We start from the raw sequence: 54,390 nt of genomic DNA on the forward strand, positions 1-54,390 counted from the left end.
GAGAAATAGTTACAAAAAATAAGTGAAAAAAAGAAGACAAAAGGTGAATTGGATTAGTAACATTGGATTATAAAATCATAAGATGCTACTAAAAAGTGAGAAATAGTAATAACAATTCGCAAGAAGATAAGCAAACCACATGTTTTTTCAAGTAACTCAACTACTATAAAGTAAATATTACAAATTAATAACTTTATAAATTAGTTATTTTATGATTGTTGTTACCTCTCGTTAATCTTGTATGTATCTTCACGCTTGTCAGTGTAGATTTTATATGATTAATATATTCGGTTACGTGTTAGTTAATACAATAAAAGTTTCATATTCTTAATGTAATCATTGAGATAAATTAAACAGGACTCTGACTATGTATTATCTTATACTTTTATATTTAAAATAATGTAGAAGATTATCTTTATATCTGAGTAGCGGCAATATTCCACATAGGGAGAATAAATGGTAATAGAGGGAGTTAAACAAAGTATGCTAATTATTAATATAATCTGTAGTTTGGAGTGGGTTTAATCGAGATTATTATTATGCTACTTATATAAAGTAATCAAGGTATATGTGGTATAATTACAAAAAATTGTTATCTTGTTGTAATTTATACTCAAGTTTTTTTTTTACGGGAATACTCAAGTTATATAGTATAGTTTTACTCCTTTCATCTCATATTAATCAATACACTTCCTATTTTTGTCTGTCCTATATTAATTGATACGTTTCCTAGAATGGCTTGATTATTTCATGAAGTTAATATATTACTATCTCTTCATAGAAAATCCAACAATTATAAAGAAACATCACCACACATTGTTATTTTATAAAGTTGAGGCTCCACAATCCACTACAAGTATCATCACTCATGAACAAAAAATTAATTATCTTTATCTCTCATCATTAAAAAAAATATCATGACTCATAATCAAATAAAAACATCCCACTCATGACTTAAAAGAAAAAGAATTATATCATCTTATTATTTCCTACTTCTTACCATACACCACCACCTTTAAAGTAAAAAAATAAAAATATTCAAAATTTTATAAAAATATTACGAAGTGAGTGTCTATTTGTGGATCTTAAAAATTGATGTCTAACGTTATTTACTTTTTTTAGAAAAATTTGCGAGAAACTACTTTTTGCCATATTAAAAAATATTTTTTTCACCAAATGTCCCCGAGTGTTCACGAAATTCATGAGGTACCCTCGCACTTTTGAAAATACACAAGGTACCCCTCAGTTTCAACATAATACACCCAAATGCCCTAAGTGACTAACAACGTTATCCGTCGTTGTTCATTAAATCTAATTTTCTATTTTAAACCCTAATTAACCCCTAATCATAATCCTAATCCTAACCTCTAACCCTAACCCCAACCCCTAACCCTAAAACCTAACCCTCTCCCACCCTCCCACAACCCCCTCCCCCACCCTCCCAACAGCCCCCTCCCACCACCGCCCAGCAGCCCCCCACCCTAACCCCCCAACACCCCCTCGTTTTCCCCACCCCTCGCAGCACCCTGTCGATTTCCCTACCCCTCCCCCCACCCCCGTTGATTTCCGCACCCTCCCACCACCTTAGTTGATTTCCGTACACAAACCTCCCACCCCCATCGATTTCTGGGCTCGAGTGGGCTTTTAGGTTGTTCCACTTCACGAATATTGATGGGGGTAGGGGTTTGGGTGCAGAAATCTACTGGGGTTGGGGGTGAGGGTGCGAAAATAGACAGGGGTGGAGGGGTGAGGAAATCGACGGGGTGTTGCGTGGGAGTGGGGGAGAAGCAGGGGTTGCGCAGGGTTGGGGCGTTGTTGGGTGGTGGTGGGATGGGGGCTACTAGGGTGGGGGAGGGGGGCTACTAGGACGGTGGGGGAAGGGGTGGCGGGAGGGGACTGTTGGGAGGGTGGGGGAGGGTTAGAGGTTAGGGGTTAGGGTAGGGTTAGTAATTAGGGTTTAGTTAGGTTAATTAAGGCTGATTAGGGTTAAGACTAACGACGATTAACATTAACGTCGTTAGTCACTAAGGACATTTGGGTGTATTATGTTGAAACTGAGGGTTACCAAGTGTATTTTCAAAAGTGCGATGTTACCCGGTTAATTTCGTGAAAACTCGGGGCCTTTGGTGAAAAAACCGTTAAAAAAAAAAATGAGGCACAAAACTATCTTATAAACTTTTTTTTTGTGGCAACAAGGTACCAAGGGTCTTATTCTAGTGTTGAGTTTATTTTCTGGTGTTGACTTTATATTTTTCTCCTTTTTGTTCCTTATACCTCTTTACTGTTCCAGTTTTCTGTTGTTTTAACAAAGTCTTCCTTATCTCTAAATCAGCTATAGCATTTGAAAAATATGATAAACGTCTAGGTATAATATAAACAAAAATTTTCATTTAATATTTTATCTTCGACGACAGAATCTGATACTGAGTCACACCATTTTATTTTTGGACATTGATTGAGTGACCCTAAGGGTTGTCAACCCTCTTATTATTGAATTTTCATTGGTTAGGAATACATTAAAACATTATTTTTATATCTCTTCTCTCCTCATTTATTACATACATATTAATATTTTATTCTAATGTGTCTAAGAGGGTTGGCAACCCTAAGGGTTACTCAAACATTTTCCTTTATTTTTTACGATTTTACATCCCAAAAAAATACAAGTGCTGAATCTAATAATCACACCAAAAAGAAGGGGAAAATGAGCAAAAATGGGTAAGACAATAATCAAGTGCTAGACACATGTGGATTAACGCCAATAAACAAAGTCAACCTACCGGGATCCAGCCATTGGTACCTTATCGCCACAAGAACAAAAAATTTATAATCTAACTGTGTGTCTCATTTAATTATTAGGTAGTTTCTTGCAAAAAGTACATGTTATATGATAGTTTTTTAAAAAGTATACTTTAAATATGTATTTTTTTTTTCTAATTGCAATTTAAAGTTTTAAAATGAAAAGGCAAAAAAAATCTAAAAAATTGTTGCACAAGTGTGAGAATTTTATTGATTCTCATTCCTCATGAATCATGACGACTTTTTTTTCTTATTTGGTGATTAATTTTTCTTTTAGTCATACTGTGATTAAAAGTTTACACAGCAATCGATGACGATTATGAGCGGGATGAATCCTTTTTAAAGGAAGATCTCATATGACTTTTTCTTGATCATTGGTGAGGATTCTCTTGTTACAATAAGAAAAATTCCTATTATAAAATTTTAAAAATAAATAAGTTATAGTGTATCGATGATTAATATAGAATATAGTGAGTATAATATTAGCATGAAAATATTAGTTGCAATGATGAAATTAATTTAATTTAGTAAGAGGAGTTTTAATAAAGACTATGACATTGACCTTGATAATTATGGTCATAACTTATAAAATTCTAATTTATGAAAAGTTTAAATTACATCATTTTTTAAGATAAATTTCATTAATTGATGGCCAAACAACATCTACAATAGATACTAGGTTTTGGACCCGTGCATAATGCACGGGAACTTTAATACAATAAAAATGTTTATATATCCGCTACATTGAAAACATATAAACGATTATTTACGTCTACTTGATCAAAAACTTTGTGTTTAAGAGAAATACACATTTATATTAATTATAAAGTTGTTTAACAGATACATGATATTCATATGTTTTGGAAGACTTCTTTTTAGAGCAAAACAAAATTTTTAAGAAGCTACTTCATCCGTTCGTAGTCTAATATAACAATGAGATTTTTACACTATTCATTCACTATCATACCCTTTCACTATATATTGTTATTTTTATGTAAAGACAAATATAGTCATGTGGGGTATTGTTAGATTCGTCTTGTACTTTCAAAATATCAAATGTGTATAATTTTACTAAATAGTAAATAAAGATATTAATAGTAAAAATTGAGCATTGGCAAGCGTGAAAACCCAATTGCTGCAGTAGAAAAAGAACGGAGGAAGTATAATATAGTCAGAAGCAATTATATCATCATAAGTAAAGCCAACAACACCTTAGGAGGAAGATTGGAATTCCAGATTTTTTTTCCACACTTCCGATACAATAGAATCGCCAACAACTGTATGGGAATTCTTAAAAAAATTAATAAAGTGATGGTCTTATTTAGTAGAACATACCAATTTTGGTGTAGCCCCATAGAAAGCCATCATCTAAGGGTTGAGATGGTAAAGGTTAAGGATCTCAACCGCCACAACAGGGAGAAAATTTGCACGAACTTGGTTTTCATCCCAGTAACCAGTGGGGGGGTCAATCGTCTCAGAAACTCTCTCTACATTACATCTTCATTTTTTCCTCGAAATGGCCTTAAAGTATTAGACTTCCCATTATCTTTCTGATATAGGAGTACTATTAGGCAATTTTTACCAATGACTGAGAAATGGCTACATAAAATTGGCCATGACTGAGAACTGGTCTCGGGAGATACAAACCCACCATGCGATAGGGATTGTCCTTGACTTTTGACACACGACCAACTAAAATTGCCTTTTTTGAAACCTCAGAGGAAATTTGTTCCATCTGACGGAATGAGTACCATACGGGGTATAAATACCTTATTCCACGTTGCTACCTAAAATGACCACAATTTCGATGATATATTGTATCATACTTATTCCCCATTTCATCTGGTGGAATGAGTATCATACAGGGTTTCCCCACTCTACTTTTTTCCTAAATACCTTATTCCCCGTTGCTACTTGAAATGATCACAATTTCGATGATATATTGTATCATACCTTATTTCCCATTCCATCTGACGGAATGAGTATAATACAGGGTTTCTCAATTTACTTTTCACCTCCCAAAGACTACCTCAAGTGACTTCAATGGTCCACAATTAACCCTTATTCATTAATTTCTTCCTAAAACCAATTTTCGAATATATTAAGCGAACTAAATTTTAATATTCATTAAGACTAATTTAGAAAATGTAAACAAATATAAATACGCACTACTTGTATAATATATGTGTGTTTTATAGGTTCTTTATAAGATGTACATTTCAATATTATCTTCTACATCAAAGAAAAAAAAAAAAAACAAAGTTAAATAAATTAACAACTTTTCCAATTCAATAACTTTATTTGATCTTTTCAAAATAGTTTCACTCTATTATAAACCAATTAAACTTGAATACTTATATAATCCCCCTTTTTTTTTACATATAAGCTTGACAATTAACTCATCTTGTTGATTCACCTTCTAAATTAGTGTCGCAATGCTCATTAGATATCTCTCTTTCCAGTCTAATATCGTCCACACGATTTATGGTTTAAAAATTGTAACATTACTTTTATATAAAATTATAAGATAATTATTTTACTTGTAGTTCCCTAAATGACCATAATTTTGATGATATATTTTATCTTACATCATTCCCCATTTCATCTAACTGAATGAGTATTATACAATATTAATTATATAAGAAAATCATGGCGCTGCTTAACTTTAATGATGAATAATGAGAAATATCTATTTTAGCAAGGAAACTATATTTAATCATGCATATAAGAAATAATTATTGATATCTTTAATGTCAACTACTTCATGATTCACTCATACTTTCATATATAATTTGAGTTTAGGATGTTAAATTTATGAACAGTTATATTAGTTTTTTTTTTTGCAAGAATAATTAGTTAAAGAATATTGGATTATATTGAAGAAAAATAATTACTATTCTTAGTTTCTTAATACACGCAACATATTTCTTTTTGGGATATTTCATAAAACTTGCAAAATAATTCGCAAACTATTATAAAAATTAAAGAAAGCTTTATTTTATAATTTAAGCACATGTGTCATGTTTTCACTCTCTCTCCTACTCTTTTATTTTATAATTTTTATAGAATGGGCCAAATTCAAAGTGTGTGAATTTTCTTTAAAAATGATATTAGTATCAAGCGTAAGTTCATAAGTGTGTGTACTTATATCGTTTGTTTCATTTGAATGTAAGAATGTGGGAAAATATTTGAGTGACCCTAGTCCCTAAGCCTAAGGTTGTCAACCTTCTTAGTCGCAATAATAGAATAATATATTAATATATATCCAATAAATTGGAGAGAGAATTGCCATAGATTAATGTTTTAATGTACTCTTAACTTAACTTATTAGTAGTGAGAAGAATATCCATTTTTATCTTTAAAAACTTATCTTGTCTGACATTTTCTTAATTCTCCCTTAAGTTGTCTGAAAAACACTTAATTATTATATCTAAATTTGTTTAATCTATCTAAATTTTCCAAACTTATATTATCATAGTTATGTCAAAATTAGTTAAAGTAGACAGATGCTTATATATTGGTTTTCATTTTTTTTTACCTAATTCAATTTCTTGAACATATATATAGATGAACTCTTATTTTACCTCTCTCACTTTAACTTTGTTTTTTTTAAAAAAAATACTTTTAGTATGTATTGGTCATGGATATGATTTTTTATGATTATCATATTAGCTTACCTAAACCACTTTGGGTCTAAAAATTGAATATTTGAGTTGTTATTGTTTTTGTTATATGTAATCTCTAGTCATAATCATGGTGTGTTATATTTTTTTCAACAAAATCATCTTTTTATTTCTTGTTTGGTAATAAAATAAACTGATTGCATTACTATTATTATTACATTTGCATATTTTCTTGAAGGGGCTAGCATCTCATGATAATGGTGTGGTATTCATTACCAAAAGTGAATAATATTAAAAAAAAACTTATTAGACCAATGTACCCATTGGCTTGAAATTAGGTAATTTTTAAATTAATTATATTATATAAGTTTGATAGGTGTGATGAAAAACTTAAAGTTGTTATACCAACGCACCCATTGGCTTGTACTTAGCTAATATTTGTTTTATATTTGAAATTTCATATTTTGACTTTTTGAGTATCTTGTATTAGTGAAAAACTTAAAGTTGTTATATCAATTCATCTTTTTCATTGTATATTTTCTCTCTCCTCTAAATTGGTATTTAGCTTGAAAATAATTCCATAACTGGTTTTTGTGAAAATAATAAGAATGACCGCTTAGATAATATATGATTTTCGTATAAAAAAAGAGATAATATTTGATTTGTTTCCTTTGTATTGATTGACCTTTAGTTATTGTAGTTGATATTATTTCCTTCATTGTTACACAATCGGAGGAATTAATTGATTATTGTTAAAATTATTTTTAGCAATGCCACGTGGCATAAGCAAGCATTAGGTCGAAAAGTTGAGGGTGAAGGAGAACAGAGGAAGGTTGAGGTCTTGCCACGTAGGACAATTTTTTCTTGCTTTAATATTATATATGATTAAAGAAAAACGTAACAAGATATAATTAAACAAGGTTAAATCAAAATTATCTTCGAGGAAACTACAATGAACCAGATCGAGCAATATAGCGTAACCTCCTTGTATTTGCTGAATCAAATAGTTATTGATGAGGAAGTCTATCATTCTAACATAGTTTTGGAAGAGCATTCTTGATCGAGCCATGTTAACTGCAACCGAGATTCCAATACCTTCATGTTGAGCCTCGAACTTCAATTAATGAGAACAATTTCTCATATCTAAAAATAAAAAAAACCCTACTCACAACTCCTATATAAAAAGAAGGAGATCTCTGCATAACGTAAACTAAAAACCCCATAACAGGATTTGAAGAAATCTCATAAAGAGATACTAATTTATTCAACAAAACAAGAAAAGAAACTAAAAACTGATGAAAATAAAAGGGGGAAAGGGGGAAATCATCCATGACAACTCCTAAATTGTTGAAGAAAGTGTAAAGGAAGCTAGGGTTTTAGAGAAAAAAATTAAAGAGAGAGCAGAGGCGGTAGGTTGATTACTTTAGATTACATCATTGTATACTTGAAAGCATTATTATGAAAATCTCGATCCGAATATTACGATCCTACGATCTACGATCCGGAAACACCTCATCGATCCCAATCCTACGTAGGATTTTAATGTTTGTAGGATATTTTAATACGATTCTACAATCCTACGACTCTATGATCCGATCCTATCGTTAAAAAAATAATAAAGTAATTTCACCTATTATATTTCTCCTATTAGATTTTGGTCGAATGTTACTTCATTCTTATAGTATTGAAAAACTATCACCATTTGCTAATGAAATAAGTCATTATTAATATACTTAAATTTTTAACATGAGGTTATCACCATATTCTAGCATAATTATTTCTATTTTACCCAATTGTAGGATCTTACAATCATACGATCCGATCACACTGATTCGATCCTACCAACCTCCACGATCCAAACTAGAATCCTGATCTTGATAACATTGCTTGAAGAATAGATTTGGATAAGAAAATATGTATTCAGCTTAGATCACAAAAATTTAGTGTTGAAGTACCATTTATGATGAATTGAACATAAACTAAAATCTCTTCCACTTTTCTCTCTTCACCATAAAATTACGCGCGCATTTCGCCTTATGGTTTGATGTTGGTTTTTAAGTTTATGTTACTATACCCTTCACATTCGCCTTTGATCATTGTTTAGCCCATGAGATTGAGAAACAAGGGCTGATATAGTGATATGCAAGCTGCATGTGAATTACTATTGAACTAAGAGTATATATAATGGGGCTCTCTAACTAGTTCTCTAACTAGCTTTTCAAAGAGAGAGAAAACGGAAAGCCACCTCTTAACCAACATTGAGGATCTCAGGTGTGTCTTGGTTGTCTTTTTATGGAAACATTTTGCAAAATAGCTCTTGAGGGAGATATCATTTGAGTTGAAAGAGAGATAGCTTTCCAATCCATGGGGTTCACATACTATTGCAATTACTCAAGTTTTATTTTCTTCTTGCAACCATTTAATGATATATTTTATAAAAATAAAACAAAAGATGATAATAATTATTATCCCAACAACTATAATAATTTTTCTTTAATATTGGATATATTTCATGCACAAAATCTGTGTATCTTTTTTAATTTATGAAATTATATATTAGCATTCAAAAATAATTTTTTTTTTGAAAAAATGCCACTTAACATAAATTATGAAAAAGATAATTTTTTTTTGTAATTATATTTAATTTACATGAAAAACTTAATTGATATAACTTTGATCATAATATGAAACGAGGTTCATTTATTGATATGAGGATCATCAAACAAAGAAAAGTTGAATGGAGAGCTCTTTACAGAGTTTGATTGTTCTTGGTGTTTTTAAATATAGTTCTTGAGAGTAGCTTGAAAAGGAGAGAATAGATGAAAGAGAGTGAAGAGCCAGTTGGAGAGTCATATACATTGTACATTTTTTTTTATTCGGTAATTTACTAGCCTAAATAGGCTCAACTCTCATGAGTTAGAGGGTAATAAGGGGATCCTAACCCATAAGGAAACTTCCAGAGACTGAAAATTGGAGATTTACACCTAAAAACAAATATCCACACAAATACCCCTCCCAACCATAAGATTAGGAGGCGGGAACTGTTAGTTGTGATCAATGAGAGATTCGGATATCCCACTCCAAGGCACGGAAACTACGCGTTCCTATTAGTTTAATTTCGCCCCTCTAGGATCACCGGGTTACCACAAAATAACTAATGAGATACAATGGAGAGAACAATCCACTTAGATGATCTTCTAAGTGAACCAACAAGAACTTGTGTTTTTTGTTTGTGAAGAACACTCAAGAGAAGTTTGCAAAGTTTCTCTTAAGCAAGGCAAGAAGTTTAGAGAGTATAGAAAATTCTGATTTTCTTCTCACCCCTTCCTCATAGGAATCACAAAGGTTATATAGGAAATATACCCTCCATAGATTACAGTGGTTACTTTCACAAACCCCATTTTAATCACTGATTAAAGATCTTTAATATACTGATTTAAGGACCCTAAAAGTCATTAAAAGGAAAACGTACACATCACAACGGTTGAAAACCGTCAAAGCATCTTTTCACGTTATTCCAAGGCAGAAGACTCGTTGCGACCCGCGACGGCCCCCAAGTCACGACCCGCGACGGGTGTCGCGACCCACGACCAGTCTTCTGTCTTCCCTTGGTTTTCCACGTGACTTGCAACTTTGTGTACTCTAATCTTTTGCATACTAGACCTCCTCCTTTTCTAGTATAAGACCATATGAGCATAATAACCCATTATCCTATAAATGTTCCAACAGGAACTCCAAACATTAAATTGCCACATCATTCTCTATGTATCATTGTACATGCTCTAACCATTCCTTTCTTTTCCCCATTAATTTGCCCTGTGGTGAAAAATATAACAACACATCTATCTTTTTCAAACATGGTTGCTAAATGCAACCTCACTTTACTAACACAACTCATTAAAATACCTAAAATACCCCTCATAATTTCATTCACCATCTACCAATTTTTGTCTACTTTCTCCCTCTATCATTTCTGTGGCTTTTTTCTAGGGTTGTACCAATTTAATTTCTAGGAATTCCTCCATTTTCGAGTGATTTCTCCATAACAGCACAACAAATTTAGTGATTTCTCTTCCTTCTTTCTCCATTTTCGTGGTTTCAAAACAGCAAACAACAAATTACGAGTTACAATTTGGAAGAAAACTGCGAAAATTATTGAAGGTTCGAATTTACTGTTTCGTGCAATCTGCACGATACAGAATAGACTATTTCGTGCAATCTGCATGAAACAGAATAGATAGTTTCATGCAATCTGCATGAAACATAGTAGACTATTTCGTGCAGGTTGAACAAACTAGTCTATTATGTTTCATGCAGATTGCACAAAATAAGGCAAATCGATGCATAATAATCGCCCGATAATGCATAATGACGAAAAAATGAACAACATACATCAAATTGAAATTCGCTTGAGTCAAAATAATATTCCATTGAGTATCAGATTAAAATTTGTGAATTAGGTCTTCTATATAAAGTTTTTTCCTCTAACAGTTAGAAAGGAGGAGGAGAGAATATTTTTAGAGAGAGTGATTTTTTTAGGATGAATATAATTATAGGGGTTTTTTGGGCTGCGTTAGTAAAGTGAGGCTGCGTTAGTAAAGTGAGGTTGTGTTTAGTAACCCCTTTTCAAATTGATCCCCAACCCCTTCCCTGGCTTCCGTTTGATATGAGAGTTAGATTAGCAAGAGAAACTCCTTTATTTTCAACATGGGAGGAACATATAAGTATATAATGTTTCATACAGTAACCTTTTTTTTTAAAGATCAACCAAATTTTATTTAATAAAACTGTAATGATGTATAATACTCCCTCTATTTCATAATTTTTTTATATTTATATTCTTGAAATCGCTTATAAGTAAAGATGATTTTTTAGATGATTGCTAATACATAAGAACAAAAATAGTCATTTGGAGTCTTGTTTGATTCGTCTCAATGAGTATAACAGGATTATCAAACTTTTATAACTTTTACTAAATTGTAATTAATATATTAATGATACAATCCATGTATTGACAAATATGAAAATGAAATAAGAGTGACAAAAGTTAGTAGTTACGTCCATTTCATAATAAGTGAAATACTTATTATGTTAGAACATTTCAAAAATAAGTAAAACATACCTTAGATAAAATAAGTAAGTGACAAAATGACAAGAGTACCCATCACAAACTTGTGTAGTTTGTTTTTCTCTCCTTTCCTTTTGATAATGAAAAAGATATTCTATGACTTTTTGGTTTTTGAAAGTGACGTTAATAAATCTTGTGGCCAATCCCTATATTTTACTTATTATGGAACGGAGGAAGTATAAACAAATGTTATACTCGAAAGTACTAATGTTCCATAAAAATTTGACCCATACTATTGTATAAAAGTTTACAGAAGTTATATAAAAGAGAACGTATTGTGTCGGACTCGTCCGACCATAATCTTTGGTCGGACGACTTTCAGGTGGTTCCAATTTTTTTTTCAGTTAGTCTTAATTTTTTTCAGGTAGTCTTAATTTTTTTTCAGGTAGTCTTCATTTTTTTTCAGGTAGTCTTCATTTTGTTTTCAGTTAGTCTTCTTTTTTTTCAGTTGGTTTTTGTACTTCAGTTAGACTTACTTTGGGTTTCAGTTGGTCTTTATTCTTTTTCAGGTAGTCTTCATTTTTTTCCAGGTAGTCTTCATTCTTTTTCAGGTAGTCTTCATTTTTTTCAGGTAGTCCAACTGAAAAAAAACAAAGTCCAACTGAAATAAAACAAAGTCCAACTGAAACAAAACAAAGTCCAACTGAAAGAAACACAAAGTCCAACTGAAAGAAAACAAAGTCCAACTGAAATAAAACAAAGTCCAACTGAAAAACAAAACCCTAACCTCTGCTTTCTCTGACTTTCTCCTTCTTCTTCATTCCTCTTAGCTCATTTTTATCTTCTTTGTTAGGTTATGAAATTATTGCAGCTCACTTCAACTTCAAGTTAAACAATTAATGGCGACCCTAGATATTCCAGTTTCATTGCAATTATGTTTTTGAGGAATTGAACTGTTTGTATCTCGAGGTTACAAAGTATGCTTCTGTTTGTTCTCCAATTTTGCTAGGAATGTAATATAATTTTACAAACTCCGGTCCACCAAAAGTAAAGCTTTCCGGTTTCCCCTAATTCAAAAGCTCAAAAGTGGCAACAAAGCCCAATCTCAAGCATTAGCAATCATCTGCTCGTGATCTGAATGTGAGCTTCCATCATCTAACTCACCACCCTGGGAATCTATTGTTCCCTCAGACTTTGCTGACAAACCATACAACCGTCTTCTAAATTCTTTTCGAGCAGTCTTTTCATCTAGTTTCATTTCCTTAAAACTTTGCTCAAATTTTGCTTCACCTTCCGGTGAGAAGAAGGATACCTCCATTTTCCCAAGATCTTCGTACATCTTCTCAATTTTGGCTTTCCACCGACGGAATGATTGAACAAATCCTTGAAGATTGATTATGGCAGATTTGAAGGATTATATGAAAATCTAGAGAAGAAGAAGAAAGAGGAGAGAGAATGTGACCTAAAAAGTGAAGCATAGAGAAGATGTATTGGGCTCAGCCCGTCTGACAGTAAACAATACGTCAGACGGTCTGACCTAATACTTTCACTATATAAAAACAATAAGCGTGGATTTTCTGTTACTGAAAGTGAAAACGAACTATAATGTAATCCTAATTTGTTATAAGTTATAACAAGAGATTTCTGAACAAACTAGGATGAAAATAAGGGGGGAGGGACATAACCTATACTTCTTCCGTAGTTCCGTCCCATAAGACCCGAACACTTATGGGACACGTAATTTTAGGTGATAAGTTATAGTGTTATTATCGAGAGATGATACACATATACTTGGTGTATGTGGGTCACACATATACTGGATATATGTGTTACTACTAAAATATATACCTTTTGTATGTGTTACTACTAAAATGTATACTGTTACTAAAAAAATAACTTACAATCATTTGAACCTGTTTTGTTATTCAACGATATTTGAATTTACATAATACATGCATAGACGATTGAAATGATATATTCCGTATTAATTTTATTACATGGTAGGGATGAAAATATAACATTATTGTACAAACAAATTAAATAATTGAAAATGACAAGAAAATTTAGTAGATATTAATAGTATAAAAATGGTGAAGATGAATAAGATGAAACTAATATATGAATAATCTGGAAAAAAAAATTACAATTCTTTTTTTTAGTTTTAAACAAAGGATCATACAAATCCAAACAAAGAAAATTTCATAAAACAGATTTTTTAAACAAAGATAAAGAACAAATTATTAAAAATAAAATTATATGTCGAAACATTGTAAGTTTGTAATATTTTTAGTAATAATATATATTTTAGTAGTAACACATACACAAGGTATAAATTTTCTACATACACCTAGTGTATGTGTGGCCTACATAAACCTAGTGTATGTGTAACCTTTGCGGTAGTTATCATATGTTATTTTATTAACATACAGTTGGTCTTGTAAGAGACGTCTAATTTAAACTTAAAATTAAGTACGGTCCGAGCCATATATTAACATGATAACATGTCACTTTTTTTTAAAGTGACTAGTTTAATCTTTTTAGGGACCATGTTAATCTATTTCGTGACCAATTTAATCTATTTAATAATGACATTCTTTAATTCATTAAGTGACTAGTTTAATCCATTTAGTTACTAGTTTAATCCGTTCGGTAAAATTACCGAGTATTTTTTTTTGAAATTATTAGTTGTAGTTCAATAATTACAAAAAATGAATGAAAAGAGAATGAATGATTAGGATTGTGTTGGGTTAGAGTGAAATGTAATGGGCTTGTTAGAAAAATTCATTATTAAGTTCGTCCAACTTTATGTTAAAATTAGGCTGCCTATTCTAATAATTTGTGTTTTATCAAACGTAGATGTGATAGGAGTTAATGATGTATTTTCTCATTGATTGACAGAAAAAGTTAAATGTTCTTTTCATTGGTAGGTAGAGATTGAGTATGAGCCAAAGGTGTATAAAAACAATGCTATAATAATAGATTTTTTTTTGGGACCCGCTTTTGGGAATTCGTGGTAAGATGAATTTCCTCTGGCTTGCTCTCGCATAAGACCACTTACTCAGAGGCCCAACAAGTCCCAACAAGCCCCAACTCCCCTCCAGCCTCCCCGACAATATTAAAATTTACTTCCACCAAGATTCGAACTTTGATATGTGAGAAATAGGAAGCCATACCATTGGATTCAAGAGTCCTTGATTATAATAATAAAATCATACCAGAAAAGGAAAGTGTTCAAACTATTTTGAGACAAGCGAACAGAGTGTAATTGTGTAATAATTATAAACCTTGCCGTTTTCCTTTGTCGAGGTACACAAAACGTCAGTCTTCAATCTGGGAAGTAAAAGTATGAGGAAGTATCGTCCTTGGGTCTGAACTCTGAATTCATTAATTTGCACCCACACTCCACTCAACCTTCTTCATTCTTCCCCATTTTTCTTTCCTTCCTCAATTCACCTTCCTTCCCCAATTTTGCAGTGAATGAAGAAGCACAAAGTAGTAATTTTTGTGGTTACAAACCAAAACTGAAGAATTTATGTGCATGCAAGTTACCAGCTACAAAGGTTAAAACTTAAAAGGTAACTACAATTTTTGTTTTGAAGAACAAATATTGATGAAAACTAGGTTTTTAAAGTCCATTTCCCCCCCTTTTAAATGGTTAATTTCTGCATTGTCATTGTTAGTGGGGCATAATCTGTAGAGGGTAGGGGAGAACTAGACAAGGAAGAGAGAGAAATTAGTGAATTTTCGAATGTGTTACATTACATATATGATGTTCTATTTGGAGAATTTTCTTCTCCTTTCCCTCGTTTTCCACGATGTTTCAAAAAGTTCTTCCTATAAATTACTATATTTTTTATTAGTTGTAATATTTAATTACAGCCCCGTTTTTGAGATTTTGGAGGCCCAAGGGCGAGCCTACATATTAGGGCCTTGATTAAGTTCAAGTTTTTTGAACGTTTTATTTTTTGGTCTAGACCAAAAAATAAATAATTTTTTGGTCCGAAATTTGTGAAAGAGACGTTAAGATAAGGAGGTAAGTACTTGATCAGTTAATATGTCAATCAGAAAACCCAAAAAAAAAAAAATTGAAAAGATGCACAATTAAATGATTAATAAAGAAATTTCAAATAAAGTTACAACCATCGAAAGACTAAAGGCGGAAAAATTTAACCTGGACCGAAATAAAGTGATAAAAAATAATTGAAATTTATATTAGATAATATCAAATTTTATTAAAAAAAATTATAGATTAAAAGTCTATTCTTTTTAATTAATTTGCTTTGCATTATTTTAATAAAATATTATGAACTACTCTAAACTTATTCAGAACAAAAAACAATAAGGGTAAAATTAAATTTATCATTTTGTTAATAGTTTAGATTACACTTATTGATTAGAGTAAAAAGATCCGTTTCTCTGTGGATTCGACCCTACTTCCCTATCTACTTTAATTAGAGATTTAGGTTATTACTTTTGATTGGGTGATATGACTTTAGCCTGTCAGTTAGCAATCTATATTTGCTACATAAACGTCTTATTCACGCCGCTTAATGGATTAAAATTTTTATCAACTCATAAGTGAGACAAGTAGGTTGCAGTTGCTTTTTTCATCACTTAACAAAGACAATGGAGGAAGAATATCAGATTGGACAACGTTGAATATTTCTTGTCCAGCACAAGTGCATACTCACTCTCTAACTATCTCAATAAATCCACAATCTAGTGGCGGTTTTGGCCTCCATAGATTAGAAACTCTATAAGAACTACTCACCAAGTAATGGCTTAAGGAAAACTAATAGTCTAGATATTGCAATTTCACAAATCAATCTGCTAACAGAAACCTTCTCCAAATCAAAATAAGATTCCAACCAAACTCTAAATAAAGAACCCAATCTGAAGATAAGCCCTCAAATTATCAACAACAACCCCAGAATTACTTCGAATTATTTATATTATTAAATTAAATGCACAAAACAATACATAAAACATAAACCAAACCACAGATTTAACAAGAAATTACTTCGAATTTGTGTTTATAACAACCAAATAAACTACTAACAACAATATCAAATCATCATAAGCTGCAATTTTGAACAATTTCAACCAAAAATTTCAAGCAAATTAGTGTACTTCAATTTAATTAATGTACTTCAAATTCGAACAATTTCACACAAATTCACAACAATTTTGACCCATTTCAACCAAATACACAGCATTTTCGAACAATTTCAAGCAAATAAATGTACTTCATTTTCGAACAAATTCAAGCATACATATAGCAATTTCGTTCCAACAATTCAATTGGTAAACCCGCACTCACAATTTCGAACCACCAAAATTCACCTTCTTCAGATATAAAGGGCTGCCTGCTTTCCACGACCTACTTCTGAACGCCACCAGTAGCAACGTCTTTCGCCGGCGTCAATTACAGCAGCAGCAGCAACGACCACAAACCCCACGACCGCCGGCGGGAGTGATTTGGGCCGTCGAAATGTGGGAGGGTTTGGGTATGAAATTTGGGAGGGAAGAAAATTTGGGTTTTTTTTAGAGCAAAATCGTGGATGAGGAGTATATTGAATTGAAATCGAGAAAGAGGAGGGAAAAAAAAAACCTGACATTTCATTTCCAATTGGGCGGCGGTTTGATTGGGCGGCGGTTCAAACCGCCGCCCATATCCTACGTTAGATATGGGCGGCAGTTTGAACCGCAGCCCAATTGAACCGCCGCCCAATTTAATTTTTTTTTTTTGAATATTTTGGGCTGCGGTTTGGTTTAAACCGCAGCCCATATACAATTTCGAACCGCAACCCAAATGCTTTTTTCTACTAGTAGACTCACACCGGAGCTGGACTGTCCCGCCTCATAGACTGAATCAGTGAATAATCTACGAGGTAATGGATGAGTAGGAGTCCAAAAAAAAGGAGGCACAAAAGACATGCTTGAAGCCAAAATGCGTAAACCATGTGTTGATATGGAAAAACCAGATACGGTAGGAAGAGAAGCAACGATTGATGCTGTGACTTGAGAAGGCACAACTGTACAAATAGGAACCATAGAAGGCTGTGAAACGCTGTTAGGTACATCAATGGTTGACACCGATGGAGAAGAAGACATATTGAATCAAGCACGTAAAGGAGAACGTAAAAAAAATTAGGGTTAGGGTTTTTAGAAAAATTTGTTGGCTCTTGATACCATATGAAAAATAATAATATGAGGCTCTACCCAATTAGGGAACCCTGTCACTCATATATATATAAACGAGTAATAATACACAATTACAAGAATAACCTTAGGGTTACACTGTTACCAACCAAAACCCACCTTAACTCCGACCCAAAACCACCGAAGTTATATTCTTTGTTGTTTCCTTCTTCGTATCTTAAATCTTCTTCAGTTTATTGTTTTTATAGAAATTCTTTCTCAAATATGAGTAATTGATTTAGGAGGATGAAATTTATGTTGATGCAAGAAGTTGAGGTTGAAGGAGGAGAGATAAAATGAAATTGGTGTTGATGAAAATGGTTGAAGTTGAAGGAGGAGAGAGAAAATGAAATTGGTGTTGATGAAAGTGGTTGAGGTTGAAGGAGGAGATAGAATGAATGGAAAAATCTGATTTTCTTGGTGAAATTAGCAAGGAGATTAGTTAGATTAGAAATTTGAAGGATGTTGGATGAGTATACTAATTGTTGGTTTAAGTTTTATGATAAGGGTACTTTGGTCTTTTTATTGAATTTTTTTTTTTACTAAATAAGGATAGTTTGTAACTTGTTTCACATAATTTTAACATCCCTTTATAGTTATTGTTGCAGATAAAAACTAACGGAGGTAGTATAAAACTATATTAGCCATTCAAATGAAAAATCTGCGGTATAATATTTATGTTGAAAAAACAATTTAAAAAAATACAAACTACACATTTTCAATATCTAAAAAACTTGTAATTGAACAACCATATTAAACAAAGCACCACAACGCATAAAATACATATATTTTGGGTTCTGATACAAAATTAATAAAGGAATATTTTGCCATTGTGTTATATAGAATGGACATACAAGATACAAGATACAAGATACAAAACTTTATTTTTATTAGGTAATTTTTCACAAAATTTTGATTTTAATAGGTACTTTTTTCCAAAAAATTAAATATTGATTACTTTAGAGTTTAGATTGACTCATTACAGCCTCATTATTTATGGTCTTCAGGAAACTCCCATTGCCTCTTCCTACCAGCTCATTCTTAAACTAAAGAGATTTTGTTTATAAAACCTTAGTTTTATTGCAAACCATGAGAAAAAACGACTTAGATGATGAAAACAAGAACCTACTCCCAAAGCTCTTATTGGCAAAGCTCTTGCCATGGATAATTTGTTGCATAATAGCCATAAAAGCGAAGTAGCTGAAAGGTGAAGATTAATAGCAAAAGCAAGTTAGAAATAATTTTTTTTAACAACAACAACAACGCCCCAATGCACATGTAAATTATTGTTCATAAACCACCTTTCCCACTCTTAAAAGGGTAGGATGATGCATAGTTTATAGTACTACGTACATCTTTTTTAAGTTGATACTCCTTGCAACTATACAAACGTTGTTCAGTCCGCCTTTTTACGATCTCCAAACCATCATATTATTGTTTTTTATTAGTAACTGATAACATCTGCAACATAAGAAAGACTTAAACAACACATTTGAGTATGGAGGTATTATCACTAGTCTAAACAAAAACTAATAAGAACAGTAGAGGAAAATAGAATCAGATAAAATAAATTGAAAAAAATTTAGAAGTTTGCAAATTAATAACTATCATCAATGTTAAAAGGCATACGCACCTAAGGATTGCATCTACCAACTCCATATATCGGCCTAAGATTAGATAAGTAAGGTAAAAAATAAGATAAAAGTCATAAAACTATTTCTAGAACCAAAATTATCCTTTTATGCATAAATCTGATTTATATTGCCTCTCTTTTTTACTCTAACTATTTGACCTTCACTTGGAGCAAATGGGAATCATTGGGATGTCCTTCTATAATACCCTCAGATTCACCAAACTCAGTAACAAACCAACTCATGGAGCCCGTCACAATGGGTTTTCCTTCACAATTTTTCAAAAAACCTCAAGGATTAGATAACCACCTACAGGAATTACATCCCTTATAGCAAACAACGGAAAATGAGAGAAAAAGGAAAACTAATTTTCATGGAAAATATTTTACACACTACCAAACGGAGCATGAATCCAACTGATTGTAACTGAAGTGAAAATAAGATGGAGAGAACAGGCTAGGAATAATAATCCTATTTATATGATAATATTTAGAATTCTAACAGATCATCGATGTACAATAAGCTATTACTATTCTCATATGCATATTTATGTCAATGTATAAGTTCTTACTTTTTAATTGTTTGAAATTGCTTTAGTTAGATTAGTTTCATTTTCAATCAAAAATATCTCTTTTAAGCATATTATTTTGGAAAATATTTTATGTGTACATTATATCTTATTATAAATTAAACAATCTTAAGTTTCCTTATTAGTTATTACACATAAATATAGATCAAGAAAGAATTGAATATTTTATAGTTAGCATTTTTTTAATAAGTAAAAGGTAGAACAGTAATTTTACAAGACGACACCGTAGCTCATCACTTTGCTTATATAATAGAGATAAACTCGTCAATTTATGTTACATTTTCGGGTGTTATGCATAAAAAAAAATGAGTTTTGCTATTTGACGCCCTAAATTTTTTTTACTAATGTCCTAAATACATTGTATTCTTATACGGTATTAGTACTTTACTTTTTGTGTTCCTTACTCGCATATAGTCAAACTACATAGGTATATACTACCTCTGTTTTTATTTAGTTGCAACGTTTTGACTTTCACGCTTGCCAATGTACAATTTCAAATCGTTTTATCTCTAATTGTATGTAAGTAAAAATTATAAAAATTTGATATTATGAAAGCTTACATCGAAACGAATCAAACAAGACCCCACATGACTATATTTTGTTTAACATATAAATCAATAAATGTGGTCAAATAAGAGAACATGAATAGTGCAATTTGTCAAACGTTGCAACTAAAAAAGAACGGAGGTAGTAGTATAGCCTATATGCGAGTAACACTCCAAAAAACCTCACGGTGCCGGTGCCCAACTCATAAGCAAATTGAATTCCTTTAGAACCTCTGGAATCTGGAACCTCTCATATGTCATACGCAAAGCTCGAATTGCAGAAGCTCGTTCCAGGTTCTTGTTTTGTTCCTTAGATGAATCTACTTGTTTTGTTGCGGATTTTGGTGTGGAATTGCGATTTTTGAGATCTACTTCATGTGATTATTCATGCGATTGGTTTTATGCTATTTGTTTCATGAATTCAACTTATTTTTTCTTTCTCATACATGCTATCTCATGTTTTTAGTGATAATTTACATGTTATAAACTTATGACTCGAGTTTCTGGTTTAACTTCTTATCTCATCTTTGTTTCATGGAAGTAAATGATAAGAAAATTTATGTTACAATTTGTAGATGTGCATATTTGTGTTCACTTGTTCTTGTTTAATTTCATGAGATTAATTTTTCAAGTGTTGTGGCTGGAAATCAGTAATGAATGACCTGTCATCCCCGGGCCCAGGGCGGCCGCCCCTCTCGCCCTGGCTCAGGGACGGGCCTGTTTAATTATTTTAATAAATGTTATATCTAATAAAACAGAAGAAGTATTGTGTTAGTGGGATTACAACAAAATTAAGAGATAAGCTCCAAAAAGCAGGAGAGATGAAGTGGGTTGCTTTTTTTTTTTGCTGCAAGAGTGCTATGTTACTTGGCTAATGAGTCTATGTCATGTGATTTAAGTAGTCTCTCATGTCTTTATTGGTTTACTCGTTTCTTTTGCACATAGTTTTAGGTGAAATAATGTTCTGGGATATAGAAAGAAAGAGAAACTATTATTTTATATTAAAATTGGATGTACGTGTGATGAAAAGTTAGTTGTCTCGTTTCAAATATAAAAACAAAAGAAATGGGTAAACTAATAAGAAATATTTTAAAAAGAAATGCAGGTAAACTAATAATGACCGGAGAAAGTACATTACAATAATTTTCAGGAAAGTAAAAGATTGTACCGAAGATCACATTGGCGGTTAATTAAAAATGTGCGAACTTTAGCGTATCAGTGTACAAGTGTGGGAAATAATTGTGTTAACCAGATGTAGGTTAACCTGGCATTCAATAATGTAGTGTTTACAATAGAGACCTATGACTTAGTAAAATACCATTCTACCCTTTACATATAATATTATCCAATAATCAGTAATGTCAATGATAATCACCAAAAAAAAATAGAAACGATAATGTAAATGGCTGGCCAGTTTATGGATGATTAAGAAATAAAACTAGATGCAATGTAATTCATTAGTTTGTTCTGTTATCTGTTTGGAGATGTGAGGCTTCAATATAGAGAATGTACTTCCTACTTCCTAGTATGGTATGGTAAATTCTCCATGAATACAATCAGCATATAACTAATACATAATACAGCTCTTTGGAAGTGCTTTCACTGAGTCTTTTTACATGTGCATCCTGTTGTATATATGCATAATTTGTTTAGCTACAGTAACAGGGGTTTTCACGAAATGACCACTTATAACCATATCTCATGCTATAGAATGACAAAGATCACAAAGTAAAAGGAGCTCATACCTTGTCTCTTGCAATGATTTCATAAGATATTACTAGCTAATACACAGTTACAAGTGGTGATCTCTTGAAGTTTCTTTCTTGATACCAACTGTTAGTGCAATGCTTGTGGTGCTAATGGTTAACAATGTCTTTTCCAGAATCTTATGGCTCGTGATGTTGGGGTTTGTGACAAGTGCCTACGGAATTGTTTGTTGAACCATAAACGAAAGCATGATCTTGCTCCGGTGGTTCCCTCTTTTTTCAAAGTCATGTTAAACGAATCTTGTTCAGAAGTCCTGGTACTGTAATAAGGATCCATTTCTTCCCTGGTTCTCACTCAGTTCTTTTACTAGCGAGATAGGATTAAAACATAACATACCCATAAGTTTCAAAACTTTAATGAGTCATTTAGCAAATGTTGTTTCTAATAGTCTTATCTGTTCACAGATTTTGCCTCCTAAATTTAGCAGAATGTTTAAATCATTGGTAGGAAAGACAACCTATCTCAAGGATTCAACAGGCCAGACATGGGAAGTGGTTTTGTCTGTTGTAGAAGACTCTCTTGGATTCCAAAAGGGATGGCGTAAATTTTACCTGGCTCACGGCATTGAGCAAGGTGATTTTGTGGTATTTCATTACATCGCCGGATCACATTTCACTGTTGAAATCTATGACAGAAGTGCATATGAAAAAAACTTTCCTGGTGAAGAAAGCTATCAGAATAAGAGACCTAAAACTACTAGAGAATCTGATCCTGATTTATATCATGAACGACAACCACCACAAGAATATGATCTTTCCGATGTCTGTGATGTTCCTAGATCACACAATGGCATCAGTCCGAGGCAGGATGACTTGAATTATGCAAGTAAGTCACTTAAGGTGGTAGGAAATGTTCGAGGCCGGGAAAACATCAACAAGATCCCCCAGGTTGTTCCAGAGGCAGATCTTTTACTGGAGCCATGCTTCATTACTGGCAGAGAAACAGGTTTCGCCAGAGAAGACAATAGAGAACATCTTTTGGACCTGTCTGCCTTTGAGTTGCCTGATTTTTCCACTGAATTTGATAGAGACCATCTATCTGATCTGTCCACCTCCAAGATGACCATCAAGAAAGTAGATGCCACAGAAGACAATAGAGAACATGACCATCTATCTGATTTGTCCATCTTCAAAATGACCGACAAAAAAGTAGATGCTGATCATATGGGTAAACTCCAAGTTCAAGGGAAAAAATGTTCTCAAGTGTCTGGTGCATTGCACAAAGCTCAAAATACAGATGCTTCAATTGATATAAAGAAGCGCCCAATTATTCAAGGAAATGGCACTGTACTTTCAACCACTTCACGTTAGTGACCTTTGCCTCTTATCCTGTTTTAGATTCGTTTAGGTGAATTACATTTCTGGAATTTTCCTAATTTCTTTTCCTTGTTGTATGTCAGAAAAAAATGAAGTAAACTCAAGATCTGAATGTAAGCCAGTTCCCAGAAGTTCTCCAAGGTTTGACATGTCCTTGAACGCAATTGGGCCTCTGAAAACTATCAGGAAATCAGACACTTTGGAGTTTTCAGCTGCATCAGGTTATAGTCAGCCTCCAGGTACTTGCTTCCTTTGTGCGTAAATCTTAAAATTTCTCTGCTTATCTTGTGGATCTTGAGTTGGATACATATAGGTTTGTTTTTTGCTGAAAATCAGCTCAGATCAGTGACAAAAACAGAGAGATTAGAGACAATAATGCTAATTAAGGTGAGTAATCACCAATTACACCCTAGCAAATTTTTCAAGAGGACACTAATTACTTTCGATAATATTCAACATGCCTTCTCTCTCTCTCATGCTCTCTATTTATAGAGCTTTCCCCCTGACAAAATACCTATTTTATCCCCAAGCTGCTGAGAAGCAATTGTAATTCCAGTTCCCAAAATGTCTCCCCCTAGTTGTTGATGCTTTTGGGTTTTCTCTTTCCTTTTCCGGTAAAGAGATGAACTGTAGTCATGTGTTGTTTACCTTAGTGTGACTTATACTTCTATTGAATGGCTTCCAAAACACTGGTGTTGATTCAGTTCTATGTTGATCAGGGGGAAAAATGAGAATAGTCAAGCAAGAACCAAAAGAGTTTAATAAGGAGGCCGAGAGGAACTACAGAGATCTTGGTGTGAACTTAAATCCTATGGAAAATAATGTTAACATCATCAATATCGTGAAGTCAGAGCCTGTTGATTCGTGGGAATCTGCATCTGCACGGATTACATGCTTGGTACCACCAGACAATGAATCTTTCCTTGTATGTTGGAACTTCTGAGAATCTTGACTGTCTCATGTGCCAAACTTTCATTCTTATATTTTAAATCGTTGCTGTTGCTACTTGATCACTTTATTACTATTTAGAGTATTTACCTTTGAGGTTAACAGGTGATTGACTTTTAAAAGTTTTATCATAAATTCTGGACTCTAATATCTTCTGAAGTCGTCATCTAAGATGAGTTGTAGTATTGGAGACTAAGGCCTAAGAGACGACTATTGCCAAGTTTTCAAGTCCCTGTGTCGTGATATTGGCTATCTTCCTCAAACCTTGTGGAAAGATTGCTTGGTGTATAGTCTATGAGCTTATCAACTGTGGTCCAGCTTGATGGGCGGTTCTGGGGTACCACTTTCTGGCCTGAACTGAACATCTCTTTCTACAAATCAATTTGGTCTTAGGCCTGCTCCTTCTTATCTTCCTCTGGTTTGGGATAACTTTTACGATTTAGACCGAAATGGGCCGACTTTTTGGTCGTGTCCAACAAGGCCACATGTAATTTTACAACAAGATAAATAAGAATGCAAGTAGTTTCTGTTTCCACTTGCTCTTGATTCAATACCAGATATCCTGTCATGCACAAAAATTAATAAACCTTTTTTTGCTGTTCTTGTGCAGGAGTTGCCTGAACCTTTACCCATAAAGGGGCGTAGGAGCTCAAACAAGAAACTAATCTATCTTCGAAATCCATCTGGAAAAGATTGGCCGGTTCTTTGCCATATAAGGTACGGCCTCCAGATTTTGTCAAGTGGGTGGAACGCATTCACAAAGGCCAACAACATTCGTCCTGGAGATGTGTGTGCATTTGTGGTTGATAACATAGACAAAGGAATCTTCCGTGTTGAAGTTCTCAAAGCGTAAGACCCTCTTCATTGTGCATGAAACATCTCAGGAACTGATTCAGATTACCAGGTACTTTAATTTGCTGTTGTATATGTATTAAGATACCCGCTTTTGTCGAGGGATGCTGCTGCTAATTGCTAAATGCTAGTACATCGTTGTAGTTGGAACTTGGGTGTCTACTTTTGTGAATGAATTGGTATAAATACTTTCATTGTGTATTGCTTTTTAAAATAGTGAGCTGCCCTGGTCATTTCTCGAGTCGGTATGAATTGTACATATTTGCAAAGTGAGGAAAAACTATTGTGATAAGTAATTACCAAAAATGTAGAAAATTACATTCAAATTCTTAACGTTAAAGACTTAAAAAAAAAAAGCACAAAGGTGAGGATCCTATGTTGGTAGTAGCCGAGATAAGATAGGTTGATCTCGGAGATCTGTGAATAGTATCATAACTTCATAGCTTTTGGTGTAAAACTTCGTCCCTGCCTGACAAATTGAAGATATAAAAAACCATTTCTTATTACCTTAAGGCTCCGTTTGGTAGGGCGTAAAACGTTTTCCTGGAAAACCGTGTTCCTCTATTTTCAGTTTTACATTGTTTGGTTGGCAAAGGAGTGTAAAACCATTTTCCCTTGGAGTAAAATTACACTCCTAATGATGGAAAATCATTTTCACTTCAAAATGAAGGGAAAACTATTTTCCTTATCTCTCTTACACACTCCTCTAGTCCTCTCTCACTACCTCCTTACTTTCCCTTTCATATTTCTTTCATTTCATTATTTTTCTTACATGGAACTAAACAACGGAAAACTAATTTTGGAATTGTGTTTTTCATTGTAAATTATTTTCCATGAAAATCATTTTACACTGAAAATGTTTTACGCCCTACCAAACGGAGTCTAAGTACGAGTACAAATTTTGGGGTGCAATGTTTAACAGAGACTCAAGGAATAGCAGTGGTGTTATCTGCTCCATTATCATCACTTTCTATTGCATTCTTCCTACTGAGCTTCATCACCACTTTAACCAGCCAAGTAATCCAATCATAAACGTGAAGCATAGCATAAATTCCAATGCCTCCAACTATCCCATTTGGTATTGAAGAAGTTAACGGCATCAGAATTATGGTTATAAAAGCAGGAACTGCTTCTCTTATATTTCCCCAATCTATGTCTTTTGCCACCTTCATCATGATCACCCCAACCATAACCAAAGATGGGCCTATTGCCCATGGAGGTACACTAGTTAAGAGTGGCGCGAAAAATAGGGATAGAGAAAAATATACCCCTATGATCACTGCAGTGAGTCCCGTCCGCCCTCCTTCCTTGATGCCGGTTGACGACTCTGCATATGTTGCCACTGGAGGAACACCGAGAGCAGACCCCACAACTGTTATTGATGCATCGATCATGTAGGCTATGTATTCGTTCTCGAATGATCCTTGGTCATCTGTGAACTCTCCTATTTCAGCTAAGGTGTATAATGCTCCTGTGGTTGCAAGAATGTCAATGTATAGCAAGGTGAAAAGTGACACCCAAGTACTACCTTTAGTAAAAGCACTGAAACTGATTTTACCAGCTATTTTGTGGATCTTGTGAAAATCTACCACCTTTTTGAAATACTTGTACCTTGCTTCTCCATCATTAGTTTTAGGGAAGTATGTAACTGGGGTACCCCTAAACCATGAAATTAAGGTCACAAAAAGAATCCCATATATCATACTACCTTTTACCTCATGGGCCAGTCCATAGCTCATAATCAGAAAGCCCACTATGCCTAACCATAAAGTTGGGCTGTTCAGATGCTGGATTGTCACAAGTGAGTTTGGGTCAGGCCCAATTATCCCCACTCCTTGTTGGGCTTGAAGGCCAACAAAAGCCATGAACAAACCAATTCCTACAGCACAAGCAAGCCGGACTGAAGGGGGGATGAGTCTCCCCAACTTGGATCGGAGCCCGGAGCCCGAGATCACTAAGAAGACCAAGGCCTCAACCATCCATAGGCCTAATGCATTTGAATATGTCATGGGCCCAGTTCCGTTAAGGCCTACCAAGTTGTAGGCCATATACATGCTTTGGCCTGTTCCGGGGGCCAGCCCAAAGGGTAGGTTGGCCAAAAGGCCCATAGCGAAGCAGCCCAACAATGCCGCCAACGAAACAGCCACCACCAAGTCATTTTTTACCACTAAAACACACTCCTTGTACTCATTGTTGAGCACAGGTGTGGCCAAGCATGTGCCGCCGGTGGAAGCGAGTACGGTGGAGATGACCGTGATGACATAAGCCATGGCAAGGAAAGTGGTGGTGGCTGCCCTTAGCTCCCTAGTGAAACAACTCTTTCTTTCTTCTAACTTGAAGTACTTGCCCACCATGCTGCTTGAAACTATGTCATTCAAGGCTCTCTCTTTTTCCTTCCATGATTTCGATGATCTAGCACAAAATCCTTGAATCACGCTCATACTATATAATGTTTTTAAGGGTACTATATAATAATATTTTTATTCCTATAAAATAGAAATTCTCTCTGGTGGAAATAAGTTAGAACATATGTTACTTGAGTGAATTTTTATATGATGATCAGTTGAATTGTAACTGATTAATCTTCAAATTTTGAGGAAGAAAAGGTAGGAGCAAAGTGACAAAATGACAAATGTGGTTCATGCTTGATAGGCTTGCACTACTTTATAAAGCAATACGTGAAATTTCACTCTTCTTTTCCTTTCAAAGTGACTGTCGTATTTCTTTCCAAAACTAACTATCCATTATAACAAAAAGTGTAACTGAAATTGTGTTCAAATTTCTGAAAGTATAAAAGTTTAAGGGTTAAACACCAAAAGAAGTGTCTAAATCCATTGGTGCGACATCAGCAATTCAGCATGAAATTAAGGTCAAGAAGTGTCAAATTTCTGAAAGTATAAAAGTTTAAGGGTATGTGTGGGAGTGGGGTTAAAACGGTAGAGTAAGAGTCTTGTGTGGACTTGATCGTGCTAAACTTATTATGGATCAAAAGATTACGTGTGTCAAACACTATACGCGGAACACATAGTGACCCTATTTTGACATAGCAATCTTTTTTTATAACATATATTCGAGTGGTTCAGGCATGTGAGTATGTGACTGGTTCACTGCCTCTATGAATTGTTCACTATATTTTAAAGAAGGGGCAATGTGACAAAAATAAGGATTACATAAGGGTAAATGTATAAAGGTGATTCTATATTGTGAAAAATATCTATAACAAGGAATAACTATCTCTAACAAGAAATAACTGTGTAAACAAAGTTACAAAAGTGACTGTCTAAACAATACTTTAATTATGAGTCACTATACATGTGTTCCACGTACAAGTTTTAGTACGCGTGACTTTTTGGTCCATAATAATGAATATTTATAGATACCTTTTTGAAACAAAAATCAAAATTTAATGCCATTGCATTTATTTCAAGAAAAGTTGAGGTGTCATAACAATTTTAGGAGGACAAAGAATTCAAAAGAGGTACTTTTATTTTTTTAAAAGGGTTTTTGTACGTTACATTCTTGTGTTAGTTTCTTTGATTTTTATATTGTATATCCCAACATTTTTGAAATTCCACATGATATCCTTATACTCACCATATTTTGTGCACTTTGTCCTTAATATTAACTCGAAGGCAAATATTTTGAATATAATTTGTGATCTAATGAACTAATCTTGCTTATAAGATATGTTCTTTAATAGTAAAACCATGAATAAGTTAATGTAGCTCCTAAAAATCACAAAAAGGAAAAAAAAAAAAATATATGACACCTAGTCCGCATTCGGACACTATACATTATAGAACCTAAAAATGATTGAGGTACAAAATAGAAAATGAAAAACACGAGATTATAAGGTAGAAAATCCCCAAAAAATAATGAAGAAAAGATAATTAAATGAGTTTCATCTAGTCTTGTAAAAAAAATTACCAGACCCGTATTTGTTATGAACAATCTTTTTTATTTTTTTTTTATTTTTTATGATACTATCCAATTGCTGAAATCTAGTAAAGTTATGGAATCGACATGATATGTCAAATGCAATACAAATTATCAATATTTTCTAAAAACAAGCTATCAACAAAATAATCAGCGAAAGTGAAAAGTGATAAATGGAAAAAAAAAAATGTTGTTTTTGACTAACTAGTTGTTTTGAACTCAAGCAAGCTAGCTTACAAATTTAGGAAATTAACAGACTCTTGGAGTAAAAAAAAGTATGGAGAAAAATTATACTCGAAATCAGTTGTGAAATGCAAAGGATTAATACATGGATTTAGGGGATATGGTGCAAAGGTGGTGCAGTGAGTGGATAGTGAAAATTCAGTCAGGTGATAAAGGTGTGTGGATTTTCATTTGTACTCGTCTAGAAAGATATAGGATGTTGAATGTATACTCACCTTTGGGGGGATGGTGACCGTATGATGTTTGAATTTGAGCCAAGTGTAGTTAAATGTGGTCAACTCTAACTAGAAGGACTGGCTTTATAATATACGTAATGCATTGTGAACTGTCTTTACATTTTATTTTTTTAAAAATTATTTATTTCAGTTTAAATGAGTGATATTTTTTGTCTGTTTAAACGAAGCCGTTATTCCCCCCTTTTAATCTCCCTCATGTGTTTTTATATATAATAGAGGTTTTTAATAGAAGTTGTGCCTAGTCGATTTCAGCTCAAGGCCCAAATACAAAAAACACTCCCATCACCCTCTAATCCACAACCATGACATTGAAGCGCTCCCTAAAATTCAGAGGGAGCTCAACTGAATTATCATATCTTACTCTTAATTTGAAAGAATCTAACACAAAAGTAAAAAGAACTCCGTAAAACAAAAGACAAATATTTCCCCAAATATAGATTTTATATATTCATATAGTATGCACAAAAAGCCTTGAGAGATAACTAAACCTATGTGTCTACTCACTACAAGGAAGTAAAGCTCTCATGGAACCTTGTGCATACATATTTCATACTAATTGAGCTAAGTGAATACTCTAACAACATCTTCAAATTAGATTCCTAAACATGTCTAAATCTTCAACATCAAGCTTCAATATCAGGCACTGGAACTGCTAATACTTGATTTTCTTCCCTAACCACGGTTCTTCGCATCCTAATCACCCACTTAATCATTGTTACACCATAATCATATAAACTAAGTGCAACATAAAATCCAATCCCTCCAATTATCCCGTTTGATATGGAGTAAGTTAAGGGCATTAGGATCATGGTAATAAAGGCTGGCATTGCTTCCTTCATGTTACTCCAATCAATCTCTTTTACCACTTTCATCATTAAAACTCCAACTACAACTAATCCTGGCCCTATAGCCCATGGTGGTACACTAGTCATTAGTGGGGTGAAAAATATTGATATGAGGAAGTAAATCCCAATGATTACCGCCGTTAATCCTGTTCGACCGCCTTCTTGGATCCCGGCTGTTGACTCGATAAATGTGGCAATCGGAGACACGCCAAGCGCAGACCCGACGATGGTGGAACTTGCATCAACCATGTAAGCAGCATATTCACCTTCAAAACTACCTTTGTCATCTATAAACTCACCAACTTCAGCCATAGTGTATAATGTGCCTGTTGTAGCTAACACATCTACGTATAATAATGTCACCAAAGCTACCCAAACTTGGCTAGTATTAAAGTGTGTAAAGCTAAATGCACCTGCTGTGGATTTTATCATATGAAAATCAACCACTTTTTTGAAGTAATTGAAGCTTGCATCACCACTTGTTGTATATGGGAAGTATGTAACACTAGTTCCTCTAAACCATGATATAAATGTTACAAAAAGTATACCATATATCATGCTACCCTTGACGTTCTTCATAAGCCCATATGAGATTATCAAGAGGCCTACTAGGCCCAACCATAAAGTTGGGCTTTGCATTGTTCCTGCTAAACACTGGCCCGTAACTGGGTCAGTGGTCCGGCAACCGGTTAGGGTCAGCAATGTGGATGAATCAGGGCCCACCACGCCCAATCCAAGATGGGACTGCAGCCCGGTGAATGCAATGAAGAGCCCAATTCCCGCAGCACATGCAAGCCGAACCGGTTGAGGAATCAACCGGGCCAGCTTGGCCCGAAGCCCGAGAACGGCAATGAGAAGGAAAGCAACTCCTTCAACTAGCACCACAGCAAGGGCTGTCTCGTAAGACATGGGCCCAGTCCCATGAAAGCCCACCAAGTTGTAAGCCAAGTAAGCATTGGCCCCCATACCAGGGGCCAACCCAAAAGGAAGATTAGCAAACAAGCCCATAGCAACCGAGCCCACAAAAGCCGACAAAGCGGTACCCACAACAAGATCATTCTTGAGTTGAGCCAAACACTTCTCGTACCCCGGGTTAGGCTTGAGTACGCACTCAGGCCCACCCGGGGGCGAACAATTGGCGGCCGAACAACGGCCGCCAGAATCAGCAATAACACTAGCATTAACAGTAATAATGTACAACATGGTCAAAAAAGTAGTCGTAGCAGCACGTAACTCTTTTGTAAAACACGTATTTCTTGCTTCTAACTTGAAAAACTTACCAACTTTGCTGTTTGAAACAGCTTCATTGATACGTTCCTCAAACATCTCCCATTTATTGCTAATTTTTGCACAAATCCCATTTCCGACACATAAGTGAAAATCTCTCCCCATTTTTTTGTACCTTTTTTCACTCTATTTTTTTTTTGCACTTCTATGTGTTTATTACATGAAATGTATGAAAAATTTAAAGATGACAAAGGTTGGACGTGCATTTATATGGAACGTTGAAGGTTGAGTATAAAAAGAAAGAAATAGAGAGGAAGGATAGTGGGGGGCAAGTTTGTCCACTTGTACTTTTTTGGAGGTTGGAAATGAGTGGAAAATTATATTAATAGAATATAATTAGCTTAATATTTTATTTTATTTTAAATTTAACAAAAGGCATAAGAATGTTGTTTAAACTTTAAGTAGAATAATGAAGTAATTAAATGGGAAACTATGCTTTTCTTTTCCACATTGCCTGCCTAACTTTGTTGCCGTTCTCACCTTAGTTGTCATTATCTTTGGGAGGTAGTATAGCAAATCATACAAAATAGTTTCTAATTAAATCATGATCTCCAGAAATTCCGTTTTTTTAGACAAATTATATATATAAACCGTCATCCATATCTGATTTCCTTGTTCAAAAATCCAACATATTTATTGTCGTAATATATACTTGTATATGAATATTGGTCATCATTTGATTGTTTTTTTTATAAAATGTTTCAAGTGGAGAATTCTTATTATTATTTACTTTATTTTTTTTTTAAGAGAAGAGATCGTCAGTCTCTACTCTCTACCTACTCATAAGATCTTCAATATATGTCCTCTGAAAAGAAAATGCATGAGGAGTGGTCAGTGATTCCGGTAGGATTTGTGAAAATCTAATAACAAAATAATAAGAGGCCATAATGAAGTGTTTATGATGCGTTTCAAGTAGAGGTAATCATGGTCCGGGCTGGGCTGGCCGAACTTTGACTAAAAAAGTACTTCCTCCGTTTCATAATATTCGCTACACTATTCATTGTGGGAATTTTCACATTAGTTGTTACACTTCCTTTTTAGGCAATGAACTCTCTCTATCTCTCTCGGGGTAGCTGCTAGGATAGATGCATAGAATCCGGATGTCTCAGCTCGTGCAAAGCAGTAAATATCTGAAGGAAGGGTACGGAGTTGATCCTTGCACCGATGGATCTGTTACGCAGGGACAGATTCTTACGACTAGGTGAACCTGAAGGAGCGTGGAAGTTTAGAAAGGATGCCATGCTTATCGTTTCGCGGGAGTAACTTCCCCAGGGCAATAGGATAAGTTTCACTTTATTCAAGAATCATTCTCCTGGCTCTTCCTTAGCGCCGAGCGGGAACATGGTGGGTAGTAGCCTTTAACAGTGCTGGTTTACCCCGATTTCCCATTGAGAGGGACTGAAAGACTTGGTTTCGCCACCCCTATAAGAGTTCTCTAAACACACGATTCCAAAATCGAATCAACAGCTCCCTATTTTCATCGGAGAAGTTGTGATCGTCCACGAAATGACGTATCCAGCTCAAATCAATGAGAGGAGACGATTTATTAATCGTTTTTAACATTTGAAAATTTCGATTCTTTGTATCATTCAGCTATAAGTGGGATTTTACCCGATACGGTATCATGTTTGTATGGGTGTCTCTACCCTGGACAATCCTTGAAATCTTCTCTTATTGACGTAGGATACCATCCTAAGATTTATCAAGGTAACTTTCGTTTTCCTTACACCCTCAATAAAGATTCATCCGTTTTATAATATTAGCTACACTTTTCATTGTGAGAATTTTCACATTACTTGCTACACTTCCTTTTTGGGCAATAAACTCTATCTCTCTCCTCTCACATGAGTCTTTTTTCTTTTTACTCTCTATCTCTCTCTTCTCCAAAAATTGTCTAGAAGTCCGTGAATTGAGAAGTGTAGCGAGTAATATGAAACGGAGGAAGTAGTCCATTTTTGGCCAAAGTCGCAGGTCGGGCCAAAAAATCCGTGGAGAAGTCCATTATATTGGGTCGGATCGAAATTTAGCCTATTTTTCCAAATCTAGATTGCCCATGGCCCATAAAATTTGCCCAAAAAATCGGACGGGTCCGAACCTGGACCAAAAAACGTGCCGAAAACCCGCCCATTTTCGGGTTGGACTCACCTTGATCACCTCTAGTTTTAAGTTATCCTTTGCCAGAGTTTATGTCAATTTAAAACCAACAAATACATTACATAATGAATTAAATAAAGATTTCTTTCATCAACTCTATAATCGTCGACTCTTAAATTGTGATATATCATGCCTATAGATTGTTGGAGCATGCAGGCTTTGGCTTTGAGAGAAACTAGTATTTGGGCCCTGGCGTTGCTCCGGGTTGGTATTGTTTTCGGAACTTGATATGTATTTTTTTCATTCCAATTAAAATATATTAAGGAAAACTCAACATTTAAAAGGTACAAATATAATAATATGAATACTTAAAGTATGATTAAAAGTTGGTTGAGATGGTAATTGTGTCATGTATAATAGCTAGAGGTCATGGGTTCATTCTTGTTGCAATCTAATTTTACTTTTGGTAATTGACATTTATGTACACATTGGACAATTCTAGTGGAGCAACAGGGGTGCCACGTAGCGTGTATACATTGTCACGTACGCCTTTTAATATATTTGTATAGATAGCCTAACATACAATTTGTTGTAGCCAGGTGGACGATTTTCATTTGATCTTCTGGAGTGTATTCAGAGAATGATTTATGGTGTGATCCAGAATAGTTATTTACCCACAAATCCTTTTTGCAATAATCGATCAACAGGAAACAAACAACTAAGGGCAGTTCGTTACCGTTTTTTGTTTTCAGTTTTCAGTTTTTTTGAAAACTAAAAACCAAAAATAGGAAACTAAAAAAAGTGGTTTTCACTTTTTAGTTGTCAGTTTTCAAAATCATCATGTTCCCAGTAAGTTTGACTAATTTTTTCTTCATTATAGGACATATATCATATGACTTTGAAAATCAAAAAATCAAAAAACAGAAAACCACAATAATACCGAACGGGCCCTAAGAGCCCGTTAGTGATCGTTTTTTGTTTTCAATTTTCAGTTTTTTTGAAAACCAAAAACCATAATATGAAAACCAGAAAAAATAGTTTTCAGTTTTTAGTTGTCAGTTTTCAATATTAACATGATTACTATCATTATGATCAAGTTTAAGTTTATAATACTAATTATATCATATGATTCAAAAATCATAAAAACCAAAAACTGAAAACTGACAGTGATACCGAACGGGCCCTAAGCAAACAAACAATGACTCCACCATGAGCCTAACAAACATCGACGAACAATACTTTACCACAGGGAGACGATCAACAACAACGAACCATACTCAATAAGGAGATTTATTGAATTCAAATGATAAAAACTCAATTGAATTTAACTGAAGAAAAGAGTCGGATAACCTTTTGTTAATGAATTAATCTATCGCTTAATTTTTTTTTCATGCAACTGTACTATCAAAAATAATATTATGCATATGTATGCTTTTGTTACGAAAATTTTCTTTTACTCCCTCCATGCATCACTACTAAGGGCGTTTGGTTACTAAGGAGTAAAGGTCATGAGATTAGGAAAGGGATAGAGGGAAAAGGAAAGCCAAACCCTTTAATTAAAATAGTTGGTTGGATCGTTTATGTATTTTTCTCTCTCCTCTCCATCCACAGTGGTTAAACCACCATTGTAATAAAATCAATCTACTCCATTTTCCTTTCCTATAACCCCATATTTAAATTATTTACTTATTTGCTAAATCAACTCTTCTTATACATATATCACCATTTAGGCTCTATTCACATCAATTAAGAGAAAATAATACCTTAAATATTTTTTGATAGTGCTGCATAAAAATAATTTAAGTGATAATACACATTAATACTCCCTATATTATTTAATGGTCTTACTGGCTTGACTATGAAAAATTGAGATGGGTACATGCAATAGGATTATGGACGGGAGGTTCTCCCACACCCAACACGGTATGAAGACCTCATCCCATTAACTTCTTTAAGACTAATCGATTTTCAATATATAAAAAACAGTTTTTCTGCCAGGTATTCTTGAGGTTTCACAATATTCACTTGGTACCTTCGTGTTTTTCAAAATTCACTAGGTGCCCCTGTGGTTTGAAAAAGTACTGAAATACCCTTAATGACTAATGACGTTACCTTGTCGTTAGCCATTAATCCCTTTCTTACCATTCTGTAATGTTTGACACTAGGAAACTTTAGAAAATAAAAAGTTAAGAAGTTTTCGGAAAAAAAACGCATCACCTTCCACTCTTCACTTCCTCTGTTCTTCCCTTTCAAGGTCTGGATTCTCAAACCCAAAATCACATAGTGAAGTTTTCGAAAAACATCAAGGAAGATTGTCTCACTTTGTTAGTGAAATTTCGACACTTTGAAGCAAACATGGTAGCAGAATTGTTCGTCTTTGAGTAGCGTTAGAGAAGGGGTGCAATTAAGTGAAAAACACGAGTGTTCTAGCGTTATTGTAGCTTGAGCATCATGTATTGTTTGCCTACTTACTTTCATTTTTTTTTTTTGAATGAATTTGTCAGTTATGTGAAGTTATTAGGGTTAGGGTTAACAAAATTGTATAATTTGTTCTTCTAACATTAATAGCTCTTGAATATCTGGGTTTAACTTTCTTGTTATTTATGCAAAAGGTATTGAACTCAAATGTAATTGCTCAACTTTGAGTACATTAATCACTTCACTATTACATATATAAGCAGCAGAATTAAAGCTAGGCATATTTTGGTGATTACTTTATTTTGCTGTTTCAGCTTCTTCTTCATATGTTGGATCTCCTCCTTCAAACTTCTATTCTCTGTAAACTGGTCATCCCCCATGCATGCTTCCCCTGGTCGTCTGAGAGCTACTGCCAGTTTGGTGTAGCTGCTCAATAGTTCCCTTGCACCACTTGAAATTATCATATTCATCACACTTGTAGTAGAGCCTTTGTGGATTTTGTGTGCTCTATGAACTTCTTATTGCACGCCTTTTTCCACATTTGCATGTTTTGTTTGGAACTCTTATGTATGAGGATTCATATGAAGAAGATGAATTGTGTGATCGTAAACTCATGACGTGAAAAAGGGTCAATAAGGTGTTAGATTGAGAAAACAAGAAGAGATCGAGGGTGAAGGAAATTAGAGTATAAGTATCACTTATATAAGAAAATGAGGAGAGAAATAAACGGCTCATTTTTTAAAAAAAAGTGTGCAAAAATATAAACCTCGGGGGTAAACTGTGAATTAAGTTTGTAATGGACACTTAACGTCAGGGTTACGTGAGCACTTTTTTTCAAACCACAGGGGCACCTAGTGAATTTTGGAAAACACGAGGGTAGCAGCAGGTGAATATTGTGAAATCTCAGGGGTACCTGGTGAAAAACCGTATAAAAAACCTCATAAGGCAGCCAATCAAGTGAATTCTTTGAGGCCATATAGCAATGATTAGTCTTGTTTTTTTATAGTTCTCTATATAGCACATTTATTTTTATTTGTTCTTCCTTTTTTTTTTGGTTGGTATGTTCTATAAGGTTTTCCTACAGAAAATATTCCTAATAAGTTTTTGTTTGTCTTAAATTAAAATTGACATTTATGTAAATTGATAAGCTTATGTCAATAAACTGATAAGTTTATGCCGTGAACTGACAAATAATACTCATAAGCTAATAAGATATGTATACATAAACTGAAAAATATATGGTTTACCTTATAGATATATAGCCTAAAACAATAAAAAAAGTGTCTTAAATTAATATAAAAATATCATTAATTGAAACTCGTCTTAGCCATTATCTCATAAACTGATAAAAAAAGTACATAAACTGATAAATATATGGTTTAAGCTGATAAGGTTATAGCCAAAACTGATAAAAAAGTTCTTTATATACTGATACAAAAATGTTATTAATTGAAACTCGATTAAGTTATGAAAATGACTGAGACGCATCTTAGCCAATTCGCTTTATTGTATATTTTTAACTAGTGCATTTTTATGTGTGACCGACCACATCTTGTGGCCGCGTGGGTGTCAGCTCCGTCAAAATCATTTTCAAAAGGATATATCTTGCTTGTTTTTCATCGTAATTGAGCTTTTGACCAGGGTTGAAAATGTATCCGGATTTTCAGCTTCGACGTATACCTCTCAAAAATGTCGAGTGTGCTATGTGATCTATTTGAAGATGACCCTTGTGTGCAACCCTTTCCTTGTGCACAAGCCCTTCCAAAAGCATCTTGTTTACCCCGATGAACCCTTCTATGCTTGGTGTATGAGATGATAACCTTGGGACCAACATCTAAAACATAAAAATACAAATGGGTGCATTACTAAGTTCTAAAAAGACACCTAAAATACTAATGAATAATAAAAGGGTTGCTCACCTGAACGAATGGAGTTACCCATATGATTAAATGTGGTTGCCCCTTGACGAATGAGGTTACTCTTAACAATAAAAGTGGGTGCTCTTATAAACAACGGTGTTAATTTTATAACAAAAGGATATAATAATCAGTTTATTCTTATGAACATATGTGTTACTAGTATGAACAAATGCAGTCACTTTTGTGTACATTGGGATTACTCGTATGATTAATTAAGATCACTGGTATGAATAAATGATTTTTCTTTTATGATTATGTTGGGTTACGCATGATATTAAATGAGGTTACTCATATGATTAAATGAGGTCTAAAAAAAGTAATTGAGGCTACTCAATAATATTTCTAAGGTTATGCATAATAATAGAAGGGGGTTAATACTCTTATAAATAAATGAGGTTACTTTTTTGAATAAAAGGCAATACTAATGAGTTTACTCTTATCAACAAATGGAGTGACTAGTATGATTAAATGTGATTGTCTTTTATGGATGAGGTTACTCCTAACAATAAAAGGGGCAACTCTTACAAGCAAATTAAGTTGCTTTCATAACAAATGGAAATAGTAGTTAAGATTAAATGAGATTACTTATATGATTAAACGAGGTCCAAAAAATAATTGATGTTACTCATATAATATCTCTAAGGTTATACATAACAATAGAAGGGTGTTAATACTCTTATAAACAAATGAGGTTACTTTTTTTAAACAAACGGGAATACTAATGAGTTTACGTATGAAGTTACTCGTATGATTAAATGTGGTTGTCTTTAACGGATGAGATTACTCTTAACAATAAAAGGGATAATAGAAGCGTGTTAATACTCTTATAAACACATGAGGTTACTTTTTTAAATAAAAGGGAATACTAATAAGTTTACTCTTATTAATGTATAAATTTACTCGTATGATTAAATGTGGTTGTCTCTAACTGATGAGATTACTCTTAACAACAAAAGGGGCTATTCTTACAAACAAATTAAGTTACTTTTATAACAAAAGGAAATAGTAGTACTAATCAATTTACTCTTATGAACAATTAGGTCAACTTTAAATGAATATTCTCACAACACACTCAATATTTTGGAAGGACTTAAGTTGGAGATGAATTTATTTGGCTTCATAGCTTTCTAATGCCTAGTGTAAAGCTCAACTCCAATAAAAAAACGAGTAAGATATGGCCTTTGGTAAATTAGTTTACATAATATAATAACTAGTTTTTTTTTTGAAAGAGAAATTTCATTAATTGAAGGTCAAACGGCATCTACAATAGGTATTAAAGTAAAATAAGATACAATTAAACAAGACTAAATCAAATTCGTTTTCGAAGAAACTACAATGAACCAGATCGAACAATACAGCACAACCCTCTTGTATTTGCTGAATCAAGCAGCTATTGATGAGGAAGTCTATCATTCTGATATAGTTTGGGAAGAACATCTTGATCGAGTCAAGTTGACCGCATCCGAGATTCCAATACCTTCATGTTGAGTCTCGAACTTTAACCAATGAGAATAATTTCTCATACCTAAAAACAAAAGAACCATACTCACAACTCCCATAGGGGAGAAGGAGATTTCCAAAACAGAAACTAAAAACCCCATAATAGGGTTTGAGAAACTCTCATAAAGAGAGACTAATTTATTGAACAAAACAAGAAATGAATTAAAAAACTGGAAATAAAGGGGAAAAGGGGCTTACCATGGATGAAAACATCCATGGCAGCCCCTAATTGATGAAGAAAGGGTAGGGGAGGCTAGGGTTTGAGAGAGAGAAAAAGAGAGGGGAGGCTAGGGTTTGAGAGAGAGAAAAAGAGAGGGGAGGCTAGGGTTTTTATATAATAACTAGTTTTATATGCATGTGAGTGCGTCAATTTTAAAATAGTGTCTTATATCCATTTAGAATGGAAAGTTGAAATGAGAAAGGATTCTTAAATTGTTTTCTTATGTATTTTTTATTTATTTCATTAGATCATTAAGGATAATTTTGTATTTCTAAAAGGGACATCATCTTCCCCCCTTTCTTTATATAATAGAGATTTGTTACCTTGATTTATTTGAAAATATTTTAACAAAAGTGATTTATTTTTTTAAAAAATAAATAAGAAGAAATCTTGTCAAGTTGGGGAAACAAAAGAAATCCGGAAAAATACATGCCGAATGTCATTACTTCCGTACATGAAAGGAATACAAGGCATTTCTCTAATAAGTCAATCCACTTAATAAGTCAAAAAACACGCAATGCATAATACGTTTATTATTGCTATCTAGTATCTGCTACATTAGCTAATTAGATTGACAATACATATAAAAACAAAATGAGTATAATACCTTACCTACCAATGAGATCCTGGTCTAGCCCGTTAACTTTTTAGATCTTAATCATGTAGGTAGGCCAACCCTCCCCTCATCCATTTTGTGCATATTTTGGGAGTATTATTATTTTCACTATACGAAAATATTTTCAACGGAAGCAGAAGTCTCCAACAAATTTATCATGGGACCACTTAGTGCACTGAACTTGGCGATACAGAGGAAGAAATTTTATTTTGTAGTAGTAAATATGTGTCGGTAACTAATTAGTAATTAGTCAAGTGTAGAGCTCGTAGTAGACTAGTAGTTATTAGATTTGGTAATGTCTCGAGTTAATAATATTTTTATGTTAAAAGAATATAATCTATGATTTTATTACATTTGGTGGAATTTTAAAATTCATGGAGTATCTCTATAGTTTTTAATTTGTACCCGTTAGTTTTACCATTCTAATAAAAAGTATAAAATGCAATTAATGACTATTGATGTCAAGTTTCGTCAGTCATTAATGTCAAATTAACTTAATTATTCTAATTAATTCATAATTAACTAAATTTAATATCGCTTAAATCATAAATAATCTTAATCAACTATATTGAGAAAAAAAATCAAAACCCTTCCCCCACCCCACTACAGTCACCCTACTCCTACCCGGCTACTATTGCCGCACAGAGAACCACCCCCTGATCTACCACTATCGCCACATTGCCTCCCGAAAACCACCCTTACACGAGAAAACGACCGAAATTTCCCTTCCCACCCTCGAACACCTCCCCAACGCCTTAAAAACCACCTCACCCCTCAAAATATGCCCCTTACCTTGAAAAAAATCCCCCACCTACCAAAAAGCTAGACCAGTCTGTTTTTTCAATGGGTAAGGGAATTTTTCGAGGGGAGGGGGATCTTCATCTTCGCCAGACAGGGTTCTGGGATGGCTTTCGCAGGAGTGTGGCATCAGTAGGCATGGGATGCCAAGGAAAGTGGTGGTGGGGTGGCACAGTGCGTGGACCGAGCGACGGTGGCGCAAGAGATAGAGGAGTAAAGAGAGAAGGGGAGTCTGTGAAGGGGACATAACATAAGGAGAAGAGCGGACTACAATAAGGACGATAGGTGGCGGCGTGGGTCGTGGCAGCGACGAAGCACACAACTACAGCGGAGGGAAAGAGAGGGAGCACGAGAGGAGGGTGAGGATACATCAAAGAAGAGGATGAGGTGTAGTGCATGGGTGGTGTATTGGTGGATAGGTGGCCGAAAACTGGGGAGAGATAGGGAGAATTGGGGTGAAAAAAAGGGGAAGAGATGAGAGAAAGGAATTAACGCTCTAAACCTAATGAAAACTTGACGTCGTTAGTCATTAAGGCATTTCATGCATTTTGTTTAAATAGTAAGTGAATTAGGTGCATATTTTCAAAATATAAGGGTACCCCATGGTTTTAAAAAATTCTACAGGGGTACCATGTAAAAATATCGTAAAATCTAATATTACATGGTTTATTGGTTAGAACTTTAATATCGTAACTTGGGATCACGTAGTTAAATCTTATATGAATCATCTCATTTTTAATTTTAATGTATGTAGGTGACATGGAATGAAACAAATAAAGGGACAATGTCAATGGCGTGTAGACTTATATATGAACGATTTTTAAGATATAAGTGTAGATATAAGATGCTATTTGGTTTATATTATTATCATATGTAACTTTTTATTTTGTTCAATTTAAGTCGATAACTATCTCTCCCTTTCATTTGCCATCGAAGAAGTATAAATTAATATGATGATGACATATTATGTACAAAATAATCTCATAACTTAGTCCTCTAAATGATAAGTTATGCTCTCTTGTTTCAGGGCAAAGGCAGAAATATTAAGGAAAAATATTAAGGCATCGTAAACGTCATTACCGCGACATATTGGCCATTTAACCTTTTATTTGAGCTACATTGTCCTTTTCACAAGGTCGTTCTTGTTCAGAGTGATAATGATTATGTTGTGTGCTTGTCTAGCAACACGGTCCAACATTAGTGAACTAATTAAACATATCTTCTTCTTTTTTCGACAACGGGGAAGATGTGCATTAATTAAAAATGGTAGTACAGTCTAACGCTAATACAACCAAACAAAAAAAAAAGAAACTAAACTGAGGCGTTATTTGCTCTTACATAACAAGTACAAAAACAAAAATAACTTAAGTTAGGATAAAACTGCTCGATCTTGAGGTCTGAGTTGATAGATAACTGTAGTGAAACACTTCTTCTGGTGGAGGACGATCGCCAGAACCCTGACGAAAGGAGTGAGAGGACAGGGTTGGTTTTCCCAAGCGGGGAAGCAAAGTAACAGCGAGACTAGGAAGTCGCACCAGGACCAATCTTAGTGATCTTCTGTCACATGGGATTTTACGACCAGGTTTACTGGAAGAGTCACATTCCTTTGTGACTCGATACCCTTTTGAAAGGGTATTTCAGGCTTCTCCTTTGATGAGAAGCTCAAATGAGTTGACGCGCTATAAATCCAATTGACAAATTGGGGAGCCGTCTTCAGATATCGTTTTGTCAAGGCAATAACTATGAAATCGTTACTAAGTGAGATTGAAATCTAACCATTGTTAGAGCTCGAAGAACCATCTGATTTTCAAAATCGGATAAAACATACCCCATCCACGAAATCTCTTGCCACACAAACCCTAATCAATCACATAACCCAGATCCAACATCTTGAAGACAAATACTACCTACAGCTTTTAATAAAAGTATCAAACAAGTTAAAATAGCAAACAACAAAACTATACTAACACGACTAATAACTAAGCAACGAAATGCGCACAACCACCGGAAAATGAAAGGGGACGCAACGTTAACTGGGGAGGGGGAAAGGGGGACCCCAAAAGTAAACTAGGGGGAGGGGAAAGGGTAAACCAAACATAACACTAAAAAGGGGAGGGGAGGGGATGCCCTATAACGTGACCGACGGATCTAGGGGAGGGGGAGCCCGAACTAACAACCAGGGGGAGGGGAAACCTAAATAGAAACCATGAGGGAAAGGGGGAAAGGACGCCCAAACCAACAAAACAGACCACGAAACAAGGGAGGGGGGAAGGAAGCCCAAGAACGAAACTAGGCGACCAACTTGCTGACGATCTCAAACACTAGGGGAAGGGGGAACTAAATGGCGACAGAGCGGTGGTGCGACTAATTGTCAACGAGAACAAACCTAGAAGGGTACGACTAACCGGAAACAAAAGGATGACGCGAACAGACCTAGAAGAGGACGGCGAAGGAAAAACGAAATAGAAAGAAGCGAACGGGGTGCACTTGCCAGCGGTAGCGCACGCAATATGACGACAACAAAGCGACGGTGGTGGAAGATCCTCGCCACCTCTGTGTCCCACATTAAGCTTCTCTTACAACCAGAAGACATACGAACTACGACGGAAGAAAATGAGCAGGAGAATGGAAAGAAAAAGGGGGGAGGGGTTCAACGGCCACCGTGCCAAGGCGGCTCAGGTGGTGGTCGAGCCCCTTGGGGTTTTGAATTTTGCCTAGGGTTTTGCTACGGCTAGGGTTCTGTTGAGAGAAAAAACTTGATTGGTTCTGTATCATGTGAACTAAACATATCGAGTTGGATATTTATTTCGTTTAAGAAAAGGTTTCCTTGGTATATTTGTGTGTTGCATGTTCCCTATTAATGTCATTGTGTGCATACATGTTTACTGAATTCTTCACGATGAATTTTTCGGATTTCTAATCCAGTCTGAGTGTTTGACCTCCTTTTACTCCGACTATAGGGTTGTGGTAAAGAATATGTAAATACGCTTTTAATATTAAGTAAAAGGTATTATTTTTGTAATTAAGTAAGGTCAAAGTTCTCATGTATTCTAGTTCTATTAGAATTAGGATTGCATATCTATATATATTATTATTAGGGATGGAAATTTATTCTGGATTCGACTCTGTTGGTCTTATCTGAAAGAAAAAAAATCTGAGCCGACTCCAGAAAAAGTTACATGAATCCAACTCCAACTCCATTTAAAAATTCCGGCTTCGAGTCGAATGATGGTCGGAGTCGCGATCCCAAAAATTCCGACTCCGAGGGATGTTTGACTCCAACATAATCAAGCAATAATTCGAAGTTAGTGTCTAATTTAAAATATTGTTTCTTGTAGGATGAGAGACGAAATATGGATAATACGATCTAAGTCCGACCTATTGTCATCACTATATATTATTTTAATGAGAATACTCCAACCTGGAAATAAGTACATAATCCTATAAATTGTATTAACAGGAAACATATTTAATTTTTGCATATAAGGCATAAGATTTGTAATTTTGATCAACCCTATCTTGGATCTCAAGTCCAAGATCGACTATTAAACAATAAATAGAATAATATTACTGACAAAAAAAGCATGCTAAAGGAAAGAAAGTAAAGAGAACAAGAGTCTCCTTCAACAATTAGGATTTTCGAATTTCGTCTTTATATTAGCGGGTGATGTTAAAATCTAAATATATGGGTTTGGATCGTACCCATCACAAAGAGAGAGAATTTACTTTATAAAACAAAGGAGTTTCCATCTTAAAACCATATGACAATAAGGAGATCGGAGTAGCCCCTTTGCCTTTAAGTGAACTCGTCTCTCTTATTTTATCAACGTGGGACACTCACATGTGTTGTGCGCTATACATCATAGTTTCAACAAGTGATAATGAAGTAAAAATAATTAAAAATGAATTGACATGATAGTTTTGTACCATTGATATGTTTGATTTTAAATTAATACAATTTTTGTATATTATGTTGGGCATATAGTCAATATCGGGCTCAATGTGTATGTTGTGGAGATGAGGTTACGTGTTTGTCAAATGGTTGTTCGCAGACCCGCCCGATCGAGTCGTCCAATCAGGGTCAAAAGATGCAGCAGGGGAATATAGCAGCAGCGCTCGATCGAGTGTGATCAGCGAATTACGACCGGGAGATCCCCGCCGGATCGGGCCCGAGTGTAAATTTTGATTGGCCAAATTTTGATTGGTAGTTAATCTGACACAAAAACGCGTTTTTTCGAGTTGAGTTATAATTAGGTTTAACCTAATGCGTTTATTAGATGATTATTCACATAATCAAGAGAGGAAAAGCTTAAGAGAGATCTTGGAGAGCTTTTATAACCATCTTTTGAATATTCATCGATTCCTAGTGCATATTCGTGGTTTTTCTCGCAGTTTTTGGGTTTTCACGTTAAAAGTTATCTTCTGTCCTTTATTGCTTTCGTTCTTTCATTGTTCTATTATTGTTTGCTATTACGTCCTAGATTGCTATTTAATAGGACTTACATATTATTAACACACCATTTATGGTGAATTGATGGTATAAGAACTATCGTCATAATGCAGAATGCTCGGGTTTTTCTGGCGAGTCTTATGAAGTAGATAAAGGCCACCAAATATGACAATAAATTGACCTAATAAGTATGTACGTATGTATTATTATCATGATTAAATAATCTTCATTGTTGACATGATATATCTGGTTTAATGATGGTGGAATGGTTGTATATTATAAGAGTGTGGTTATGGACTATACAAGAGTGGTGAGTTGTTGATGCTAGAATGGAGGTGGAACAACAGGATTGAAACTAAAAAAAATAGAAGGACATTATAAATATTTTCTGGATCTTGGGTACCTCTCCTTCCCCTTAACATTTCATTTAATTGACCAATTTATCTTTATTATTTTTGTTATTAGTTTTTAATTAACAATATTCCTCTTAATGTTTTATTTCTTATCTTTTTTAAGGTTTACCCTGAGCCTCGAGAACGAAGTTTATTCAAGCATAACTACAACGGTTTTTTCACCAGGTACCCCTGAGGTTTTTTTAATATTCATCTGGTACCCTCGCGTTTTTCAAAATTCACCAGGTGCCCCTATGATTTTGAAAAATTCCTGATGTAACCCTACAGTTAACTTTTCATTAAATATGACCCTAAAAAACTTAATTAACCCTAATTTCTAACCCTATCCTAACCCTAACCCCTAACCTTCCCACCACCCCCTCCCTACCCCAGCCCCACCCCACCTCTCACAGCCCCTCCCCCTCCCCTGCAGTAGCCATAGACACACCATCCAAGTTTCAACCCATAATAAGAGAAGAAACCCAATCCACCCAAATACACCTTCACTAGGCATCGACCATCATCGCCACCACAACCACCATCCTCATCAATCACGGCAACACCATCCACATCCGATAGATCCACCACCACAACCATCATCATCCAAGTACTTTCCTCTTCGCCCTCCTCCTCCTCCCCCCTCTTTCCCCGACGATTACCCTAATTCTTTTCCACCTCACTGCCACCTTCCTCCTCCGCCGCCACAACACCATATGCACCACCACACGCTCTTTCCTCGCCTTCTTCACCATCACTAAAAACCCTTTGACGACTTCAATTTTATCAATTCTCCGCCTCACCAACCTCACCCGCTTCGTCATATTATCGAAGATGAACTTATTGAAAAGTTTCGATCTCCGCCTAATCGAGTTTATGATAATCATAATATTGATGTTGAGAATTTTCACAAAGAATACAACGGTAAATGTTGGAAATTTTCAGGAGGGCAGCGCGGCGGAGGGGGAGAGGGAGGGGGCTGCGTGGGTTCTACCAGGGAGAGGGAGGGGGCCTACGTGGTTGCTGTAAGAGAGGGGTGGTGGGGTTGGGGTTAGGTGGGGGCTGAATGGTTGGGTTAGTGTTAGTTAGCGTATTAGGGTTAATTAGAGTTAATTAATTAGAGTTTAATTAGGGTTAATTAGAGTAAATTTGGGTTAATATGAATAATTTGGATGGAAACCTAACGAAGTTGACGAAAACTTAACGGTAGAGGCATTTCAGGAATTTTTACCAAACCTCAAGGGTACCTGGTGAATATTGGAAAAAGCGAGGGTACCTGGTGAATATTAAGAAATCTCTAGGGTACCTGGAGAAAAAACTGTAACTATAATGTTACAGATTATGACTCAATATATAAAATTTATACATTTGGGTCATTGGGTGTGTCTTGAACATGTTACATTATGTATGCACGGTTACTTTGCATTTTTTGAAAATTAAAATTACGGCCGTTTGGTAGTCATTAATAAATTGCGGTAATGGAAATGAATTTTAAGTGTAATTTTATTAGGGAAGCACCCTTAAGATTTCCATGGGGAGGCATTTTTTTCTCCATGGGAAAGTAATCTCACCCCTAAACTTGTGTTTTTGTCTCCAAGGGGAAGCAATTTTCATTACCACTCATTACCACCTACAAGGTGGTATTGGATGAGAATGAAAATTCAAAAAGGAAAGTAGACACTTTAGGATAAATTAGCATTACCATGGAACTGGACAATGATATTTTTCACAAATTTATATACAAATTCATTCTCATTACCACATTTATGACCAACTACCCAGAGGGCCGTTACTGGCTCTCAATCCCGGGAATCACTCGGTCTTATTAGTTGTATCAAAATACTTCCTCCGTTTAGAAATAGTTGCACCATTTGCATAGTGTTTACTATTCACATGTTACACTTTGATTATCTTTGGTGATTTATATTTTAGGAAAAACATAGTCATATAGGATCTTGTTAGATTCGTCGCAATGTATATTTTTAATATTAACTTTTTACAATTTTTACTCATTGATAATTAAAGATATTAACATTTGAAATCATGCATCGGCAAACGTGAAAACATAAAACGGTGCAACTATTTCCAAACGGAGGAAGTATATGTTTAGTACTTAATTCCTATATCCAATTTTCACAATGAATAACTGTTATACTTCCTACGTTCCTAAGTGTTACATTGAGTAAATTGACATTAATCATCAAATAACTTTGACTCTATTTCTCGATGTCGTATAAAGAAAAACATAGTCAAGATCTTGTTAAATCTCAATGTATAGTTAATTCATTTAAAATATCAAATTTTATCTTTTACTTGTCTGCAAGACTGCAACTAGTGATATTAATGATCGAAGAACCGCATTGATTACGTGAAAAAGTCAGTGTAACACTTATTTAAAAATAGATGAAGTACAATATTATCTGATAAATAGAATTTAGTTGCTTTGGTGTCCTCCACATGACATTGTAAATTGTGTAAAAAAAAGATGGCTCTTACAGAAGTGGAATCTAGTTTACTCTTACAGAAGTGTAATGAGGTCAATGATGGCTCTTAGACATAAAAACGCTCCAACATCATGTTATCAGTTATTTTGAGGGAATAATTATTGGATTTTCTTGCATATCAAAATTGGGGGCCGGTTAGGATGAAGCCTAAATTAATCCGTATTAATAGCAATATGAGCTTCCTAAGTTCGAGGTCAGATCATTATTAGTTTAAGAGAAATATACAAGCTTATTATTAGTACAATTGCAAAATTTTAATGCTGATGATTGTTTAATTTATTCAAGGGACCAGGACTAGCTAGAATTGATGCAGGTCTTTAAGAATATGTTTAAGTAATGCTAGCTTGGGATTGAGCTAGCTTGCCCCAACTTGTTCCATTAATGTAAAAATTCATATAATTTTAGAGAATAAACTAGTTATTAGGTCCGGGCTACGCCCCGGGTTAAGAAAATTTTTATTTATTGATATTATAATTTAAGATGATAACACTAATTATTATTATTTGGTCTAGTGGTTAAGACTTTAGTGTATGTTCTTGAGGTTCTGGGATCAAACCTTACACTATGCAATTTCTAATTTTTTTTTTTATTGTTGTGGATTGCATGGAGTAGAGCTCCCTTACGGAGAGCGCCATGTGGCACCGTTTCTGGCTTAGGCACGCCTTTTAATACATTAGTATAGATATATATTTTGTATTGTAGTCTTTGAATGATAATCTATCTATACAAATATTATTAGAAGGCATTTCTAGCAAAGGAACGGTGTCACGTGGCATTCTCCAACACATGTGCCACATGTTTATGATCTTATTAAAAATATTACTAATGTGTAACTATTAGGAATCGAAACCATGACTTTTGAAATGATCTGTGACAGTTTAACCACCAATTCACTACAATTATAATGTTTTAAAATAAAACATAATAAGTCTTATAATTCCATTGCAATTGTTATTTTTAGTCTCAATTCCTTAGAAATTTTTTATAAAAAAAAAAGCAATTTATCATGCCATAACATCCATTTTTCAATTTTGCACTAGATAGAAATTATCGAAAAGCTAATAAAATTAATTATGAAATTTATAAATAATAACATGTTTGATAATTGTAACTAACCCGGAGTATCGTTTGGGCCAAAATACTAGTTAATTGTTAAAACTTAAACGTCAATTAGTTAATACAGACATATATAAAAAACAGAGCTAACTACATAATTAGATTTTTGTTGAAATTTGAGTAGAAGTAATACACAAAACAATAATAATCAAATTAGAGCTAAAATAGTCAAGGTTAGAATCCACGAATATTAATTAAATTGAGTTTGAGATAAAGAATTGTAAGTTGTTGCGTTTAATTTAAGACCTCGAATAAGTCAATGAATTTAAATCAAAGTGTTAGAAAATAATTTTAAAATGTTAATATAGTATTTGAAAAATCTTACTTTATAAAAATAGTCTTTTATAAAACTATATGACTCAATCAGACCAGTAACTTCTAATCTATTTTGTTTAAACACTAACTATATATTCCGTATAACTTTCTAGCTTTTAAGGTTTATATGTACTGTAAATTTTTTGTAAACTAATTAACTTTATCTCTAATTTTTAAAAGGTAACTTTATCTATATTTTGTGCAAACTTTTAATTAGGGATGGAAAGTTGATCAAACATGACAAAATTTTCATTTAGTGACTTAGAAAAAAGCAAACATCTTTTCTTCATAAACTTATTTATTTAATCTCTTTAAATAATCATTTTGATTTAAATAGTAACAGAATTAATAATTAAATAGGTTATGTGGATAACCCTTTTAATAAATACTACTCCCTCCGTCTTTTTTTATTTGCTATAAGCACTTTTTCACAAAGACCAAGGAGGGAGTGGGGACCATTGACATAAATGGAATTAACAAAAAAGCAAGTAGGTAAATTGTGGGACCTATGTATTATATATGGAAACATTTACAAAATCAAGAAGGGAGTGATGACAAATTTGTAAATAAAGTGTGGGACCTATGTACTATATATGGAAATATTTGCAAATGTAGCAAATAAATTGAAACACCCCTAAATGGCAAAATGTAGCAAATAAAAAAAGACGGAGGGAGTACTATGTTAGATAAGGAATGAATTTTTTGATCCGTAATGAGTTAAGGCAAAATTGAGTGATTTTCAACTTATTTATTATCAACCTGATCTTAACCCAAAATGTATCGTCTTATCTTTGATACTAATACAATACTAACTTCAAGTAACTAATAACATAAATTAGAGAAAACTTTTTTTTTGAACCCAGGAGAACATAGTTTTTAATTCTAACAAATTCATTTAATTCAAGAACTTTTTTGATACTCCTCGTTCTTATCAAGATTCTCCCCTCAAATTCTGACCATCCCAATTATTTTTTTTGAGGAATTGCTAGTCGTCTCTAGTTACATGATTACATCTTCCAAGTAACTCGTGCTCTTGCCAGTATCTTAGCCTTGTAAAGAACTTTGCTCGAATTTTGTAGTTCAAGTTTGTTAACTTTTGACTTAACTTATGCTATAAACTATATAAAAATTTATACAAGTAAGAATTTTTATTCTTATATCTTTGTTGCAATTTGGTTTTGCAAACAATGGGGTAGTGTTCAAGACAATGCAAGCAACTCTAATCATCATCTACATAATGCAGCATGCGCAAGTCAAGCAAAAAGTTACATTGTTTTTATAAAAAATAAAGTATAGAGAATATCCTTTTAAGGAAACTAGGAAAGTGGTTATATACGATAGTAATTTTATAAACTCAATAGCTAATCAGCTAGAAGTATAATATAAGTTGCAACTGAAAAAGATGGTTTGGAACAGGAAGTTTGGTCTTGGAACATTAAGTTTAAAAGAATCTAAAGGCTCATCTTTTGAGTGTTTTAAGCATTTGGCTTTAGGTTTTGGCATCATTGCATCATAACTTTAGTTTATGTTAATGTATCAATAAAGAGATGAAGATGAAATTAGATTATGGTCTATTAGTTGATTCATAAGCTATGTTAAAGTAATCCTTCTGGTAAAATCTGACTAATAGGTTTTAATACTTTTAAAAAATGACCAACCTTTTGCTTTAGGTTGTAAAGTCATCTAGTAAACATGTTATTTGGCTATTTGATTGCATAAAATAGCCTAATAAATTCGATTAGAAAATTTCGATTACCAAACCAGGGGTATGAAAATTCTCAATAACATCTTTTTAATCAACGATTAGTGTTTTAGGTTAATCTTTTTTAGGCCTTGTAAAATTATTATTTGAAGAGAAAAAAATTTAGAGCGGGACTTCAATTTTTTTTAGGGGATTTAAAGAATTCACTTAAATTTCTAACACATAAGATTTAAGATATGTTTCAATAGAAGGATGCTCTTGTTTTGTATATTTGTACTGCAATAAGCTAGGACTAGCCGATATAGGTGAGAAAACACAGTTGTAATTGGTTATTAAAGTTTAATTCAGTAAGGTGGTAGCCTTAAGTACCATTTAGACGTGAAAATAGCTTTCAAAAAATGTAAATTTATGGGGTGTTTGGTTCAGAGATTTTTGGGATAAAAAGAGAGGTTTGAGATAAATAGAGAGGTTTGGCTCATCCAAACCTCTAATGAGAGTATTTGGCTGAGAGAGGAATGAAAGAAAGGTTTGAGCCCAAAAAGCTAATTTTGAAAAGGCTACTATTTGGAGCTTTTGGAAGAGAGTGTAAAATTAGTTATGTAATGAATGATATACCGTAAAGTTGGTCAAATTTACAAAACTAACTTTTACCAACAAATACCCAACCAATAAATTATTCCAAGATCCTTATTGGCCATTTCACCTAATAAAGTATTAATCAATTAATAGTTATCTGCCAAACACTTTAACGGAAACAACTAATAGAAACAGCTAGCCAAACTCGCTAATACAATTAGGTAATCGCTAACAGCGAATGCAAGCAACTAAACGCTAACAACTAATGCAAGAAGCTAACCACTAACAACTGACCTCTAATTGCCAAACAGGGTCATGCATATATCTAAAACCCAAGTAAAAAACATGTCATGTTGATACATATACTCCTCGTCGTCCCCCACACAATTAGATGAGACGTATTAAACAATAAAAATGTGTATTTTAAGACTCGAATCCATAACCTCTCATTTGAAATACAAATGCAATAACCAACTACTCTACAACCTCATATTATATTTCTATTTTAAAAATAATTAAATACAAATGTATATATTAATACTCATTAAGCTAATGCTAATAATAGTGTGCCCTACATTTCGATACTCTAATATTTTTTAAAAAAAAGAGGAGTCCTCAAATTTTTATAACCTCCGTAATTAATTACACTACACCATTAAATTGCATCGATTATATTCTTCTACATTAACCTAAATTTTAAAAACAATATTGTAAGAGGACACGAGTGGGGGAGTGGGGGGGAACCCAGCAGGACCTGGTTACCCATTGGCACGAGCAAAATCCATGGATGTGGAGGGGGATGATCCAGCAGGCGTTGGTGACCCATGGGGCTAGGCAGAAGTCACAGAATGAATGGGGAGTAAGCCAGCGGGAGCAGGGAACCCATTACGGGAAGCGTCACGCACAACAATGGGTGTGGACTTGAGAATTGGGGGATCAATGGGAGACACACAAGCAACATTAGTAGGACTCCAATCAATATGCAAGACCGAAGGCGATGTATAAAGCACTGAAGACTGAGAACCAACGAGAGAGCGACAGGAAAACTTATGTTCAAGAAAAATAACATGACGATAGATATAGACTTTGTTGTTGACTGGATCAAGACAACGATAACCTTTATAATTCATAACATATCCAATAAAAACATAGTGCTTTGATTTAGGTTGAAGTTTGTTGATTTATTTTGGAACACATGAGCAAAGGAAAACACGCACAACCAAACGTTTTCACAAAATGATATGAAGGATGACGATGAAATAGTAATTCAAAAGGAGAGACATCCCGTAGAACCAAGCTAGGCAACCTATTGATAGTATAAGTGGCAGTGTACGAATCATCAACCCAAAATTCAGCAGGAAAGTCAGAGTGAATGAGCATAGTACGAGCCATTTCAAGACGATGTTTGTGTTCCGCAACACCATTTTGAGCTTGAGTATAGCCGGGGACATGACTTTTGAAAAATAATACTACCATTGTCACGAAAATGATGAAGAATAGGAGAATTATCAAATTTCGTACCTCCGTCACTTTGGAAAATTTTGATTTTGCAATTAAATAAGTTTTCCACCATCTTTTGAAACACAAGAAATTGAAAGTGAGCATCTGATTTGCGACGTAAAGGATAAATCCAAAAATATCGCGAGAAATCATCAACAAAAACAACATAATATCGGTAAAGTTGATTGGACAAAATAGGAGATTTTCAAAGATCACTATGATTTTTATATAATGGATAAGGAGAACAATGTTCAACTGCTTCAAAAGATAATCGATGTATTTGTCCTAACTTACAACCAACACAATCATCATGAAATTTGAAAGTGAATGAAATAGACTTATTTGAACATAAAGATCCTCAAACTCTAGATGAAGTATGACCAAGAC

General features: G+C 34.1%; 3 protein-coding genes across 5 annotated transcripts; 1 reads left to right on the forward strand and 2 right to left on the reverse strand.

Moving 5' to 3' along the window:
- The first annotated feature begins 20,595 nt into the window (after positions 1–20,595).
- Positions 20,596–25,553, forward strand: LOC104908741 (uncharacterized). 3 transcript variants are annotated; one of them, XM_048648085.2, is made up of 6 exons: positions 20,596–20,750; positions 22,339–22,479; positions 22,628–23,528; positions 23,623–23,778; positions 24,259–24,464; positions 25,098–25,553. In XM_048648085.2, the coding sequence occupies exons 2-6, from the start codon at positions 22,345–22,347 to the stop codon at positions 25,338–25,340; spliced, it is 1,641 nt and encodes a 546-aa protein (XP_048504042.1). In that variant the 5' UTR covers positions 20,596–20,750; positions 22,339–22,344; the 3' UTR covers positions 25,341–25,553. The 3 variants fall into 3 exon arrangements, with proteins under 3 accessions (XP_048504042.1, XP_048504043.1, XP_048504045.1); XM_048648086.2 differs by having other exon boundaries at positions 22,676–23,528; XM_048648088.2 differs by lacking the exon at positions 25,098–25,553 and adding an exon at positions 23,853–23,926 and having other exon boundaries at positions 24,259–24,406.
- Positions 25,554–26,046: 493 nt separating this feature from the next.
- On the reverse strand, positions 26,047–27,959 carry LOC104908740 (adenine/guanine permease AZG2). The gene has a single exon (XM_010697891.3). It carries the CDS (start codon positions 27,778–27,780, stop codon positions 26,266–26,268), a length of 1,515 nt encoding a protein of 504 aa, XP_010696193.1. The 5' UTR covers positions 27,781–27,959; the 3' UTR covers positions 26,047–26,265.
- Positions 27,960–30,165: 2,206 nt separating this feature from the next.
- Positions 30,166–32,130, reverse strand: LOC104908739 (adenine/guanine permease AZG2). Its single transcript, XM_010697890.4, has one exon. It carries the CDS (start codon positions 31,989–31,991, stop codon positions 30,378–30,380), a length of 1,614 nt encoding a protein of 537 aa, XP_010696192.1. The 5' UTR covers positions 31,992–32,130; the 3' UTR covers positions 30,166–30,377.
- Positions 32,131–54,390: the final 22,260 nt, after the last annotated feature.

Source organism: Beta vulgaris, chromosome 7, assembly GCF_026745355.1.
Source record: "Beta vulgaris subsp. vulgaris cultivar EL10 chromosome 7, EL10.2, whole genome shotgun sequence".
Taxonomy (NCBI): domain Eukaryota; kingdom Viridiplantae; phylum Streptophyta; class Magnoliopsida; order Caryophyllales; family Amaranthaceae; genus Beta; species Beta vulgaris.

Coding starts and splice junctions, on each gene's coding strand:
- LOC104908741 (XM_048648085.2), top strand. CDS start 22,345: ATGGCTCGTGATGTTGGGGTTTGTGACAAGTGCCTACGGAATTGTTTG. Junction 22,480..22,627: donor AATCTTGTTCAGAAGTCCTG/GTACTGTAATAA, acceptor ATCTGTTCACAG/ATTTTGCCTCCTAAATTTAG. Junction 23,529..23,622: donor TGTACTTTCAACCACTTCAC/GTTAGTGACCTT, acceptor GTTGTATGTCAG/AAAAAAATGAAGTAAACTCA.
- LOC104908740 (XM_010697891.3), bottom strand. CDS start 27,780: ATGAGCGTGATTCAAGGATTTTGTGCTAGATCATCGAAATCATGGAAG.
- LOC104908739 (XM_010697890.4), bottom strand. CDS start 31,991: ATGGGGAGAGATTTTCACTTATGTGTCGGAAATGGGATTTGTGCAAAA.